Source organism: Argiope bruennichi, chromosome X2 (assembly GCF_947563725.1).
Source record: "Argiope bruennichi chromosome X2, qqArgBrue1.1, whole genome shotgun sequence".
Classification (NCBI taxonomy): domain Eukaryota; kingdom Metazoa; phylum Arthropoda; class Arachnida; order Araneae; family Araneidae; genus Argiope; species Argiope bruennichi.
The window spans coordinates 74,660,390-74,732,478 of record NC_079163.1 but is presented as its reverse complement, the minus strand read 5'-3'; the positions used below and the strand labels follow the sequence as shown (position 1 = coordinate 74,732,478).

Genomic DNA, 72,089 nt, shown 5'->3' with positions numbered 1-72,089 from the left:
AAAACCAGGAAGAAATATTAGCAGAACCATAAAAACTATTTGAACTTCATTTACAACAATGAAAATATTGTTATAAAATATACTTAAAGGCAAATTTAAAAGTAAATTAAATCTAAACTAAAAAGGTGGCACAGTATAAGTTAAGTGACCAGGCGTTCCAGATTAACAGGTACGGTACCCATAATATTTATTTTTCACAACTTAAATAAATAATTCTTCCTTCTCTTTGTTCCGGCTGAAGTTGAGAAAAATAAGACCATTTACTGCGGGGGTATTTATTATAAAGCTTTTATCGCAAATGGAAATTTGCTTATACTGCAATACGGTAAGATGAAAACTTAGCATGAAAGAATCATGGCTCAGATATTGCAAGTATTTTGCAGTATTTTTAACTTAGAATGAGTCAAATAAAGTCATTAGAATTCTAAAATAGTGCATTTTATTAAAATAAATAAAAAAAAATATTAAACATCATTTTTAATTTGTTTGAATAGTTATAAATGCTTACAGTTTGAGAATGCTGCTCATCGATTATATCAATGCGCATGAAGGCAAAAAAATTCTCAATATAAAAATTAATAACCTTTAATAACCTTCTCAATAGAAAATTTAATTATCTTCAATGACCTTCTTAATAGAAAATTTAATAATCTTAACTCAAAAAAAAAAAAATTATGAACAAGGTTTTTTTAAATTAAATCAGAAGAAACCATCTTGTATATTATGACTTTAATCATAATATTTTATTATTATTCAGTTAAATAATTAAAAGAGTAAATGAAAAAGAAGGAAGAGACATATTTGAAGAGAGAGAGTATTTCTTCTTTCTTGTAACTAATCCATATTTCAGTTTAAACGATAAAACATTTTAAATAGTTCTGACAGCCTTCAACTCTTAGTGAATCATGTTTTTTATACTGTCCTTCAACATTTAATTTGACCTCAACTCATGTATTTGATAAGGTTTGAAATAAGAAAAAAAGCGAGCCGTGTTAACACTTCCTCTGACCAAAAAACGAATTGAGGCAAAAGAAAATAAATTATACTCGTAAACAATTCTTATCTCGCTGTATAAACGAGCATGCCCCATATTTTTAGTCGTTTTCTCTCAGCAAATCCCTTAAATGAATTATAAAAATTACGCCTATTTAAGAATTTTAAATAAGCCTTTTTATACTTTAATTGAAGTTGAGAAATTATTGAATAACTTGATTTCTTTTTATTCCACGAAAAGCGTCTGATACATACGATGCTATCCTATGGTAAACACAGATATGCAAAAGAATGAATCTTGCGTGGGTGATATGAACTTCCTGTGCATAAACTTCCGATGGAAAATCATAACAGTGAACGGAAATACCACTTTCAGAACACACTCGCAAGAAAATGAGCTTCGTCGCCGTCAAGGTCAAGAGTGCTTCTTCTGCGAAACAGTTTTTTAACTCGGTGACGACGTTTCAAGAATGATAATGATTAAATTGTTCGAGGTCTTTCTAACTGAATCACAAATGACTGTTGGCGAGCGACCACGATCCTGAGATGGAATATAGGCTTTTTAACAAATTGTTGAGGGTAAATTAATCGCTTGTCTTTAACTTAGAAGGGAATCGACTACTTTCATTTAAATATTACATCACCGATTCCGAGTCTTTTAACAGGATTAGTTTTCTATTTCAGCTTTAATTGCATTTACATTCCAATGATAGAAGTCAAATTTAACATTAAATGAATACATTAAAAGAGGGGAATATACTATATGAATATAAAAATATTGAATTATTTTTTTAAATTTATATTTAGTAAAAATATGACTTTTAAAGAATTTAATTGTTAGATTAATGTCATATTCTGAAACTCGTTAGTTTGGAAAGAAATGAAATGATAAAGACGACAAGGATGACTCCTGAATCATCTCCTGTTCTCTAAACTTTTTCACCACACCAGCAGGAGAAGGATTAACCCCTTCCCCCCTCCCCCCGTCCAAAAATTAACACCTACCAGGCCCACTTGCGCGGAAAATCTCTGATAGAATCAGGTCTCAACTTCCGGACCTTGTGTTTCCAAACTCTCTATTCTGCCATCAGGCTACTGCCAGGGGCGGATTAACGAATAGCAAAAGTAGGAAGCTGCCTGAAGGCCCCCAAGACCTTGGAATTTTTTTTATGGCATTATTTGGGTATTAAATTTTGTACTTTCATTTTGTTTTAAAAAGGCCACATACTCGAATTCATTCAAATTAAAATAAGGTATAAATTAAATTTAAAAATTATTTTCTCATGATTCTTTTTTCATGTTGTTTCATTCTTATTGGTTAGTATGCCCTAATTTTTTAAAAATTTATATTGTAGTATTTAGATTGTGTTGAAAAATTTTTTTTTAACCATTTTGTGCTAACTGACCATAATAAACTTATAAAACTAACTGACCATATAAACTAACCATAACGTGTACTATTTCAAAATGCTTTTAATTATCAATTTTTTTATACGTAAAATAATAAAACCAACTTTCATGAAGGTAAACCAAAATCAAATGATTTATTAGTTTAATTTGTCACAGTATTAATGATATTTTAGGGCTTTCCCCTTCTAATTTATTTATTTTCTGATTTATTATAAATCCCTATTGATTCAAGTTCCCATAATTGCTTAATTTGATTATTCGGATGAACATACGAATCATTGATACCAAAATGATCATTAAATGTGCAATGTTCGGTTGATATATTTCTCATTCCTCAGTTATATTTTCTGAAAATGCGAAGCTTTTCCCTAAGGCTGAAAGAAGAATCCGGACAATTAAAGAAAGATCAAAAGTTGAATAAAAAATTAACAAAAAAAAAATGGTTTGAAAAAGGGGGATTTATAGAATAAAGGTAATTTTTCTCAAATGAAAACTTCAGTAAAGATTTTTCCCGTTCATCAAATAGTAAAATAATAAATATACATCTTAAAAGGGGCGAACTTTTTAAAAGCTACGAACTCTTGAAAAGTTATGTATAAAAATTTGAAATCTAATCAGAAATAACCATCTTATCATTTTAAGGGAATAGAATTCATTTTCTCATTTGTGTTGGTTTTTATAGTAAATGCATGCTAAAAGTACAATATTGTGTTGCACCTTTGACTGCTGTGTAAGGCATTTAAAAAACATGAACTATTAAAATTGACAATTTTCGTTCTTTAAACTATGTAATAAACGCAAAATTAAACAGAGTTTAGATTACCATTCGCAACAGGTTTCTAAAATTACATACGAAGGAAATAAAAAATTAATACTGAAAATCGATCAAAGGTGCAAAAATCTTCACTTGATAAATGTCGGCTTGGATATCATATATACTTTTGCCTTCTTCCTTCTTTTTTTATTATTAGTATTATTTCGAAACGCTAATTATACTTTAAAAAAAAACATTTGTTCCTTGGCGCTCCTTTAGAATGGTATCCCTGGCATCTGTACCCTCCCATTCCTTGCCTTTCTCCTTGCTATGTCACGGAAAGTGTACCGAGAAGTCAGTCATTAAGCAAAATGGATTCAGCTGTGAATTAACTGTTAAAACACACATACATACACACAAAAAAAAGTCCTACGTTAAAGTAATTAACGTGATTTCAACATATGAAGGTTGAAAGTGCTTAGAACTTTCGATTTAATCTGATTTCATGAAAAACCATCTTCGTACAATGATCTTGTGTTTTTGATTAATACTTTCTTTAAACACAAATTTTTAAGAACTTTTCTCGAATTTTATATTTTCTTAGATACCATATAACAGTAAAATTCTTATAACTACAAATTAAGTATACTTCTGTTATAAAGATTTTTATCAAATTATTTCCAAGGATTATTTTTAAAAATGGTAAAATAAAATAATAAACTTCAATGCCGAATGATACTTTTCTGTATAAAATTATGTTTTATAGAATATTTTTGGGAATGATTATTTGCAGGTATTGAACCTAAAGACAAAACGTTACTTTCAGGTGTAGTACCTATGGATAAAATGTTTTTTTTATGTACTTTAAAATTCATTACTATTTCTGTAAGTCTTTTTCTGTATATATTTTCTCTTTTTTCTATAGGACATTTTTTTTTCTGTTCTTGAAATTAAATTCAATGCTATTTTGCTAAATTTTTCAGTATTTTGATGGGAACACAAGATGCTTGTGTTTTTGTTATTTAGTTTTGTGTACAGGTTTCCCACGAATTTCATTTATTTCTCTGTAAGCGAAGTATTTACTGAAGCATTTAGTGATGAAAATGCGCCTCATATTTCAAATTAAAAATGAATTTTCCAATCCTGGTAGTCTCATTATCCTAAAAGTTTTGTTCATCAAGGGATTCTAAACAACTTATTGTAATTAAAGAAAATATCAAGTATATAGTTTAAATTTTCTAAGAACATAACAAGGCAAAACTTAGATTTTTAATTAAAAATGCTCAATTAATAACCATTACAAGTTTTAACAGGTAATGAATCTAAAGTATAAAACTATCTCCAGATCAAAATTAATCCTTTCAAGGCCCCTTAAGTAATGCAAATCCAATATATTGGAGGAATTCGTAAATGGGCCATTTAACTTAAAGGGGATGGAAATGGTGGAGGGTAGAAGTTTTCATTTTCCTATAACTTCCTTAAGATTCAATATAGAAAAATAAATCAAATTAGCCGAATTAGCGTCTCATTAAGACAAATAGTTTTTATATTTAAAGCGTTTTGGTAGCTGCAGTTACTTAAAAGTCGGGAACTAACAAGTGAGTCTCAACCCTAATTTTGGCTATTTTTAACATCATCGACAATTTATGTTGCCAGTTTTGAAAAAATAAATGAAATAAAACTTCAATCTTTATTTGATTTCCATTCTTAATAATTGTTTAAATTCATACTAACTAAAGATTAAGAACTTGAATAAAACTAATTAAATAAAAATAAAAGAAGAGAAAAGTTTAATGTCAACTTTATATAAAAATTATCAACTTAAAAAATTTCCAGAAGCTGCATGCGTTTTAATTATTTTTAATGTATTTTATTGCAATCTTTATCTGGGTGTTTGTTTTATTTCTGCGATAAAACTGGAGAATCGTAACTGGCTTTCTCGCCTAGGCGGGATAAATTCTAGCAAAATGTATAAAAACTCACCAAACTAATAAATATGAAATAAAAAATGTAACACAGAGAATTATCACCTTTAACAAGTTACAACTTAGCACCATATGTTGTCGTATACCCAATAAACCACATTATTTTCTAAAACTGTATTTTCTTCATGAAAATGTACATAAAAGCGAAATATCACTCAAGCAGTCACTTATCACGTAATCTCCTTAACCATTAGCAATACACTTGAAATTTGTCATGTATTGTTTCTTGGGTAGTAGACTTCTTCCTTAAATATGATTAAACACTGTCAGAAACATTTAATTAATATTCTGATATCCAATGAAAATGCTTATCATGAAATAGGGATCAACCGATTTCATAACCTGATGCCAGTTATCTTACCAACTTGAATTATATTTCGCAATACTCATTTGAAGAATAATTTTCTATATAATTTTGTATATTTTGTGCAATAATCATAAATTTTAATATTGAAATGCATTTTTAAATGAACTCCGTTATTTCGGAGCTTTTGTTAACTTTGCGGTCCTTTGGTTTGATGTCTGCCGCGTTATCGAAAGTGTACTGTATTAAAAAGGAACAACTCATATAGCTTTAGCACAAGTATGGTTATTTGTATTAATCACACAATAGCGATTAAAAGGCGTAAAAGATCACCAAAGATTTTCTAGTCTATTGACTATGTTTACCAATGATATGCGGTTAAGACTAAAGTTCGCCAATGGCATACAGTTCATATACAAGTATCGAAGTATAATTTTTTTAAAAAAAACGAATGATATATTTTACTCTTTCTCTCCAATTAATAGTTAGAATCGAAATATTCAAGAAAGTAACAAAGATATTAATTTCACTATTAATTAAGAAAATTTTAAAACAAATTTCTCTTATTAACTTATAATTAAGTTCTGAAAATATATATAAAAATCAAAATTTACAAGTTAAGAAAATTTTAAAATAAAAAGACTTCTTAAATTAAAAAACAAACTTCAGTCGAAAGATAAGCCAGAAAGTTAGTGAAAAATCGATCACAAAATTTCTTCTTTTTAAAAATTACATAAATCAAGTTAACACAGGCACGGACAGTACCATAAATACAAATAACGGTTATACCCGCATATAAAATTTTTTTTAAAAGTATGCTTTTTTAATTATCGTACCCATTATGATATTTTTCTATAAATATTTCGAAATAAAGGTCACGTTAAACCAGAAGATAAAAATGTGACATTGCTAGTTCTATCTATATTTTAAAATTGTCCGTGAAAGTGTTAAATAAAAGGTGTAACAAGTACATTCGATAACCCTAAAATTACTCTTTTAGTCGAAATCGTATTTCTGTTGTTGGAATTTGCGAGTAACGTTTCATCTATAGATACAGCGCCTAGGAATAACACTTATCTTAAAAGAGGATCAAAATTAAGATGAAACTTCATGATGGCTTGATTCTTCATTCTTAGCTTACTAATAACGTTTTATGTGCAAACATTGTTCCTATTGTTTTGACTTACTCCTCTTGATTTGATGTAAATTGCCAAGGACAAATAAAAGATATTAACAGAGACAGATTATCAAAGGGGCATGGTAGGCAACTGTCTATGAGTCCCGAAATTTCGATACATTTTTTTCGGTATTTTCTGGTTATTAATTTTATACTTTCATTTAATTCACAGGATCCGTTCACTCCGATTGATTTAAATTAAAAGCAAGAGTCGCTTATTATTAGAAAATTATTCTAATTAATTATCTTTTGCAATCTTTATGTTATGTTACTTAAAAACTCTATTAAAATATGTTGATTATAATTTAAGAAAATGTCCAATTATCTAATTAGTAGTATTTATAATTACTACTTGGTCCACTATTATTTTTAAGTTTTAATCTTGAATTTTTTTTTTATATGCAAAATACTGAAACAAACTCCCTCCAATTCTGATACAGTTTAGAAATATATCAGAATTTGCTATATATATAACTGCTTATATAGAGAATAAAAATTAATTAAAAAAATATCTGGTGCGGTAAATTAGAGAAAGGAAAAGCCTCCTCTCGGAGCTTGAATTGTCTAAGGGCCCCTAAAGAGTCATTTCGGCCTAAGATGTCAGCAGTATTCCCAAGTACAAGCCCGTTTTACCCATTGTGCAATTAAATTGTTGCCCATGGGTGGAGAGAATTAAATGATGATGGGTCTTTTGAATAACAAATTAAATTTGGATTTCGTCGTTCGATGGAAGTAAACAATCTCTGATGATTCATGTTTAGTACATAATTTTTTCTTATCTCCGGTAAAGTTAAAGGGTGATCGTCTGTTGGTGAAGTTGGTTACATAAGTTTTTCATGGAAAATCGATTATTTAAACACAATTAGCCTCTTGAGAGCGCTATAATATATAGGTGGGATTACTCATAATTACGTAACCTACTTTCATTTTGAAATGTTTAATTTCAACCATTCCTCACATTATCAAATTTAGCAATACTTATCATTACAAAAATCATGATTCAGATTATAAAATATGAGTATAAATCAACACTGAGGAAATATGAAATATTAATTCTATATAGATGTTATTTACATTATCACACACACACACACACACACACACATTTATATATATATATATATATATATATATATATATATATATGATATACCAAGTATTCTAATAAATTCTTTGGTAATAAATAAAACTGTTTATTACTTCTTTTAACGCCATAATTTGAAACTCATTAGTATCACTTTTACATAATCATCGGAACCCCTTATAATTTTTTGAATTTTAAAAGGATTTTTGAAATAGTTGGAAAAAAATTATATAGTTAAAAAAGTGGAACAAAAGTTTATTTCTTTAACTATAGCAATTAGATACATGCTTCCATTTACAAAGTTTCACCAAATAAGACACCCAAATATATGGAAAAGCTTTACCTTTTGTAGACGGTAAAAATAAGAAGTAAAATTAATAAATTTTCATGCTGCGTCCATAACGAAAAAATATCAACGATCATTCACATGCGATCAATATCACATGCGTCAACACCTTATACAGAGATACGACTCTTCACCAACGATGGGTCCAGGAAGCACTATCACCATTTTTTTGTATTCACTAGAAAGGCGAGATACAACTACTGTACCGGAACATTCTCTACCCATATCTGAGATGTCTACCAGTTGAAATAATGAAATTATAAGATTCATTTAGCATTAGAACATATCACAAGATGTTTGAATTTTTCTGAGAAAGTTGTTAGAAGTCTGACCAAAATTTTTAAATGACCAAAAAACGCCTGAATGTATAAAGAGTGAGCTAATCAACTGAAGTGGATATATCACCAAAATTAAGATTCAAGTACCCCTAGAAGTCCGCTGGATTGTCTGCCAAACTTACATGTATTCAATAATAATTTGAGCGCAAGGAGTTTTAGCTTCACAGAAGTGGTTTTTATCCATGTTAAAGTAATTGTAGCATCAGTCCACCTGCAGATGTGATTAAATCTTATATACATAAGAGAAATCCCCTTTGACAGAAGAGGCAGCAACAATATAAATGGATCCAGACGGAGTGTAGTAAATGCCTTGTTTGGATAAATTACAAAAAAGATTAATTTACCTCTCAGAGGATTCATTTTTGAGCACAGATATAATACTACGCCATAAAACTTTTCAGATGCATTGAAAAAACAATTCAAATCTACAGTTATTGGATTGGTAGTTATCCCATATCTAAAAATCTCTAACGAATTTATTTCTGGTAACTCTTTTAAAAACTTTAACTTTTCATTTAGATAGTCATTATATCATTTCAATTCAAGCTTTGGATCCAAAAGCTCTAAAAAAGGCTTTTGCACTTGTTATAACCGGCCTAATAAACTCCAAACAGTCTCACTATGGTTGAAAGAACTTTGAGCTTTCAAAAGTTGTTCTTCAGTTTTATAGTCTCTGAAAAGTGAAAATATCTTATGTGGGAAGTCCCAACATTTCAAGTATCTTGACAGTTTTAGAATTTGATGAGATAGTATAATCTAGATTTGTGTTAAAATCTACTAGTTCTATATGTTTGAGACCCATTTATTGAGTTGCATACGTACTTTCCTTAAGAGTTGTATCTGATAAAGTTGCAAAGATTTAGTTTTCTCTAAATTATTTGACCCATTTATAATGTCACCAAAATAGCATTAATAGAAAGTGCTATGCTTGGAGAATTTCACTTTTTTCATCTACAGTTAATGCCTGTAAATGCTCTCGTGTGTTAAAAGGTAGTACGTGTTGTTCATATGCGACGATTCAGCCCCAATATATTTCCACAAGAATAAATTGATTGGACTTCCACAAAGTTCTTTACAAATATCTGCCTGATTCATGGATTAAAACCTGGCGATACGTTCCCCTTTTATCTGCTCTAAATGCAGATTGTTAAGTTCTGATTCTCAAAATGTGTGAAAATTATTCTTGTTGGATTCTTTCGCCATTTAACAATATAGAATTAAGCGTGACTTCATTAGTAGAATTTTCAAATGTTTCTAGAACTGTAAAGTGTTGATGCATTTTCTAGGCGAAAGACAGCTTGATGGATAATGTTTTATAATATTCATTATATCATTGATCAGGACAATATGAAATTCTTTCAGTATGTTTGAGATGAAAATATTCACTCATTATTGAATTATATTGAGTGGCCATAGTTTTATTTTTATTAAATCTTTTTTCAATGTAATTTTAAACTCCTTTTTTGCATTTATTCCGAATTCCAACGCTGAGCGTTCATCTCCAATTTACTGATAATTTAAAAATATGTCTTCTAATTTCATCTCTTTGATGAGTGGAAATAAAACGTTCTTCATTGTTTTTCGAAGGTTTGGAATTTCTTCGATCTAAGTCTGGACCGATGCCTATTGCCTATGTTAGCCAATTATCTGTGGTATCATCATGAAATGATTCTATTTGAAAGAAATTTGTACATGTAAGAGTAATATAAGATGTTGTCCGACATTCTGAATGCCGGCCAATATCGTGTAGATATCATAACAATGTCGTTAAGCACTTTGTGCTAATAGGGAACTATCTAGAGAACTTTTTGATGACATTAATTGAAGCCAGACCATTTCTGGTAATTTGCAAACCTTAGTTCATCTCTTCACGTAATCACTTTTAAACCAGCAGATATTCTCACTGCTGGAGTACAGCTTCCAGCGATGGTGTTAATAAATCCAAATGTAATAAATGTAGGACTCAGAAATCACTACTATTTTAGAACGCACATTTAATAACATTTAGGACGATTAGGGCATTTAGGATATATATACATTAACATAAAAGAATTGAACATTCAGTAGATTTCGTCGAATACGTCGCGTCTCTTCTCGTCTTTACTTTCGTCCAGATCCGTCTGATCTGCTCTCTCTAACCAGCGTCAACTCCGTCTAACAACCAGCAGATGGCGCTCGCCAACAGGCGCTCGTCACTACATAAATCCAAATGTTTTCATAAGTTAATTTGCAAACGAGTGAAACCTTAAACCATTCCAGTACCTCTATACAATATTTAGACGAATTTTCACATGAATATGCCATGCTATCTGGTTGAAAGCGATTATTTATGAAAACTTGGGCGATTTAAAAAAAAGTATTTCATTACAAAGGGCTAGTTTAACAATCTTCTTTTTTTTTTGCGTCGTAATCTTTACATGAACAGGTAGTATCCTAACAACAGAAAGCATGAAGGGTAATATTAGCGTTTTTTATGTATTTAGATTTTTTTTCTAAACTGATTGTAGAGAGGTTTGGTTTTGGTTCCTTTTTCTGATTTCAAGGCAAAAAAAAAAAAAAAAAGTTTATAGAAAATGATACCGAGTAGAGATCTCAATCTTCCCCTATTTATGCAGTAGCACATTTATTTCTTCCATAGCAAAAAAATATACTAGTGACAATCAAAGGTTTCAATCTTCCGTAGTTTCCTTAGCTGAAAAGCAATCGTTTTCAAATTCGGCGCTCAGCGTAACTATAAACTTTCCTTTGTTTACAATAATTTCAGAGGAATTACTCTTGAGACATAGTCACGATATCAACTCATCCAATATTACCGGTATAGTGTGTCTCTTAGAACCACTATAAGGCATTTAGCTGATTTGATGATTTCCACTGGTACATCTTCTGAGTATCCATCAAAAAGAATAATCGTGACTTCTTGATTATAATATTTTTAGGGATGCAATGCATATGCATATACCATCTAAAATTCTCCAAGAAGTCCCATAAATTGATTCCAAATTTCACAGCGAAAGAGAAATCCGTCTTCAATAAATGTGAATTACCATTTAATGAATTTCATCAGTTATTCTTGTATATATGTCGTAAAACACAAATTTAGATCTTTTTTTCATTTCACAATGATTGAACAGTGGCAATGGATAAGGAGCTTGTTCGGCAAATATCATAATATAAATCTGTTAATAGATATTTAGCAGACGATTCCTTTTCAAACATTTTATAACTGCTACTATTTTTATTTAGTTAAAATATTATTAAAAGGTAAAAGCAAACGATTTTTTCTTTGATAAACATATTTTATTAATATTATTTCGTGGGTTTTTTTTTTTTTTTTTTTTTTTTTTGTATAATAGTTGATGATGAATTGTAAACCTTTTGGAACCTGGCAATAGTTTGTAATATCTGCTGTTAAGTTGAAAGAATTAACAAGCCGATGGAATTCTAAAATGATTGGAGTATCATTTTAGTTTTTAACAATTTAAGATGCTCTACAGCTATAGTTTGAAGCTTAAGAAAACGGGTAGCTTTTTTGAAAGCATACAAAAGTGCTGTTTCAGGAATTAGGAAATACCCGGACTAGTTGCTACATGGTGCAAGTTATTCTATATTAAATTAATTGTCGGTTGAAACTCACTTTTATCTCCCTGGATGGTAACTCTCATTCATACCGCTTACTCAATGATATTTAGATTTCCTACAGTTTCTAATCAAAAAAATTACTCGTGAAAACATTAATTATGCAGTCATTTGCAATTTTTTAAAAATCTTAATTTTTTTATTTGTGTCGGAATACTTTACAGATATCTGCGTAAGGAACGTGTCAAGATAAAGCTCCAGATAAATGATATGACATTTGAAGGTTCTGTACAACTGTATTATACTACTCAGAGTTATCAAGATATAAAATGGCACCACAAGGGGCAATTTGTTACGGTTTCAATGGGGGCTAGTTAAAATGTAACAACTTGCTCCACGTAATTTTTAATTTTATAGTATGTTTTCTTTTTAAAATTGATATGAAAAACTTGTTTATTTGATATAATGTGTGTATAAAACTTTTAATACTGTTGAATTATTGTTGTTTAACTGTTTCTTTTTAAATATGTTATGGATCTTCAATAATTAGACGATGTTTTGAAGAGTGTTGTTCAGTCAGTGCATGACAATTCCATTAATGACGAAGCAGGAGTTGAAACTTTCATAGGTTTTATTTTCACACATATATGGACACGGACATTTCTAAGCTACCACACAAACACATCACAACACAAAGACGAGAGAGAGAGAGTAAGAATGTACATGTCGCCGCGTCGGCGTCTCGAATACATCTGGTTAGGGGAACCGAATTTCCCCTTTTCTCCACCAGAGGGGATCAAAACTCTAACAAGTGTTTCGTAAAAATACTTATAATAGAGTCTTTAAAAAAATCCTTGGAAAAAAAGTGCAATAACTAGCTTCGGTATCCCCTAATTCTACATTCCAATTTCTGATTTCTTCAGAAAGCTTTTGTGGATTTACAGGAGTTTTTTCAATACCTTTATTTTCTTAGGATTTGAGTTCCCGAAATGTCTATTTACTTGCTTGCGCATATATTTCTTAAATGTACTGACTTATTTTGTACATACTTAATATGTAATTATAATAGCAAATGAAAACAAATGTCCATGTATGACAACTTCACATTTTCCGCATTCCAATTCCCACATTCAATTATATTAGGGTATATCAAGTATCTGTGAATCATTAGAGTTTTGAGAGCACTGAAACACATGAAGCGAGTGCGAACAGACACACGTACTAGACAGCTCATAACTTATTTTAAAGTGGTTGCTTATAAATTTTTGCTTGTTTCTAAATTGTTTAAGACGGTATTTTATGGGAGATATTTTAGTAAGAGTCCCTGCCTTTAGTAATCCCTGTCATTTTCGCTGTCATGTCTAAAAGACCATGTTATCTTTCCGAGGAGGGAATAAGCAAATTTATGAATAATCTGTCTGTGTATTTTTTCGATAATTGTGACAGTGATAAAATATTGAAGTTCTTCAAATAATTCAGAATTAGAATTAATATATTGGTTCCAATTCCATCAGGCCAATAAAATACTGACATAGAACAACTTTCGGTTATTAGTTTCACTACGAGAGCAGGATTAGATATAAATATTATTTCAGCGCCATTACGGTTTAAATTGAACTTTAAAATTTGTTTTTCACTGAAAACATGATCGAAAAATTTGTTAATGAAACTAATCTGTATTTTAAAAACATCTCTTAAGTATATGGCATAAAGCACATCTACAAATGTTTCATTAAACATTTTGTAGATATAAAAGTTAGTGAAATGTACGTTTTTTTAGGTCTTACAATACTTATCCGCATTAAAAAAGAACCTTTTCTGAAGATTTTTCAATTCATGCTACTCATTTTGTTCAACTCAGCTATGGCTCGTGATGGAATCTTGGACATTTTCAGATTTGTATTTTACATCTTCCTCTAGTGAAAAATAAAAATAAATCCAGTATTTGAGTATTTAAGAAAAGCTTTAAAAACGTACATATACCTGAAAAATATGTATCTGTTGATGAAAGTCTTTTCGCTTGGAAGGGATGATTAAATTTCATTTAATACATTTCATCAAATTGAACCAGATATGGAATAAAAATATACAAGTTGTCCGAATTGAAATCTGGTTATGTATGGAATTTTTGCACATATACAAATATTTTTTCTTCTGAAACTGGGCGAACAGACGAGGAACGTGTCTCAAAACTTGACAATCATATTTATTGGACAAAGGCTATAATTTGCATTTGAATATAATTTTTGTGCCTCCAGAACTATCAATACTTTTCAAACAAAATAAAATAAATATATGCGGAAATGTAAAAGGTTATGGTAAAGGGGTGCCAAAAAATTTACCCCAGACACCTTGGGAAAGAGGAAATAATTGTACTGCAAAAAGATGAGTAGAACATTATTAATTTCAAGGGTAAAAATAGGAATGTCCTAATATTAACTACTTTTCATGAAAAAAATATTGTATAAATGGGGAGGGGGATAAAAAAAATGGTAATAAAATTTTTAAACCAGAGTTGTTTATTGGATTACAATCACAACATGGGAGGTATCGATCTTAGTGATTCAATAACGCATTACTCTCCAGTGTTTTGAATAATCATTAAATAATACAAGAAACGATTTTTATTTAATGATTTTTTGGCATCATTATTTATAAAACCTATATTCCTTTTTAAAAAGTATAATAACATTCACAGACTACTTCATTTTTAGAATTTAAAATGCGCTACACCCAAATATTATGGAGAAGAATTTACAAGTAAGAGAAACCAAAACAGTTGCGAAATTTCCAAGTTCAAATCCATTGATGCTTAGTGGTCGTCCTTTTCCGAAATTATACACTTTAAGACGGTAAAAAAATTAGAAAAAGATGTGCAGTTTTCTCAGGACAAGATAAAAGATGGAGCAGTGCCAATGAATCTATACTGTGTAATGAGGTCTCTGCATAGATTCGTACATTGAGATTTTCTATATGGCTTTGAAACTTTAATTAATGCAATATCCGCGAAATATTTTATGATGTCAAATGTAAATATTTCAATTCCCCCATATTTTAAAATTTTATATCAATAATCTGGAGTTAATTTAAGTAATTTCAATTTTTGTAAATTATATCAGCATTTTTTTATATTTTATTATTTTAAGTATTTTAATTAAAAAAATTTTCTGATGATTTAAAATATCGTATCTTTTATCACATATTTAAATGGTGATTTCATTTCTAAGTAATGGATATCTTTTATGTATTACTATGCAACACGTACTCTAAGAAATTTTCTGTAAGATTTAGCGAGAGAAAATGTTCCAATTTGCATCGACAGTAGCCACTCACTAGGTCCCGTTTTGTAGGGGTATACTTTTTGAGGACTTCCTTTCTGAGAGGACTAAATATGGTATTCAGAGGCGCATCTAGAAAGAACACACACTGAAAAAAAAGTCTTTTGAATATTCAAGTTCGAACACGCGTGGACCAGTTCCATACAGTACAGTTTATGTTGCGGTTCTTTGGTGGAATCGGGTTTCGAGGCTTGAACCCTCCGATCCCTAAACTGAGACTTTACCTTTAAATCATTGTTGTCCTTTGCTTTTCACTCGATCGCATTGAATGATTTAATTTCTTCTGAATACAGTAGCTACTTTGCCATTCAGATACTTTAAGTGAGAATCCTTATCAAATTATCCGTTTTCTCTATAACCGTATTCACGTCATTTAACAAGCTATTTTTATGTTGTTATTGTGTTAAGAATGTCAACAAGAGTAATGCCGATTCGAACGCCTTAAATTAACTGTCATGAATTATAGAGTCCGTTTTAATATACTGAAAGCTAATGTGTTATTTGACCAAATCTATTTATGTATATTATGAGGAATGGAAATGGCGTACGTCAATGTTGCTGAATGGTCTCCAGAACATGTTGCCGAATGGTTAAGAGGTACTTATATATAATTGTCACATTTTCATTTATCATTGTTGTCGGTGTCGTATAACTTTTTTTTTTGAGTTTTTCCTACCCAATCCTTATTTATGCTTCAGGATAAGATTATTTCTTTAAAATAATATGGATATTGTTAATCTTTCCATTTCAATTAAATAGACATGTGCATATATTGTGCTTTTTTGATTGTCAGATGCAATATACCATCGGCAAGAAAGTTGATAATTATGTATTAGAGGGGATAATGATATTTCAAATTGTGTATCAAATTTGATAATTATGTATGTTTGTCATTTAAAAAAATGTTTATGTCATAATTTGTTTCATAGTTATAAAGTACTCCAAATGTGTTAACATGGAAAAGAAGTTTGGACAGTGAATATTGTATTTCATCAGATTTGTACTATTAAAACATAATGTGTTATTATAACTTTAGTGTAATTAAAACTAATCAATTCTTAGGTCATGTATTACAATTTATTACAATTGGATCACTAATTGCTATTAATAAAGAATTCTTTTCACTCAGTCTCTTATGCAGGTGTGGAAATTAAGTAAATCATAAAAATTAAATTGATTTCAGTGGTTCATTTTTTGTTCATTATTAGGATACTCTAATTTATCATAAACCAAATTTATTATGTCATTTGCTGTTCTAAATAGGCCTTCATAATTGTGGTGGTGACCCCAAGTAAAGTGGCAAAATATTTTCCTGAATGTTTTTTTCAGATTCCTCAGGCAAAATTGGTTAAGAAAGTTTGTTTAAATTTACTGAATATCTATTTTAAATTGGATTTCCTTTGATTTATCAGTTAAAATTTCACATTTCTTTTTAATTTGGGGATGAAATTTTTTTTTTTCTGCCCCCAATGAAGTTGTGAATGAATGAAATTCGAGAAACTATGTTCTGATTTAACAGTATCATTAATATTATTGTTTTAAAATGTTTTTTCTTAATATTATTTTATATCGGTTTAAGCTTATTTTTTATTTAATCTTTGATTTTTGGCAATTTTATATTGCTTTGTACTCTTATTTAAACAATTCTGCTTTGTTTACCATATTTGGCTCATGGTTTTCTATAATTGTAAAATAAAATAATACAACAGAGTTATTTTGTCTTTCTAGTTTTTGACATAAATAGCAATATAATTTTATTTCAATTTAGGACTGGAATATTCCTTGGTGCCTTATGTTCAATTTTTTCTGAACAATGAAATTGATGGAAATCATCTTTTAAATTTAACAGCTGATGATTTGGAAGAGCTTCATATTTTTAAAATAGGACATCAACTTCTTATTTTAGAAGCTGTTGAACTTTTACGAGAACTAGTAAGTAGTTTACATTTACTACTAATTAGTTTACATTGTTTTATATAATACTGATGTACTTGTTTTATATTTTACATTTAGTCTAGTGAAATAAGTATCAAGCAATTTATAGAATATATATATATATATATATATATATATATATATATAAACATAATTTTTACATTTATGTGGCTGAAAGGAAGAGACTTTTGAAATTTAATGTCGATTTATTTTTGCACTGGAGTTATGATTTGTATATAGGGACAAAGGTGGGACATATTATGTTTTCTCCAGAACACAAGAGCAGAAATTTTTCCCTTCAGTGATTCTATTATAAGATTCTGATAGAGATTTTTTTGACGTGTTGATTTAAGCTAGGGAACCTTGCAAATTTTCGAAAGAGAGACATAATTGTTAAGGATTTTTATTCCCTCCCTCATGGCATGAGAAATAATGGAGTCAACAATATTTTTAGAGCTCATGTTGGAAATAATTAAATAAGTATGTGGGATTCAGATGAGGAAATAAGAGAATATTTTAGAATGAAGTTAACATAGGCTAATTTAAGAAAAAAAATTAATAATAAAAAAATAATTATATTAATAATTTTAGAGAATTAATTAGGATTTAAATTAAGAGATATCATTACATATACAGGTGGTTATCAAAATAATGGAAACACTGTGAATAAAAGTGACATTTTTGAATGTGCTTAGTAAGCATTAAAATATAATAATAGCCACCAGTTTTTTTTTTATAAATAGCAATTTATATATTCTGATAGTATGTGTTAGCTTTATTAAAATTCTGTAATTCTTGGATTTTTTTTAAAAGCGTTAAATGTTGGACCTCTCAAATTTTCAAAGAGGCCAAATTGTAGGAGCCTATCTAGCTTCAGCAAGTGTAACCGAAACATCCCAACTTTTAGTCATTTTTAGAGGTAGAGGGTCTAAAGTCATGGTAGCATACACACAGTGCGGCAAGACAAGCTCGGCAAAGCAAAATAATGGGCGGAAAGAGAAGCTGATGAAGGAGACCGACGGGTACTGAAGCGAATTGTAATATCTGGAAAGGGAGCAACTGCATCAAAAGTGACCGCAGTTACCAGGCACCTTCATAAACAAAACATTTATGGCAGAGCAGCAATTCCCAAGCCATTTGTCACAGATGTTATTGATAAACATCGCCTATAGTGGTGTCACATTAAAAAAACTCGATCGATAAGTGGAAGAAAGTGATATGGTCTGGCGAATCATGTTACACACTTTTCCCTACAATAGGATGGGTACACGCTTGAAAGACACTGCACAAGTGTATGATTGTGATTGTCTTCTTCCAAATGTCAAGCATTGAGTTGGATCTGTCATGATATGGGCAGCCATGTCATGGTTTTCTGCTAGACCAATCGTAACCTTGAAAGGAAGGATCATTGGGGAGAAATATAGAGAAATTTTACCCTACCAGGTCCATCCAAAGATGCACATTTTATTTCTTACAAGAGATAGAATTTTCCAGGATGATAATTCATTTATCCATGCAGCGAGACTTGTCCAGTCATTGTTTGATGTACACAAGGATGAAGTTAAACATCTGCCTTGGTCTGCACAGTCACTCGACCTCAATGAACTGTTACTGTCTATTTTAGTGCGTTCAATACTGAATTGATATCCTCCTCGGCATCTCTCCCAGAACTTTCGCAATATCTCCAGGTAGAATGGTACAATATTCTTCTAAACACTAGTCAACACTTGTGAACCTAGGCGAATCCAAGCTGTATTACATGCCAAAAGCGGTTCTACACCATACTAATAAAGGATTCTTTATAAATCTAAGGTGTCTCCATTATTTTGATAACCATCTGTATATAAGATTATAAAATTCGATTGTTTATTTCTTAAATTGATGCTTGATATTTAAAAAAGATTTAAGTTAAGTGTTAGAAGGATTAGTTAAAAAAATTGCTGTTTGATAATTCTGGATGAGGAGGAACACATCTTTTACATCAAAAATATCATTGCATCTCTATTTAATAATATTATGAAATTAATCAATATATTGAGATTTAAAGAAAAATGAATGTGGGAAGTAAATAAAGTAGAAGTAATATTTTGCTAAGACAGAAATTTTATCCCCCCCCCAACTTTACAGTGAAATTCTGAAATGAGTAATTCATTAAAACCGATTACTGTAAATACTTTTCATTGATGCATTCTTTTTCTTAGGATATTATATAAATAATATCGTATTCTCTACATTAGAGTTTATTTTTTTAATTTCAGAGTTTATCAACTGTAGGGAGTTTTTAATTACTTAAAAAAAAATTGGAATTACGATATACATGAATAATCTTTGTAATTTTTTGAACTGCAGTGATTTTTTAAAAGGAGCTTTGTCTTATTTTGGGAGATGAACTGTTTAATATTCTTTTAGGAAATGACTTACACCTGTTTGCTTGCTTGCCTCTAGTTGAAATTGTGATTATGAATTGCTAATTATTTAGTTACAATATATGTTTGATATACTGAAAATTTATTTCTTTCCCTTAGTCACACAATTGTAATTTAATAGATTTAACAGTCAGTGGAATTTCATTTTCTTAAAAAGAAAATTATTAATTAGAAGACACATTTTATAGTGTAATGTACAAATAATGTACATGTTGTATTTCATTTTCAAGATTTTTAAGCTTTACCTTTGAATTATAAACATAAGAATGTCAAGTTTTTTTGATAAAATATGCATATTTTTTATTAGGAATGCTTCATAAAGCATTTTTCAGAAATTTTTAAAGTTCATGAATATTAAATGTTTTGACATTTTTTAATGTACTTATTTTTAATGTAGTAAGAATTGTTTAATCTTGCGTTTAATTTTTTCATTAATTAAAATTTTTTTTTATAGCATTACAGTCTTAACACAGAAACACTGCAGTCTCTTGCTGTGAAATTGGGATGCAAAGCTCGTAGTTTGTACAATGATTTAAAGTTGAATGGTCCACAGGACCATTTAGAAAACATGAGACAAGAACGCATCTCAACAAATGTTCTGTCTGCTGTTTCAGAAATTTTGACATCTGTGAAAGCATTAATTTCATGGTTGGATAGGCAAGTATTTTTAATTTTCTGCAGTTTAATATTTTTAATTTTTATGTTTGAAAGCAGCTATAGAGTGCATCCGCATTTAACTTGAATAATCATAATATTGCTTAAAAAGACAAAATAATGATATTTATACAGCATTTGAGAGTTTTATTTTTGAAAGAAACCCTCTTAGTATATTAATATTATTTTATATTCAAATATGCTATGCTTAAAAATAAAATATTATGAAGAAAGGGGTTTAATCTACCATGTGTAAAGAATTAACTTCTATTTTAATTGCAATTTGTTAGTATTCTGATTAAAATATTCTAATAATATGAATATCAAATTGGGCTTATTTTATGCTAAAGTAGTAACCCAAAAATTTTCTGTCATTTTGAAGAGCTCGGTTTTTTTCTGGATAGTTTCAATGAACTATTTAATATATTAAAAAGAGTGGGCTTTACACATAATAATAACAAGCATCCTCTTTTGAATTAAAAAAGTATTAAATAATACTATTCATACTTTGTTACAAAACATTAAGGAATAGAGCATTAAGACAGAGAAAAAATTGTATTATGAAGTTTCAGATTTCATCTCTATTTTTAGTTTCATTTCTATCTGACTTTGCCAGCTTCTAGTATCCTTTTGTGGATACAGTATAATTATGAGGAAAATGTCATGTAATAGTGAGAGCCATATTCTACTCTGAATTCTTCCTCTTTTAAGTTTTGAGTCTTATTCAGATGAAATTCAGTACTTAATAATTTGTATCAGGATGGTTAGGGAGCTTCATGCCCAGCTTGAATGGTAGCTGGATTCAAATTGGGCAATTCTTGTTGTCTTTCATAACTTTCTTCAAGATCTGGAATATGAATTTTGAAACTTAGAATCGTGCCTGTGTTGGGGGCAATGCTTTCTTCGTCCTATTCTAAAGAATATTGCTTGCAAATTGGTTCAATCACAATTTCCAATTTAATGCTGATATTTGCTCTTATGTGGTGTATAGCATCATGAAAAGTGCTAAATTTGAAAACCATTTTTAAGCATTTACTTAGTTAAAAAAAAGTCTTTAAAAGTGTTTTATTTTCTTGATTTGCAGAGTAAACTTTCTTTTTTTGTTCTTTTTTTTTTTGTTCCCCAAGTGTGAATTTGATAAATCGAAAACATAGTCATAAATCTTTATTTTTCAGATATATCTAGAAAAGAACCTTACAAAATCAAAGAATTAGGGGAAGGGATCCAAGCATTTCAACATATGTTAAGATAATGCATAATAATCGTTTTTCCCCCCTCTATCTTCAACCGTGGGCTCCACTTTACTAGTTGTCCACTGTATAGTTGTCCCTGAGAGGCTGAATGATTTTAGATAGTGTTCTTCTTTACTAATGCTTATATATCTCTGCTCTATCTCAGAGATATTGGAATTTTAAGATTGAAATCTTAAATAACATGCCTATAAAGTATTTCATATTGATTCAGATCGCTTAAGGTGAAGAATACATGAGAGATGAATCAGAATGTTGGTGTGAGCTGTGGGGGACTGTTGATAATGAAAACTATGCTAAAAGGTGCAAAGTTAGTTCAAAGTGTTAAACTTGTTTTATTATTAGTGTTTTAAATGGTGAAGAATTTATCTTGACTATGCCTAGTAAGTGTATTTTTAACCTTTTATGGGATGTTTAAGAAGAATACAAATACAAATGGTTACAAATGGTTGAATTGATGTAACATAAGAATAAACTAAGATGTATTTAGTCCATAAGCCCGATAGGTATATTGAACATGGGAAAAGACATGAAACACCTTGTCTAAAAAGACAGACCTAAAAAAAAACACATGAAAGGTATTCACTGTAATAACAGCCTTTATTCTTATTACAGTGTAGCCTCTTTAAATTATTACACAATAATATGTTAATCATTGTTATAATTAATGTGTTGTTTTGCAATGATCCCTTGAACAACATATGAAAGAGATTTTACTGTATGATATTGAATTGCATTTCATTGCAGTGCTTAATTACATTAGATGATTGTCTAATATTCAGTGTGATGAAATTTTGATTTAATTTTTAAAATTTTTTAATTTAATTTAATTAGTGTGAATTAATTTTAATTTAATTTTAATTCAGTGTGATGAATTAATTTAATTTTAATTTAAAATTTAATATTCAGTGTGATGAAAACTTAAGTTTGCAAATTATTTTTTTTTTTTGCAGTGTATGTTGTAAATGTTCCCATGTTTTTGAAAATAATTCTTAGTTGTTCAACCTATCTTGTCAAATTTTAGTTTTTATATATGAAAAATTCTGCTATATTTGTGGTACTTAAAATTTAAAAGTAATAATAAAAGTTTTACAAAACCTTTATTCTTCAGGTTTTGGATCCTATTGTTGATTTTGTGGTTTTCACTTTTTCTTCTTTTTTATAATTCTTATCTAATTTTTTTGGCTTCCTAGTGAAATTCACCTCTCACTGTATCTGTACATATGTATATATGCCCTAACTGACAGAGCAGTATTCTATCTAAACCACTGAAGTTAGGAGTATAAAATTTTGTATGAAGTTACTTTTTGGGTATTAGAGGATCAGTAAGAATTGATTTTACAAAATTTTAATTATAAGTGTAATTAAAAAAGTAACAATTTTAATATATTTCAACCATAACATCAAAGTATGTTATTAAACAAAAATTATGTTTACACTATTTTAAAGGAAAAATTCAATTGTATTTGTTTTATTTGAATGAACATTTTGATAATTTTTTTAAAAATCAGTTTTAGACACAAATTGTTGCAATGATTTTTATTGTAATGATGTTCAAAACCATTGCTTCATCAAATCTTTGAGCTGCTTGAATTTGTTAAGATCATGATTAAAAAAAAAAAAAAAAAGTTCTTTCTTTGAACCATTGCCCTCATTGGACTTGAGTATTCCCTGAAACTTTTCCACATCTCTTGTTACTTCTCATTTACTTTGAAAGCATAAAATTTATTTCTTAGTTTCTTTTCTTCAAATGCTTGGAAAGTATATGTAACTGTGATAGTGGTAGAAAGATTTTCCCTTTCATAACTTTCAAATCTGACAATCTGCTATAGTATTTCAATGGGTGTATCCTCATTGAAAACGTTAGAATGCAGCTGGTTACTCATATTCCGTCAATAAAATTTTATTGTCTTCCAATTTTTTTTTTTTTTTTTTTTTTTTTAAATAGAAGAAACTGAAATTTATTGTCAGTGCATACGTTTGTATTTATTTGGTTCTGACAAAGAAACCAGACTCAAAAGTCTGCTGGTGGATGTTTAAGTTCAGTGAAAGAATCACATAAATAGCTGTTGCTTCTCCAAATTTTAAATGATCCTACAAAGTGTATAAAAACTATAACATTTTCCTTGAATTTATTCAGTAACCCTCTTATACTATACATAATAATATTGTGAGAAATATGGGATAAATTCCTAAAAGCATCAAGAAATGGTGAACTAAAAGGGACACTCAAGGTTTTGAGAAGGCTGCATTTTTTTTAAGAGCAAAAAAAAAAAAAAAAAAAAAAAAAATAATAATTAGAAAATAGATATTCAGAAAATAGAATATTTTTTAAAGATTTTTTTCAAAATAAATTTAGGTATGTGGCATTTTGTATAAACCCATCTTCTTTTCAGAAGAATTATTTTTCTTGTGAAATATTTTTGTTTTACTGCAACCTAAAATTTTTTAAGGATTATATACATATTTAACACTGTAACTTTGAAATCTCATTTGGCAAAACCTTTATTTGATGTCAAAAATTGGTTTCAGATCGAGAAATTACCCAGAGTACAATTATGATTAAACAGGGAAAGCAAATTGCAGAACATCACTAAATGTTCATTCATATCTTTAAGTTCCATTACTGTTGCACTTTTTCAAGCTATTATTCATCATAAATTTTGCTGCTTCTGATAATAGAAATTTGATATAATAATTATTGGTATAATTGCATATAATTATACAAATAATTTTTGAGATAATTATTATATATATAATTATGAGAACAATTATTCCATAAAAAGAGTTACAAATCATAACACATCTGAAAGTAATTTATCAAAAACAACAAAATTATGCTTATAATAGATAAATGCTTAATTTTTGCCGTTCTTTTTAAAAATGTAAAATTTTTTTCGAAGAACGGTACTTTACTGCACTTAAATAAGATTATTTGATAAATCAGGATTATTCATATAATTGAGAGCAAATAAAAAAAATGACCAAAAATATTTTATAAAAAATTTACTTATAATCTCTTGTTATATTTGTAATTACCAAATCTTTATTAAATTTATTAACGTAAAAATTAATTTCATTCAAAAATTTGTAATTTTTTTTTGTTAAATATATGTATTTATCAAGAACAATTCTTACTAAACTTTAATCTCCAAAAAGTTTATTCATTTCATCATTCAAGTAAATTAAAATTTGTTATTTTAACATTTTATTTGATCCACTTCTGCCGTTTATTTAAATATTAAGTAAAAAATGCATAATTTTAAACTGGCAAAAATAGTTGTAAACTAAAATATTAATCATTACTTCATGAATCAGAAAAATTATTTTCATCATCTTTGAATGTGTAGCAAATAAATGCAAGATAAATATTAAGACAAAATTAAAAAAAAATATTAATACAAAATGTGCTATCTAATAAAATTTAAGTTTGATTTTTTTTTATTTCCATATATGGTCATATGCCATATTTTAATAATTAATGTAATATCAGATTAATTTTATGAAATTTTACACTTTTATAAGAAATATTTAGCTCATAAACAATTTAAACACTATTGGCTCTTTCTTGTTAGAAAATATGGAGATCGTTATCCATAAATTATTAAAAGAAATATTTCGTCAGAATGTTTGCAAAATTAAATAGTTAAATCGTACAAATTATTTGTTAGGAAATAAAATTCCCATCTTTTTGTAATTTGTTATATTATGTAAGTGATATTATATGAACTGACAAATAAAAATTTCAACTTGCCATATGGGCAGAGAAATATTATGGCAATGGAAAACTTTTTTAAACTTTGATTTCCTTTTTTTTTTTTTTTTTTTGCCACTGATGATTTTTTTTATGTATATTCTTGTATTGCAACTACATGGAAAATTATATTTGTTTTAATGAATGCATGATTAATTGCATTTTGATTCCATATAAGAAGCTCTCAACATTTTGAGATTTGTGAATGCACCCTAAATGCATTGTATTAGGGGCAATACAGAAAGCTTAATGTAAGCGTAAAAACTATTAGTATGAATGAGCGGAAATTTTGCATGCCCCCATTAAAGAGCTTTTATTTATTCGAAAATTTAAGTGTATTGCAATTAAAAAAGTTTTGAATTTTCTTCGCATCTTAAAGATTGCCTTTTAATGTGTTAACTTCTAAGATCTGAATAAAAGTTCAAAATTTAAGTTTAACATTAGATAATCGAAACTTTGTTAGCTCATAATTTCAAAATAAATAAACCTAAACTAATGAAACTTGTTTTCGGCAAATAACGTTTGGTGTAGTTTTAAAATTTAATAAGAAAAATGGGTGAAAATTGTGATTTTTTTCTTCATATTTCTATATATTGATGGCCCCTTGTGAAATTTTTAACTAAAAAATCTTTGAGAGTATGTTAAACCCTTTAGATTTTTTTTTTTTTTTACTGTGCAATGAACCTTTTTTCTGATTGTACAATGAATGATATCAGAAAGCTGAGTATTATTTTTCTTTTTCCTGCAACTGTACAAAAGTTTTGAACTTTTTTGTCTTAGGTACTTAATTTTTGCATCCATTTTTCATCATGTATCCTGTCTTGCTACTATTTCGTCTTTGTATAGATTGAAAGTATTCTTCATAAGGGCCAATATATTCTTTTTCAATTGTTTTCGTTTTCACTGAAATAATGTCTCCTATTCTGGTATTGTAGATTTTTAAAAATTGTTATTAAATATAATTGATTCAAGTTTTCATTGGGAAACCTGAATTGTAATTTTGACATCAGTCTTATTTGAATTATGTGTTAAGTTTTCTTTTATTATTTGGTTTTAGTTTATATAAGTCCATTATAACACTATTCAGAGATTATTTCAAAAATAAGTCTGGTGTCAGTAGGGATAAATTAAATAGATCTTCAGTAGTTGAATTCGAAGTTCGAAATTAATTGGCTTTCACAGTCGCATTGTTTTCGATTTCTTAGTAGTTCAGAGAGGTGCGATTTAAAATTTTTCTTACAATTCTTTTAAAAGACCTATCAACCGATTTCAAAATCCATCCCACCATAGAACTGCTAGAAGAATGAATTTCTAAGTAATAGGAGATAGGGATTTTTACAATCTTTGTACTTCAATATTCTTCAGAGATTTGTTGGTCCTGATGAAGTTGGTTTTATTACCTAAGTAGATGACCAATGAATATCTTCTATGAGCTATGAATATTCTTGGCTCACTATAAAATTGTCTGCAGGTAGAGGTATCAGAATTTCTTTTCTTTTTTTAAATATGCCTTTTTTAAAAACCATATACATAAAATTCAGTATTTGTACCTTCATATTTTATATTAAATTCAATGGCTACATCTCGTCTGATGGTTTCAATGCTGGAAGCATGTTTTGCATTAACTTTGCACTAAATTTATAGATATTTCTTTGCTTAGTAATATTAGACTCTGAACTGTTCTACCATTATTTTTTAAAATTTCTCTCTTAATTTATTGCATATTTTTAGATATTGTTTTATTTATTTTAAATAAGTTATTTAATGGTGCCTGAAAGAAAGCATAAGTCCATAATTGAAATTGAAATGAAGGGTAGGAAAGTGAAGGTTTCATGAGCAAATTAAACATTTTTTATGATTGAAGAACAAGAATACATATGAAGAGTTTTTGCCAAAGCATATTAACAAAATTCTGAAAGAAAACTTAAAAACCTGTCAATTAGCAATTTGTATAAGGGACAACTTTTGATTTGGTTTATTTTCATTTTTTTATTAAAGAAAAATTAACTATTTAATTAACTATCTCAAAATGCTTTATTAAAAGTTTTCAACGTTTTTGAACAAAATTTGGATTATTAATATAACATTATCAAATTGTTTATTTTTGCATAACACTTCTATTACAGTTTTTACTTTTGCGATATGAAAAGAGCTTACATGCCCAGATTTAATACAGTGGACACATAACCCCTTTTAATTAGTATGATTTTCTGCATTTTTGAATGACTCGTATAAGCACTGTGTATGCTTGAATAAGATGCTGCTTTGCTATAGAACAATCATAATCAATTGATGTGGAATCATAAACACATAGTTTACTTGCTATTGGATGTCTCATTCTTCTGTGATCAGGTTTACTTAAATTTCTTTTGGATCTATCATCTTGGTTTATATTTTGTGATTGAGACAGCTGCACCATATTCTCTCATACGAAACAAAATTATCTTTTCTTTGTTTGATAAATTGCTTAAAAAAAAAAAGCAATTAAACCAATAGAGAAATAATCATCTCCAAGTTTCTTATTAGATTAAAATACTAAATCACCCAGGAGTAACTTTAAAATCACAGGCGTTTGAGAGTGATTTTAAAGCTGCAGCAGAATAAAGTGCTAAGATTATCTTTTTTAATTCCTATTGATTCTAAACTTCTAATAGGAATTTGTATTTTACTAAGCAGTTGCCAAAAGCTTATTACATTACTAGGGCACTAAAGTGGGGAAATTTCTAATAACTTACTTGTGTGTGTTTATCAAAGTGTAATTTCTGCTGAATCTCTGCAACGAATGTAACAACTTTATATCGTAATTTTCAATAGAAGCACCTTCTTTTGCTTCCAAAGCTGCTCAAGATAAATTGACCTTTAGATGGTTAAATTTACTAATTTCATGTAAAGATGTATTTTTATGTAACAATGGTTCTTAGGATTGCCAGATTGCTGGAGATTGACTTATAATGCCTGAAAATTTCAAAATTATAATGTTCTGCAATTTGAATGTTTAATAATTGACATCTGATTAATGTATTGAATGGTTTAGGGAATTGGGAGGCTTGTGGAAGCTCTAATTTTGATTAAGATTTTGCAAATATATGCTTTGAATTTCGAAATGATTTTTTTTTTTTTTTTTGCTGTATTCTCTGGTGAATTCTAATTTTTTTAAAAATCTAGATATTTGGGAGCTATTACCTTTATTAAATCCAAGTCTATTACTTGAGGAGATTCAATTTTATCATTCGGTTATTCTTTGTGCAGTTCAGTCTCAACTTCGCACTTGCTTGTTTCTTAAATTTCTGACTTTTAGAAATAAGTTTATTTAGTGAAGTTTATTGTTGTAAATTTTCTTTTGAAGAACTGAATGAGTTCAATGTTTTCAAGTACCACTGTAATGCAGATATCTGTAATCAATATTATTAAAATGCTATATGGCATTAAAATCCTTTCAGTATATGTCTTTATCATTTTACCTTCAATATATATACTTTTAAACTACAAATCAGTTATCTTGACAGCAATGCCATATAAAAAGTGCAGCTTTTATTTTAATCAGAATTAGATTTCATATTAAAATAATATGAATACCCGAGTAGGTCTCTGGAATGACATAGGAAAAAAATGTCATTCCATCAAGCCGAGTTTTTTTTTGCAGTTCTTAATTATCTGCTATAAATTGTTGTATGCATTGAAAGGAATTTATTCCACATACATAATAATACTGAAATTCTCCTTTGGATTAGAAAATATATTAGATATTACTGCAGATACAACATTTCAATATATTAAGAAGTAGAACAATGAGGAAAGAGAAAAAATTTGTATTATGAGGTTTCAAGATTTCATTGCATGTTTCTATCACATTATCATTTTAGTTTGACATTAATGGCGTCTAGCATCCTCTGGCAGATACAATCTAGTTATGAGAAAAATGTCATGTGATAGTGAGAAGCATATTCTGTTCTGAACAAAATGAAAGGTAGCCAATGTAGCAGATGTGTTTATAATTGATAAAAATGTTTTTATCTTAGCTTCTTTTTACTAAATATATATTTTGTGATTATTTTGATGATATAGATTACAGTTTTTTAAATTTGAATATGTTATGTGAATGGAATATTGGAAATGTTACTAAGCCCACTTTCACATTTTTTTTTCACTTACAAATTACATGTTAACGAAGAAAAAGAGAGCTGACTTATAATGTTTTCTACTTTAAATGCATTTTATATGCCAGGCATTATTTGAGAGATTTAGGGTTTTATTCACTTAGATTTTGTCATCAATCACATTTTTAAGAAAATGAAAATTATATATTTAAGAAATTCATCCATTTAACCAAATAGTTATGGTGCTGAGATTTTAAGAAGTTAAAAACTCATGGTATTATTGAGCTTTATTCTTACTATCAGAGATCCTAATTTTATTTAAATCAAAACCAGATTAAAAATGGGCTGAAGAATGGGTAAAAACAATGACACATTAATGAATTTTTGACAGATTTTGGAATGGAATTTCAAAGCATTTCGGCTGCTGAGCGTTCTATCTAAAAAGATCTCTGCTTAAAATATTAGAGTGCTTTCTAAATGACAAATAATATAATGTTAAATTATTATAATAATAAATGAAAGTAGTTGCAAATAGTTTTGTTTTATGAATATTGAAATGCCCTTTTAGTTTATTGTTACCTTGATGCAGTTATATAGTTGTGGTTCAAGTAAATGAATTTGTGTAAAAGAATGCCCCTTTCACTGCAAAAAAAAAAAAAAAAAAAAATGTCTCTGCAAACAGCTATATTTTACAATTATTATTTCTACAGAATACAATTTATACTTTCTTGAAGAATAAAAAAAGAATAGAAAAATATCTTTAGAAGTGCATCATGGAAAGTTTTATTTAATTTAAAAAGCTTTATGTTTAGCTCTTGATGTTTACTGTGGTATTTTTACATGAACTTTTTCCTTCTATAGTGAATTATATTTTCATTTTTTTCAATTAGAACAATTTAACATTAGAAAGTTAACACTTAAATTTCATTTTCAATTAAATTTGTAGATTATTATATTGTGTAGAGTTTTTGAATGATGTAATTTTATTAATCTGAAAGCTCATTGTATTCTCTTTGCAAATAAATGATTTAATTTTTTTTATCTTATTATTCTAGGCTTCCATTTTTACATGATTCTTTGTGCATGAAATTAAAGAAAACTGTTCTTAAGCTGAGCATTGAACTTGCTTCTACTACCCAGCGAGATCAGTTTGCTGAAAGGCCTCATTCTCTTATTAAAAGAAATGTAAGATTATATTTTATTTATATATTTTGAAACATTTTTACTTTAAAAATTTTAAAAGTACATTCTTTTTATATTCTTCAATATTTTATGGAAATAAATGTGCTATTTTAGAAGTGCCTTAGTTCTGTTTTATCTACAACAATAGGTGTGTGAAAGCTTACTTAATTTTAGTTTTCATGTGTTGTTATAATTACTGGTAATGCATCATTTACAATATCCTTGCTTCAGTAAGTAGTACTTGAATTTCCTTCTTAGAAGTCATAAAAAGTTACCTTTATTTTAAAGTGAGTTAAGTTACGAGAGTTAGATTTGAAATTGCAAAAACAGGAAATGAGTATTGTAACTAAAACATTTTTTAATAAAACATTATTAGCAATATTAATGTTAACAAATAAAAGTCTTTACAGTATTCCTGAAAGAAGTAGCATAGTCGACGATTAACTTAGGTCAAGGACATACTAGAGCAAAATGGTTTTTTGAACGAGAGCACTGTTGGAACAGGTAGATTTCTCGTTGGGAGAAGTAGGAACTACAATTTGTATATGGTTTCCACTTCTTCCCTGAAAAATAGCACTTATAACTGGTAGTCTTTTGTAGACAGGTGCACCAAAAAATAAGTTGTCAACATATGATATCACAACTTAGTGCAAAGTGCGGGATTTTACCCCTTTTCTATTCTCTTCCCTTTATTTCTGTATAGATCAGTACAGTTTCGATTTGCTAGACAGTTGTTCTTTTTCCTTGAGATTCCCAAATTGCAGCCAATGAGCATGCGCGAGACTTCTGTAAGTGTGTGAAAAAAATATTATACTTTTCTCTGGAGGGAACATTCAATCTGTTGAAGAAACGCTGTGGTGTTTGGTCTACCATACTTTGAATTTATTGAATGGCTTGTTTATGATTTGAGAAACTGATCTTATTCAAATTAGATTAGAGAATATTTTTAAAAACCACGAGCTGCTCAAAATCCGTTTTTTAATAGGAATTGGACGGATTAAAAAAAAATGAATCCTGATTTTGTTGAATAGATTTGAGAAGTTCTGCAAAATCCATTTTTTACGTGCTGCTCACTTTGTAAGAAGATAGTAAGTCTAAGTAATATGGAAAAACAGGCACTTTCTAGTTATGCTGAAAGAAGAAAACATATAGATCTTCGTTCAGTTTAAGAGAGTCAGTTCAGTTAAGATGATGGAACAAATCCGAAAACGTCAAATTTAATGTCCGAAAATAAACTGATTTGGACCTTTTTAGTTTAAAAAACAATAATTTAAAGTTCAGTTTTTATGGGCAATAAAACTTGTTACGTCACATTCGTCCTGTAATCCATTCAGTAATATATCGATAATATTTTCACATATGTTCAATGAAAGTAAAATAACTAAAAAATGTACGTTAGGCTGTACAGACATGTTGTATCTGATTTTTTATGGATTAAGTCCATTAGCTCAATGAAACCGATGGCTGAAGAATCTGCAGAAATTGATGCCCTATTACATGAATTGGCAAAAATGAATAAATAAAAATAAATAATCTTGCTTTGTAATGTTTTTTGTCAAGTAATCATTAAATGATTTGTATCATAACAAAAATGTTTTATGTCATGATAACAAATGTGTTTTATTTCATCCGAGTCCTTAATTTTTTTGTGACTTATAGTTAAAGAGCATGAGATGTAATATAGCACTCCCCCTCCCTTAATATATAAATTTGTCTTGCTAAATTCTGGATAGTAAATAAAGTTAATTTTATTTTTTTCTGTATATAAATATAAACATTTTAATATGCTATTTTGAATAATGTTAAATTGTTGCTTTCTTTCCTTGCTTTTTCCACTTTTTAAAGCCATATTCATTATAACTAACACATGAGTGCTATTCGCGCATTTCCTCGTACCTTAAATATTCGTAGACAGGGAAAAAAAAAAAAAAAAAAAAAAACAGGGAAAACACAGGAATTTTTTTTCCAGGTTTCAAGGGCAACCCTATATTATCAAATTAACCATTAATTGATTTCAAGATTTTTAATGTATATCCAAATTTCTGAATGTAATTATTAATTACCAGAGTTTACAGTTTTGATGATTTCTTTTATCTTATGGTTATTAAAATTTATCTTAGCTTATGAAGTCACTTGTATTCATATATTGTAAATATCAGTCACTTGTATTCATTTACTCTTTGAAACAGGCTGATTTAATATTTGAATTTGGTTTAAAGAAAAAATATCCAATTTCTAAATGAAGTGGGAAGTGGAGCCGCATACATTTGGACTGATTAATATTTCAAGTTGATGAGTTGTAAATGTAATCTAGAAGCACATGTCCAAAACAAGAATGTTTTATGATTCTTTGTGAGTATATGTATTGGTGAATATTGTGGTATCATCAACAAAAATTGCAAAGTGATTGTAAGTCATAATTTTTAAAAATGTTTTAGTAGCACTCTGCCGGCATTTATTGAAATATGCGAGACCAAATAAATCCTTTTTTTCTCAATTTGTTTTCTGTATAAAAGTATGATATTATTACCTCTGTTTAATCGTATAAAGGTTTTATGATTGATAGTTAGTAAAAGTGAACTGCAAAACGCTTTTGTATTAAAAAAACTGTTTTGCTTGTCTTTAAGCCTAATTAATGAAGACATCTCAGCATCCACATAGAGTGCCATGTGCCTCATTTCAAAAGATATAAAAATTTATTTTAATTATATTTTCTTCGCTATAAAAAATTCTGCTAGTAGTAGTTTAATATTTTGTGTGCTATTTAAAATGCAAAAATAGTTTATTGTGATTTTATTTTGGATTTATTATTGTAGTTATTTTAATTCTTTTTAGTCTCTGCACATTGCTGAGTTATGTGATAAATTTGTTCAAGATTCAAAAGATTCATTGATTCTTCAGCCAGCATCTCTAGATATTGCCATGATAAAGAAAAAGCCCGATGAAGAATTGGTAAATATATATATATATGTTTTTTTAATGCTGTTGTAAAGATGGTTACATTCCATAGATATTTTTAACCTTATTTCTAAGTGAAATCTCCACTTCTCTTTTTTATTTTGTTAATCAATAGGATATATATATATATATATATATATATATATATATATATATATATATATATATAATATAAGCATTATTTTATGTGATGCAGGATGCAGTTTTGAAGACAGAGAAAAGACTTTTGATTTCGTGACGTCGTTTTATTTCATTTTGAAGAAGCAGGTATATGCTCAAGCGATGAGTACACAGAAAAGAATGAGGAAAAAGCTCTTGGACATTTTATCCCTGGTCTTATATAACCATAGAAATTGATAGGGAAAATATTTCTTCATAGTGCTAATATATAAGGAGATTTCGATAGAGATTTTCGCTACACGCGTCGAAGACGCAGGGAAAACACGGGGATTTTTAAAAAAAGAATATCTCGTCAGCGGTATTTTGTCTCTTGACTCGGAGTGTGGGAAAGTTAAGCTTTTAGCCGATTCAGCAGTTTTACAAAGCTTATCTTGAATTAATTAAGTAGAGAAAGTGGAATTGGATCAAGAAATAAGAGAATGAACTTACTATGGGCTAAATTAAGATAAAACTTTAGAAATTAATTAAATTGAAATTAGAATTAATATATATATAATATAAACGTGTATAAATAGATAATAAAATATAAATGTAAATAAATAAAAATATAATATATATACATATAAAATTATATATATATAATGATATTTTAATATCTAATTTAATCCTAATTTCCTAAACTTTTAGTCTAATTCAGCCCATGTAAAAGTTATTCTAAAATATTTTCTTATTTCCTGATACTGTGCAATGAATTCTACGTATCTAGTGAAAATGATCCCTCCGTTGCCCTTGTCAAAGATCAACACGTGTATTCAATTGACACGTGGCCGGAAATCCCATGTTATATAAGCGCCATGTTTCGCGCCTTCCTTTTCCCACTTCTGCTTTTGTGTCTCGCTGTGGCGGACGTACCTTGTCCGCGTCTCTGCTTGTAAATAATTATGCCTTCCCGGGATGGACATTAAAGAGAATTTAAAAATCCAAAGTGTCTTCAAACCTGCCTTCTGCTTCACATAAAATAAAGCTTATATATATATATATATATATATATATATATATATATATATATATATATATATATATATATATATATATATATATATATATATATATATATATATAAAGTTCAAACTAATTTATAGTCTATGTTAATAAAATAGGTGTTTCAAGGTCATAGGATTTTTCCACTCTCCTTACTTACCCCTTCTTCATTACTGTGGTTTCGACAAATTTTTTTCCCCATGCCAGTATGTTTTAGATAGAAGATGGAATAGAAAACCGAAAGTTGGATATTCTCGCAACTATTTGAAAGCTTAGATGTTACCAAAATATGCTATCATCAGTGTGAATTTCCATGATGTTTAATAAGGACTCTATAAATATTTAAACATAATATATATATATATTTTTTGCTAAAACTAAAGTGGCAATGTAAGTAAATAATTTTGTACAATCTTTAAACTTTTGAGATATTTTCTTCAGTAAATAAAAATAAAAAAAATCGAATGAAAATTTTACTTTGAAATCTTGTAGAATAATTAAAAGTACAATTTGATTGTAGAATTGATTTTGTATATTAACCCAATTTTTGTCACACTTTTTTCTAAAAAAAGAAAAAAAAATTATCGTTACCTATATTAATTATTTACTAAAATATCTGAACATTTAAATATGAAAAAATAGGTTCAATAGATCCAGAAATAATTACTCTACTATTCAAAAATGAGATCTTGAATATTTAAGAAAGTTTAATAAAGATTAATGTAAGTTTAATAAGCATATACTTTTAATCGCTCAAACGTTAAATAAATTCATATATTTTAAAAATAAATACATGTACTTTCAGATGTAGTTATGATTATCTAGGCAAATTTTTTTGTATGTTTCATCTTAAAAGAAATATATATGTAGGCATTATTTTAAGTGAAGCAGGATGTAGTTTTGAAGACAATGAAAAGACTTTCGATTTCGTGACGTCGTTTTATTTCATTTTGGAGAAGCAGGCATATGTAAAGCGATGAGCACACACACGACACAGAGAGGAACAAGGAAAAAGCTCTTGGACATTTTATCCCTGTTCTTATATAACCTGAGAAATTGATAGGGAAAATATTTCTTCATAGTGCTAATATATAATGAGATTTCGATAGGGATTTTCGCTACACGCGTCGACGAGGTAAGGGAAAACACAGGGATCTTTTAAAAAGAATGTGCTTACTGGACATTTTTCTATCCCTTCTCGCGAAGCGTGGGCATGTGAGATTTTTAGCCGATTCAGCAATTTTACAGAGCTACACTTGAATTAATTAAGTATAGAAAGTGGAATTGGATCACGAAATAAGAGAATATTTTTAGAATGAAGTTACTGTGGGCTAAATTAAGATAAAATCTTGGAAATTAATTAAATTGAAATTAGAATTAAAATATCATTATATATATATAGTAAATATAAAAATCTCTATTTTAAAAGTTCTCAACTCTAAAAAAAAACCTCATCTTCGCTTTTGTCAATCTGCTTTCACTGTAATCTTGTAAATTGATCGCAATTCTTTCGGTTGCATCGTTTCTAGCACCAGTCCTGTTCTTGTAATTTCTCCAATTTTTCCAGACGTCCGCTGTTACTTTAAACAGCGTTTCATTGAGCACTTTCTTAATATCTTTAATTTAGACAGAATTTTATTTGCAATTTCACCTTTCACCTGCGCCTTGGTATTGCATTGTATTGCCAGTGACATGCGGGGAGTCAGTCTCGCGACTTCATATCCATCACTCGCCACTTTATTTAGGCAGTTGTTTTCTGCATCTGTAAAAACATTTCTTTTACAGTAGAATTTGGTTTAGATGACACCAACTCTTTTAAGTAATTGTATACATTATAGACAACCATCTTTGATTACTTGCTGACATCCGGGCTATTCATCATAGCAGAGGTTCAAAAACAAAAACTGAGGCGCTAATTTGGGGAAACGAATTAACTTATAATTGAGAGCAAATGGCAAGAGATCAAACTGTACTGCATTCGCCGAAAGGGAGAAAACAGTTATCCAAACTTCCTAATGGTCGTATGTGTGTGTGTGTGGGGTGATGCTGCTGTCTGCTGCATGGTTGCCAGGGTGATAATGTGACCAAGAAACACCTATTGTATTTATACATACTATTGATTTATATTTTGCAGAGCTTTTTTTTGAGATAGAATTAATTACACATAATAGACCCTGTTATGTTACAAGTGTGGAAGTCTCATGGGGAGCTACGCCCACCATTGGTGGTGTACTGTTAATCCGCCAACACTACCATAGTTGCAAAATCAAGAGAAACAATGACCTCTTTACTTATATATCAACTTCTCATCCTTATTCTTGAATTGTGTCCTCTCGCACCACTTCTCTGAGGATTGAACTGTAAGATAATTAAAATAAATTTCCTTTTTCCTGGTACTTGGCTGTCCTGAATGATCAAATACCATGAATATCTATCTACATGGGTGCTAAGGTCAGATACATGTTCTGCCCAGATACTAACCTCTCTCCTCTATACTGTTGCTGTTCTGTTTAGGGAGCAAGCACTTGTGTGCTTAAAAGAATGTGTGTATGAAATGTGAAGTTTACGATCCCATAACTAATTATTATTCTTCACCTTAAATGAAAAGACTATCTGAGTCAGTCTCTAAATGCCAAAACAGGTTTGCTAGCTATCATAAGAACGGAACAGACATCTCTGAGAAATTATGTTTAAAAAGTTAGCGTTTAAAACTTTATTTACCTCAATCTAATATTAAAAAAAATAGAAGCTGTAATGATAGTGGTTGCATTTAAAAAAAATTACAGAAGTACCAATTTTTTGTTCGATTAGAATTATTTTTTCTGGAATGATTCTTTTACTATTTCTTACATTTTATTAGAAAATCGTAATTTGTTGAAATATAGTATGGATGCTGCAATTTTTTTCATTGATTTTCTAGGGTATACATATCAAATCAACCTATTCTGGAGTACATATCATTGGCGGTATAAAAGATCAGGTTTGTATTTATTTAAGATGGTTTTCTTTTTGCCTTTTTTGCCTTTTAATTTTTTCTTGTAGTAAAATTTATTGAATTTTTTTGTTATATGTATATCTTTCTTTTTAATAGAGCCCAGCAAAATCTTGCAACAAGGTAGAGAAAGGTGATGAAATTGTGCAGGTTAACTATCAAACTGTTGTAAGTAATTAAATGTTATATGCATATTCTTAGAGTATTTTATTTTTTAAATTTAATTTATTACATTTAATAATTTCTTTCTTTCTTTTAATTTTAATACTTTGTGTGAGTTAAAAATTGTTTTTCAGGAGTTTTATGTTTTTTATTTCAGTTTCAAATAATTAACAATTTATATTGTTATTAACCAAGGAATATATTGAAAACGTTTATATGAGACGTCTCACTAATGAATTGAAATCTTTCTTATTGAATCAATTATATTAAACTACGGTTATGATTATAGTACATTAGGTCTTTCCATTTCATATGACAAATCTTGTTATCTGTACTGTTAACCAAAGAAAATATTAAGCTTCTTATTAATTAAAATTAATGCTATTTACAAGTTAAAAGTAATAGTTATTCTAACAGGTTTTTTCCCCTCCTGCACTGAACCACTGTATGAGTTCTCAGATTGATTACTTTAATATCTTTTCTTCCTATTGATAAATAGTATAAATGTGATACAATGAAAATTTTGTGCCACAAACAGTGGGTATTATCCTTTTTAATATTCCAAAATATTGTATATAAAACATATTTTCCTAATTTATGTCTAGTTTTTTTTGCTGACTAGTGTAAAATTCTTATAAAAGGTAATTGATGTCAACAAGTCTTATTTTAATTGGAATACTAGATACATTTTTAAATCTTGCTATAGATATTTTATCATTTGAAGAATATAGGTACTACTTATTTATATCTGTTGTTGGTGTAAAAGGAAGGACGAGAAAGAAGTAGATGCCCACCCACCCCCTCTTTTTTAAATTAGAGTTTTGATATATTTAGGGCAAAGATATTTTTTTATTAAAAAATCTTGAATCTTATATGAGGAATTTTTTTCACATTTTTAAGGTTTTACATATAGGCTATATTTTGGTCTAAAATGAGATTTTAAAGCTAGTTGCTTATTCTGCCTTACTTTTTTACCCTGAAAGTGTAAAATTTGAAACCCAGTAGATATATATTTTGAATGTCTGAATTTGTAGAAAAGTCAGTTTTTATAACAGTATATTTATAGCCATAAAATTATTGAATCTTTTATTAATTAGAATGTTTCTTGGATTCTTTTAATAAATTTTGATGTTAAAAATTCAAAATAATTTTTTGCATTCCTCTTTTAAGCGCCAACTAGTATTTTTAAGGTAATGATAGCTTGGCTATAAGTATGTTATATATACTTAGAGGCAGTATAAGTATTCAATTTGCATTTAAATTTGCTCTCAAATTCATTCTGCAATTAAATCTATATCTTTTCTCAAGTCTTACTAAGTGGGTCTAAGATATATGCTGGTTTGATTATTAAATGTCTTTAGGCACCTATTTACTTTTAGAATGCATTTTAGACAGATGCTGATTACAAAAGTTATTTCTTTGTTAAGTTTTTATATATATATATATATAATATAAGAAATGGTTATTTTTCTAAGTAAAACATTTTTTGATTTAAAGGAGAAGCAGAATTTTTGGAAGGAATTCTTTGACAATAATTTTTATTCTTCTTGATATTATGGAAAGAATCGAATTTTTTATCCATTATCAAGATTCTATAGTTAGAGTCATAATCTTGCAGTGGCATACTTTGAATATGGAGGCCGGAAACAGTGAAAAAAAGATCGTGATATTTTGAACTTGCATACAGACATGACTCATTTCCATTTTATCTTTTTCGAAATCGAATTTTGTTATTTTTGAGATCGATTAATTTTCTTTTATATCTCAAGCATTTTTTGTATAAATTTATTTTATTGTTAATTTATTTATACTATTGTTTCTGAGTTTTTATGTTTAGCATAATTCTTATTTTATGAAATTCAGCTCTTTTTTTTAATCCCAAGCTTGTGTCATCTCTGTATATAGCTTTAGAAGGTAATTTTGATGAGAAGGCATTTTTAATTTTTAGCATATGGAGGTCATTATGGGAAAATAACAGCTTACACAACTCAGAAGTGAAAGTGGAACTTGAGTTCAAGTGATTTGAAATTGATTATTTTTAGAAAGTGAATAAATTAAAATTATTACCTGTATGTATAGTAATACAAGTTGTGACGAGTCTTAAGAAATTTTAATCCAAAGTGATTGAAATATTTTCACATTTAATTTAAGAAAGCAGTCTCAACGTAAAATATTGAAATAGCAGATTTGGATTAGTTAATAATTTTCTTGTTGAGTTTTTTTAGAAAAAACTCTTATGATATCTCGAGTAAATATAGTAAAGTAATATATAGTAAAGATGAAAAAACTCGTTAGGGTATGATAATATATATATATATATTTTCAGATTGGATGGCAGCAGAAAAAGCTTGTGACTGCTATGACTGAACATTCAACTGAATTACACTTGACTTTGAAGAAAAGACCTCGTCATATAAATATTCTTCGAGAAGTAATTTTACCTATTATTTTTTTGTTAATATAATGCAGGTTTTGCATATTATTTGCTTATATTTTTCTTTTGTTTGTAGTATTAATGTATGTAAAGATTTAGTTATATATGGGTTTGTAATGATAAAAATGGTAATTTTTTAGGTTATTATTTTAAGACCATATCGAATTCCATCTAAAAAAACAGCCAACAAGTGCCATAAATGGTCTGAAGATAATAAATTGTGTAGTCCTGATACGTGCTCTACTTCTAATGAGAGTGAATGTATAAGGTAACTATATTTTTTGAAAATTGTTTATGATTTTGGTATGAATCATAACTTTTTATACTTTTTTCATAATGTTGCATTTATTTGTTTATGCATCGTGTATGATTATATTTAACTCCTTTGCATCAGAAAATATGATATGAATTCTCTATGCCATTTATATTAAAATTGAAAGTTAATGTAATTGCAGCTATTATTTTGTAATTGCAGAATATTGTACAAATGAACATTAAACTTTTCTTTTCTGATAGTACAAATGCTATACTGTAAATATTTTTTTCTGTGCTTGATGATTCCTTCGGGAGGGGGAGCAGATTTATTGGAATGCTGCTGCTTATCTAGAAACCATTCAGTATTATTCTGTTGAATTAAAAATTTTTTGAATGAATTTATTTTTATTTATTGATCTTTGGAATATTTATTAAATTTTTATATATGTTGATTTCAGTAACAGTTAAATTATAAAATGAGTAATGAAACATTAAAAATTTTATTGCAGAGATGATTTTAATGAAGACGAGGATGACTCTGCATTTTTACCTGATTCAACCAATCATTTACTGTTAAACAAAGATACTACTCTTCAGCTTAGACTTTATTCTGGACCATCAACAGCAACTGTACAAAGAAGAGCAACAGTTAGTGGTGCGTCACCCACGATATTAAAACCTCCAGTCAATATTGAAGATTTGGTTAATGGTGTACCGAATGTAAAAGCTAATGATAGCTTTGTTCGTAGTATTTCGCATGATCCAGCTTGTCCTAAACTAAGTTCAAGGTCTGAAAACTCATTTGCTGAAAACATAAAATCAACTGATTCAAACGAAAATAGTTTGAAGAAAGAGATGGAGATGCCTTCATTAGAAATTATAGACCAATTTGCATCAGAATTATTACCAGCTGAAGATTTGAATCAACTTTCAAGTAACTGTTCTTTTGATGTAAGGTATAATAAAGATAAAAGCCCAGTTCCGATGCTGGAAGCCCTACCTGTTCATGAAGAGGAATATGCAGTTCTTGAAAATAAAAGTTTGAGCAAAACAGATGATTGCATTGTGCTGCAAAAGAAGTGCACAAATAACGCTTACAATTCATCTGAAAAGGAGGAACGTTCATCTCCTGAAGTCAGTCATCTTTGTACAGGTCAGATTAAACTTTAAACTGTATGGTACCCAAATTTATATGTCTTCTTATTTATTTTATGTTGGTCTGTTATAATGTTATAATTACCCAATCAAATAAATAAGTTTAAAAAATTGTTTTAAATTTTAGACATAACTATAGCTTCTAAATTTGTGTTAATTCTAGTGAATATTCAATATCTTGTAAAAACACTTATTTTGATATGGCTAACATTTTCCAAAACCTATCCTGAGCTGAAATGTTGCTGTGCTTGAAATGCTTAAAAAATTAGTACTTCCTTACTTTCAAAATTGGCTTTTAATTTTAATTTCTTTATTTCTCTTTTATTATTTACTTTTATTCAGAATTTGTTGTATAAATGTGTTTTATTATCCTAAACTTTATCAAAACCTGAAACACAATGCAGATTAATTATTTCTTTGACATTCATACATTGCTTTCACATAATTTTTTTCACCTGTGTTTTAGCATTTATCATTATTGTTTGAAATGTTTGAGAATAAAAGTTTTCATTGAATGAAGTTAGCTAGCTTCTAAATTTCTTTCTGACTCAAATATTACTTGTAGGTATAATATATATTTAATTATATCTGTACCATATGTAGTTAAAATTAAATGTTTAATTTCTCAGGCTCTTTAAATTTTCTCTCAAGGAAAAAATTATTGCTTTTGAGAGTTAATTATTATAATTTTTTTCAGAGTTCATTATTCTCTTCTTATTTGAATGAAAATAATCCATGTAAATAAAGATTTTATTTTTAAGTTACTCAAACTTTGTAATATTTTCAGATCATTCATCAAAAACTGATGCTGCTTTAGGAAAACATAATATTGTGTTATATGACTGGGAAGGAGCAGATACTGAATTTTGTGGTCGAAGACCTAGTGCTCATGACATATCTAATGAAATAGCAGGATTAAAGGTCTGTGATGTGAACCCTGTTTTCTTAAGAAGAGCTTCAAAACTTGAAACTTCTCCCATGAATACTGTAAGTGAAAAATATTGTTATATGCAGCTCGTTATTGTCAGTTCATAATAAGTATTAGCTCATATTTTACTTTGAAATAATTTTTTAAAAGTTTTGTTAGGCAATGTTATTTATGTTTTATGTTATAAAGTTTGTTTCAAATCAATAAAAATATCTGAATTTTTTTTAGGATGCCTTTCAAGAGAAAAGTACGGAGGATATCGGCAGGTATTGCAATATCTATATTCTAATAATATGTAAGCTTTGTAATGCTGCATTTTTTAAATAAAGAATGATTTTTGTTCTAACACTTAATTTATATTGTGGATAATAGGTTGTATTGAAAAAGTCAGTTTTCTGAGTATTGAATTTCAATGGGGCTCAAAAGTTGATACCTTTGTGCACTAAGCAATAGAAAAATATGGGGAAAGGTACTTTGAATCTTCAATTCATACAAAAGGTCTAAAGTTTTAGAAGCAATTAGCAAAAAATAAATAAAAAAGGTTTATTGATAACCCAAAATTATTTTTTGGTTTCTAATAGGCTCTTAAGTAGTTCATTTTAATTGCCTGATGACAGAAAAATTTTAATAACAGTAAGTAGTAGTACTGCTAGTAAAAACTAGCAGGTAATATTTTTTTTTTTCCAATCAAGGCCTCCAGTGCAAACAGAAGATTCGAGGAATACTTTTACTCACAATTTTTTCCTTTAATTTTAATCACCTAACCTTTTTTTATTACTATTAAGAAAAATATCTTAAATATACTTAAGTTTAACCATAGATAATTATTTTTAAATATGTCTATCTAATTATTGAAATGTACTGCTATTTTCTCTAAAGTAACAGTTGACTTTTAAAATTCTGAATTCATGAAAATGCATTTTTGCTGATATAGTTTATGCATATTTAATTATTGACAAATTTAATAATCTGACGTTTTTCTTGCATTTTGAAAGAATGTCTGCTGTGATAGATTTTTCTATTATGATTAATGTTAAAATAGGTGCTTAGTTTTATGAATCATGATTAATATTTTTGCCATTCAGTTGGGGTTATTATATTGTTTAAAATATGCAAAAGAGTTCCTTTAACCAATTGTCGATTGCTTTTGATAAAATGAGTTTTATGATAGAAGTTTTAATTTTTCAATGAAGTTTGTTTTTAAAATGTTAGTTTAAATTTGCTTTGCTTTCTCTTTTGTTAAAAATTTATTATCTTTGCAATATTTAAATAATTCTCTATAGTAATTTTATGAGGATTGTTGTGCAAAAAATATTGTGATGCTTCTTATCGCTTTTTATCTATAAAAGTTGAAATTTAAAGGAAAATTCATTTAACTTGGGTGTCCACTTTAAAAATCTATAAACTGCATTCATAAATTGGGTCGTCTACAATTTTACATTTTCATCATCATCAGATTTTCCAATTGCAACCGCCAATTTTTCGTTTTTTAAATCATACTGCATTAAGAGAAATCACCAGGTATAAAGAAAAATAAGTTTTAAAATAATCAACTATATACAAGGAAAAAAAAAAAAAGATTTTGGATCTGTTTCAATATATGCCCATGACGTAAATTGATCACTTTGTTAATACTTTTTATTCAAGTTTCCGTTTAAGTATTAAATTTGGTAATCTTGCTGTATGAGAGATTGTTTTCCCCTTCAAGAACAATGAAAATGACTTGTTAAGAATTTGAAATGCTTGGTTTTATTCGCACATCTAATTAAAAAAAATAGTAATTAAATTGTACCCTTGTGGAATATTTGAAATAATAAAAAGTTCTTAATGAGTTCATCTGTTAATATTAAAAATAAAACAAGCTTAAACTAATAAATTTTTAGAGCAGCTGAAAAATGAGGCATGTGTTTGTTTTCTTAAAAATTTCTTTATAATTGAAACAAAATATTGTAATGTTCTTGATTTGCACTATCAAGGTTCCACCAAACAATATTTAAAATTATTAATTTTTTTAAAAAAATTTTACTTAATTTTTTTTTAATTATTTATTTGGAAAGGTATTAAATAACGTCTTGTGAAACAGCATTCTATAAGCACAAAGATTTTCTATTGTAGTTTATTTAATAATGTTTTATTTATTCATTCATACATTTAACACTTCATAAATTCGTATTTTGCATTAAAATTCTGTTTCTGCACTTTGTTTTTACTATTTAAAAATCCCATAAAATATTTCTACAGCTATAATTAGATTGCATTTAACCTTTTCATAATTAAAATATAACTTTGCTAGAAATATGTGTGGAATAGAATTTGTTGCATAATATGTCATCTTCTCCTCGTCTTTACATTTGTTATTTTTTTAAAACATCTTTATTTAAAGCAACATTTGAGAGACATGCTGTATTTTGCATTCATTTTTGAGGATTTTTTATTCCTTCCTGCAAATTCTTTCATATAATTTAAATCCCCCTACCCAAAAGATAGCAAAAGCTGTGCTATTCTGAAGACTTATGGTTATCTTAAAATCTATTTGATGAAACCTTTAAAATATGGAGGTGAGTTTTGGGTCTTACTCTTTCGGCTAACATCAGAATCTATACCTATTCAAACAAATTTGTGTATTAAGATGAAATAAAAAGTATTGTTGGAGATTCTTTAATATCTTGAAATATATTGGGAAAAAATTCAGCAGGAATTCCTGATTTCATTTGCTTATTACTCATCATCCATTACTCATTATTACAGAATATTTTATGCATTTGAGAAACTAGATGTTGCTATTTGAAAGAAAAAAAAAATGAAGTTGTTTAGATATAAATTTAAAGATCATCCCTTTCATGAATAAAATATTTTATGTTTTTATAGACAATTTATTTCTACAGTGACAAGTAGTAATAATTTTATGGTGCAGTAATTGTTTCGGAATTATGAACACATAATTATACGTTTCAACATGTTGTTTAAATAAACTGCTTTCAGTACTGAGGCATTATTTTAAAAGATCCAATTTCTGTATGAGCTACAGGAGGGAGTTCCAGCTAAATATTATATTGACTGCAATTACTTATAAACATACTCTCAGCATATGTATTGGAATTGAGATCAAAGCATATATATTGGAATACGGAAAAAATGTATATGTTGATTTTCGTAATATGCTATTAGTATCATTTCATATAGGTTTTCTTCCAATTTAGCTACCAAGTTGTAATTGTTGGAGGTGTACCACAAAAGTGTGCCCCATCCAAGGAAGGAAAAGAAAAGAATAAAGGATTCGAATTAATTGTAAGTTTATTCTCTCTGTGAAAACAAACAAACTTGTATGTACTGTTATTCTTTAATCTTAATCGCATAAATTTTCTGTCTTCTTTTTAGTCTCATCCTTATAAGATGAAAGATAGCATTGTCGGAAAGTTTGGTATGTATTATTATTTATTTATTTATTAATTAATTTTTAGCTTATTTAATTACTGCCTTTGGCAACCACTAATTTTTACCTGGATATTGGTTTTATCCACTGTTAAATTATTAGCATTTGATGCATAATTATTTAAAATATTCTCATTATTATTTAATGAATTGAAAAAAGTAAATTCATTGAAAATTAAAGTGGGACAAGAAAAGGATTTATTCCTTTCGAAACATACTTTCGAAATTATGCAGTTTAATATTTTCATTGAGGTTAAATATTTCTACATGCTTAGATTCAACAGCCGAAAATTAAGAGGTTGGGAATGTTGCAAATTATCAATGTTCATCATATCTATATATAATATTGAATGAAGGATTATGGTGCATTGAAAGATAAAATTACGGAACCTGAAAATGAAATATTCTTTTACAAACTCTATCAGGGGAAATACTTGTAAAATAGTTAAAAAGGTGTGAGACATTAAAATTTTGCCAAAAATTAAATTTTATTTCGAGTAAAAGGTTTCTCTTCATTATTTCTTAGCTCTCTTTGTAATATCTTTGTAAAAATATTTCTTAAATTTCAAGCTGGTGTAAAAATTTTTTTAGGATGATTTATACTTTTGAAAATGATTATTGAAAGGTGCCAAAATTTTGCTTGATTTTTAATTAACTAAAATTCTAGTTAAAATAAGAAAAAATTGTTTAATGTTGAACATCTCTATATCTGTGCTTAACTTGGAAGCGCTAGAGCAAGTTCTCTGTTTTGCAGAATGTCCAAAGGCACATATTTTCTTTAGTAAAGTCACTAATGCTGCACATAATAGTATTAATTTCGTTTGCTACCAATTATCACAAAGAACAGGTTTTGTTCTGCTTTAATAGCAAATGAACATTGTGTCTAAGTGTGATTTTGTGTGGATGACCAAAGATTTATTAGGAAAAATATTTTGTCATTTTTAATTTTGATGCTTTTGAAACATGAGCAATATTTTATCTTTTACATTTTTATTATGTAGCCAGATTGTATTTAGTTCAATATAGATTTTACAAGTTATGAATCAATAATGTGAAGCAGAAAGTATTATTATTTTTCCTTCATGGTGAAATTAAAAATAATAATAATAAAATAGAAATGAAGTTATTAAGAAAGTTAATATACATATTTTCTTCTAAACTATTTACAGTATTTTCTTCAGAACTAACCATTATTCGCTTTATGAGTTCATGGTTATAACTATTGAGTTTTTAAATAACCAAATCATAGTAATATTTTGATGTTATACATCAATAAGCATTTTTCTGAGGCTATTTAAAATTTTATTTTGTGAAATCTGTCATCCATCCTTCCATCTCCCGCCCTTCAAATTGTAATTATTACAACTTTTTAAATTGCATATTATATTATTAAGTGTGGTACTATTTTAGAGTGAAAAAACCGCCCTTTTAAATTTGACTTTATTTAGTTAGGTTTGCTCATATTCTAATTGTTAAAGTAATTCATGATAATTTGTTTTATAGGAAGTAGACGTATTTCTTGCAAAGATTTAGGAAAAGGAGATTGCGAGGGATGGCTTTATAAGCAAAAGGAAAGAAAAGGTTTTTTCCCTTCTGGCCACCATTGGGTTAAGCGTTGGATTGTTCTGAAGGATCACTTTTTATATTCTTATAAAGATGAAGATGTAAGTAAAATGAAAATCTACTGCATTCTAATGTGTATTAAGTATCAGTGCATTAAAATTTAATTATTAATGAATTGATTAAAGTTTTCCGTTTCCTGTTTAACTTGATCTAATGGGTTATTTTTGTTGAGACGGTAGGAGTAGAATTTACCAAATCGCATTTTCTGTAATGACACCAATTATTATGTCTGCTTGAAGGTTGAGAGTTACAAACTTATTATTAATATTTGATGGTATATTTAATTGTTTTTTTTTTCTGAACTGTCTTTATTACTTTGCTTTAAACCTGAAATCTGAATGAGCTATAAGCCATTAAAAAGTACTAATTTTGATTTCAATCATGAGAAAGTTCCAGTTATTTTTCAAGTCAGTTTGATTTTTCTCATGCAGTTATAATTGCTGAAACGTTTTCTCGCTTATTTTTTTTTTTTGGATTAAATAACTTTTAAAAAAGGGTTAAATTGGGAAAAAAAGCATCTAGATTTCTTATTTTGAAGCGTATCTTCTTTGTAGCAGAAAAATTAATTCACTTCCTGGGTTACTATATTGTTTGAATTAGTAGGGACAAATGATGGGGAAAAAACAACCCTTATTTTTTCTAAAACCTTAGTTCTTAATCATTACATACCTTAAGTAGATTGATAAATTATATTAGTACGAAGTATGTCCTTGTTTAGCAGAAATGACCTCTTCAACACGTCTTGGCATTGACTCCACTAGTTTAGCGCAAATGTTCTTGATTTCATCATCGTGGAACCATACTTTTTATCATTTGTTCTGTTGTTGTGCAATTCATCTTAGCTAAACGATTCTTGAGAATATGTCACAAGTTCTCAATGGATTTAGGTTTGTTCAATTACCATTTAAATCAAGCACTTTTATTTTATTTTCTCGCATAAAAGTGTGGTCCAATTTTGAAGTTAAACAAAGGGCCATGTCATGTTGAAATGTTCCGTCAGTTGTTTCCATGAATAGAACAATCATACTATGCAATATTTCTATGTATTTTACAGAATTCACCATGCTTTTAAGACGAACTAAGCTTTCAGTGCCATCCATTTGTTGTGAAAAAACCCCAAAACTTTTGTTTTAGAATTGTGTTTTACCATCTGTTGGATATGATCTGGTCACTGAGTTTCACCTTTACTTAGATTAACTACACTTGATTTATATCCCTGCACAAATAAATGTGTTTCATCTCTGAAAATCACCTTCTTTTACTCGTTAACAGTCCATGATCGGTGTTTTTTGACTCATGCTAAACGTTTTTTCATCATTTTCTGAATTAGAAGTTGTATTTTCTTAGATTTTGTTGCCTTACTGCCAACTTCCAAAAGCCTATTCCGTAGAGTTCAGGTACTCACTTCAACACCATAATCCAATAAACCCCTTCGAAGGTCTGTGCTTCTCTTTCTTGGATTTATTTGGGACGTCACTGGCAATCACATAGTAAATTCAGACAACAAAAACTTGTTTATTCCAATTAATTCGAACATTATAGTATCTTCATCTAAATATTCATTTAAAAATATTTCCTGGTGTAGTGTGGAATCAGTTTCAATAAAGTATAGGATGAAGTTGTTCGATGATAGATCATATATCTGGACGAGGAGCATGTGCATATGCTGCTTTGAATGGGTGCATTTACCACTTTACCAGATGTAATTCTTGTGTTGCATCAGTCTTAAATTTCTCCAGGTGATATGGCAGAGCAGGGGTGGCTCTTAATTGTTATTTTTAATTGTAAGAAATTAATATGTTGTAACAGGCTTCTTCATTATAGTAATCTGTTGAATTAATTTTTCAATTTGCTAAGCATATTTTTTCTATAGTCTTAAAGTTTTGAAGAACACATGGACATTATCTTTTTCAATCACTTAATAAACTTAAACATTTTTATATATTGTTCATGCTATTTTGGTTAATGAAATTTAAACTTTATCACTTATTAATATTGCATGTAAGTAAAAGCTTCAAATTGTAATTGTTTTGTACATTTTCTTATAAAGATAAATCTCTGTTTCTTTCTTTGCATTTTAATGTTGTTTTTGTATTGTATTTCTTTTTGTACAATGAATGTTGATGATGCGATTGTTATTTAGGTTGTTTTTCTTTTCAATACCATAATTGTGAAGTTTATTTGAAGAGAATAATAAAAATTATTATAAGCATAGCTTGATTCTTATGCCATTTAAATTTTTGCTTTTATTCCTTTCTTTTAAATAGCTTAGATAAAAAAAAATTAAGTGACTCTAAAGAAATTAAAAAGCAGTTTGTTGCGTTGAATTTTATTAGTAAAAATATTCAATGCATTTTATTTTATGGTAATAGGATGTAAGAGCAGAAAGTCTCATCTCATTGCCTGGATCAACAGTTTCTCCTGTAACAGAGTGTAAAACAAAAAAATAGTAAGTTTCTTTTAAAATAAATTTTTTGATGTTAGATTTGAATCTGAAACTAGCCTTTAATAATAATTTTAATTTTCTCTTCAGTGCCTTCAAAGTTTCACAGCAGCAAGTGACATTTTATTTTGCTACAGAATCTCAAAAAGATTTAGCAAAGTGAGTAATTTTTTATTTAATCTATAATAATCATTTTACGTATTTATAGTAATTTTGTCGATTACTTTTGATTTAAAAAGGTAATTACATCATTTTTGGTTAATGCATTCCATAGTATTTGTTTTTAAATGATGAATGTGTTTTAATGTTCTAGCAAGGTAACAATCAAATGCATGATTTCTATCAAGTCTTTTCATAAATCTCATTTAATTAAATGTTATGTACAACATTCATTTTTTGCAATAGATTTAAAAAAAAAATTTTTGTAAGGAGTTTGGAATTCCCTTTTCTCGAACATGGCAGAAATTTTGATGTCTTTAAAAATGATTTTAGCTGTACCCTTTAAACCGTGTCAGTGGGAATAAATCATGGAATTTCAATGTTTTTTTTTTGGGGGGGGGGGGAGGGGGTTATTGTTGACAGAAATGCATTTCTGGAAAACTTTTAATATGTATCTGACTTTCATTTCATTTGCCTAGATTAAAATAAATGTGAGTAACATTAATATCTTTAAATTTTTGCTGAAAAAATTATTTTTTTAATATAAATTAGTATTATACTGTCTCTGCAGAAATTTTTAAACCTGGCTTTCTCTTTGTTGTAGACATTATTTTGGAGAAAGCAAAGTACTAATTTTGATATTTATTGAATTTAAATTACTTGAATTGTTTTTTCTGTAAACTTTTAATTAGCAACTTATTAGAATATGTATCGATTCATTAAAAATTTTGAATAGAAATTTAAAAAAAAAATGTCAAAACATTTGATATTTTTAAAAAATATACCTATATTTTTTAGAATTTTTTTTTTCAAAACTTATTTTGATTCTAAATCAGATACGTAGTTTTACTACATTCATCATAAGGATTTTTTTTTTTAATGAGAAAATATTGAGAATTTATTGAAACAAGCATTTCAATAAAAATTTCATTCTTGAAGAAAATTAAAAATTTAAACTTTCACAAAAACTATTTTAAAAATCCAAATTTCTGCTCAGTTTACATCTAATCTTTGCAAAATAAAACAAATTTTTGGTACTGAAATCTCTTAAAAGTTGTCTTTGCAAAACATTTTAACGATCACAATATTTGCAAAAACCGTCAAAAAAGCTTGTTGATAACTGCAAAATTTCTCATGGTAGTTTCAAATATATTCATTTGTATATAAAAGCGATTGTTGAATAAGAATTTTCTAACATAAATATATTTTTTCTAACCACACATTTTATTATTTTCTATCACTAAGTATGAGAGAAAAATAATAATCTTTATTTTGCTGGAAAGCAACATTTAATTGCTTTGAAATTTTATAGCTCTCTAAAGAAGCCTTCTGTCACCCTAAACCACAGCATTTTGTTTGAATTCATATTTCAGTATAATTATTAATTGATTAAATTATTTGTAATAACTGAAACCAATAGGATATTCCTCTGTTTTTGCTGGAGGACACTGCAAGCGATTCTGGAAGATTTTGAATGAAAAGGAAATTCTGTTGTGTTCGCCATTTTCTTACTCTTTCTTGGTGGTTTTATTCCTTCGCCGTTTTGGAATGCGGCAACCAAAATCCTCTTAAGAAAAGAATAACAACCTCTCCTCCAGGAAAATAATATCAAAAAATAAAATAGGAAGGAATGACTTATGAGTTTCATGATCTGATTCGTTTTAATTTAATTTTATCAAACCAAAATTTAACTAAAGAAAAAAAAAAACGCAGCACAGGGCTAATTATTAATTTATTATCCATGATCAGTCTGTTTTTGACTAAATGCACATTTTTATTCTGGAAAAATGTTAGATAGATCTTAGATGGATGGGTACCTTTTTAATCGCCTAAGGCTGCCCAAAATAAATTATGCTTCACCATCAGTTGTGATTATTTTAGAGTTAGCTTACTTCCGCCAATCTGAAAAATTTTCCAATTGTCGATTCCTTGATTTTTTTTTTTGTAATTTTATGGATCTTGGTATATCTGTGATGGAACTGACTGTTTTGTAAACTTTAAATAATTGGATTATAAAGTCCTTAAAATCATTATGGAGAACCTAGTGATTACTTGTGGCTGGAATATCTACTTGATATTTCTCTGTCTTTTTGCTACTGTGTTGGACAGATAGGGAGTCACTTGTCATGACTGTGGGTGTTGTATGCTTATAGAAATGGATGGCAGAGAAGCTAAAGGAAACGTTGTTTTATACAAAAGATTGAATGATTTCCTTTTTTTCTTCGGAATCCATTGAGTGTATTGGTTTTTTCTTTTGTTTTTATATTAATTTGTTCTAAAACTAAACCATAACAAATTTTGGTTGGTGCAAATAAAAACAAGTAGTGTTGCTATTGCTAAAACCTCTTAACTACCCTTACTCTTTAGAAGCGCTGAGTGAACTCTCCAGCGATCACCTCCCAATTAAAGTCATCTTACCAACCAATATTTCGATAAGTAACAATGTTCCCTCAGCTGGGTTGAATTAACAAAAAAATATAAAAAAATAAATAAAATCCCTACTGGAATCTCTGTTTTACTTCTTGCATCCTAATAACTGTCATAACATTCATTGTTGGGTTACATAATTGATTGATCATTATATTTACCAAGAAAATTATAACAGCCCTAAAGAACTCTCAGATCGATCAAGAACAATCCCAAGCACATCCCATTATTCACTAAGAACAAATTTCCTTAAGAAACACATTGCAGTGTTGGCAGACTATGAGGGATTCTTGACAAAAACCACTTCAGTAGGCCACAAAACTATCTTCTGAGAAACAAAATCGTTTATTCAAACTTATCCGCTAACTATGCCCAGGCAATGACTCTATTTGAAGATTAATCAAAAAATCAGCTCACAAAATTCTATATTCCTCCCCTCTCCTCATCATTAACAAAATTTTCATAGCTTACTCAACTCTGAAAAAAAATGCATGCAATAACCAAGACCTGTTGCAACAATATCAAAACAACCTAGTGGGACACCTTTCTATAAAGTTCATGATTCAGCATAAATGGGAACGATTTTTAAAAAATACCAGCTTAAAATCTTCTCATGCTTTGCATCTAACCTTCATGGCTTGCATCAAAACCTTCAAAAATCGTAAAAGCCCAGGCAGCGACGGCATTAATAATAACCTCATTAAAAAGTTTCCTCAAAAGCAGATGTTTTGATTTACTGACATTGCCTAGTGAATACTCCTCTTTAAACACTTCTCCAATTCATGGGAAACTGCATTAATAGTCCCTGTTTACAAGCCTAAGAATCATACCTAGTCGGAGATTTCAGTCGTCTCTCTAGCCTCAGCAAGATCACAGAGCAAATTATCTTCAACAGACTCTATGAAACATTGAAGACAAAATATCAGTTGGCTTTAGAAAACATTGATTGACCATCGGATAGCTTTTCAAAATGACAGAGGGCATCCGAGGAGGCTTTTGCAACCAAGATACTGCTGCATTATTCTTGGATATCGCTAAAGTATCCGACGGAGTTCGGGTAAATGGCCTCAAATACAAAATTATACACATGAAAATCCCTGATGGTTGATAAAACTGCTCTCTTTATATCTTTCGAACAGATAGTTCATGATAAATGTAATGAACTCGTTCTCTAAACTTAGAAACATCCATTCTTGAATAGTTCAGGGATCCAAGCTCGGTTGCACTTGCTTTAATATCTACATAACTGGCATCCTGAGAATGCAAAATATGAGGATTAGTCTATTTTCTGATAAGCCAAAGATCCCGAGTTCATATCAGAGAAGTTTTGTAAAAATCTTAATCTTATTGAAAAATTATTTATCCATTTGAAGATCCAGATCAACATTAGTAAACGTTAAGTAATGTACTTCTCCTGAAAAAGAAACCTTCTCCACCCTCCTTTAAAATTTTCTGAAAAATATTCCTTAGAATAATGAAACCTCTACCTTGGTGTAACTGTGGATAAACATCTAACATTTAAAAAATTAAGAATAACCATGAAGGTGTAAAAGCAAAACTTTATCCAGTTCTCAATTGTAAATGCAAATTGTTCAAAAAACTGTCTTCAGATCTACAAATTCCTGCTGCGCCTCTTATCTCTTATACATGCCCAATCTGGGTGATGACTGCAGAAGCCCATATCACTGCACTTGAAAGATTGCAAAATGTGACGGTGCGGCAATTCTGTAACATTCCATGGTTTGTTCAAAACAGTGGCATACGCAAAGACTTTAAATTTGATACGATTAACAAATTTCGTAAAAAAATTATCAACATGATTCTTCGAAAAACTGGACAGAGATGATTAAAGAAATTGATTATAATGACTCCAAGCTCCCGAAAAACTCCAGGAGACCTCGTCGTCGTCTTTGATTAAAATTTCAGGAGCAGCTTTGATCACACCATTTTGACTTTGAGCCGAATTTTGCCGACAATTCTGTTACGTAAAATTATTCCATGCATCTTTGGGCCTTTTTTCTCTCTGAATTAATTACCTTCACAATTAAAATAACACAATTCTGTTAAAGCACAGCTACTTACTAAATATTTTTAATGCCATGTTATTTCTCGGCCCAATTATGTCCCGAGATGAAAAACTTCGAATTCAAGTAACTTGTAAAGTATCCTTCAAATGGGCATTTATAAAATCTTCTGTAGCAAATTTTATTTTCTCAGTAATAATATCACAGAAGTTCACTGTTACATCTGACAGATAATTAGCAGATTTAATAAAGTTTTAAAATGCCGACTTTATTAATATAGTTCCAATGAAATTTTTTAGAAGTACTATAGTTTTTAATTTGGTAAATAAATTGTTGACATTAACCAAATTCCAGAGACAATCACACGAGTATAAATTCTGTCATTTAAAAGACTATAATTAGTTTGAAAGAAGGGTTTAGCAACATAATAAGCGTCCATCATTTGTTTTAAGTTGCAATTAAGCAATTATTTTTGGGGTTTGATTTGTTAACTGGAAACAAATTGGGATCAGTTTAATCAATAGGCTATCTTTGAGATTTGTAGGCATACTTAGCATTACTGTAGAAAAAGGCAACTGTAGTAATAAGTTTCATAGAAGATATATCTATTTGTACTGAATATATAAAATCAAGAATGCTTCAATGCCAGTAAGGATTGGAAGCAAATGATTTACACTTATGAATTTCAGTTAAAAGTCCAATAATATTATATTGTTCTTACTTCTTGCATTCACTAACTATGAATTATACTGTTAATAGATCAGGCCTGAAAAAATGTTTTCAATTATTTTTGACTAACGAGTTTTATAAATTTAATTATTTATCTAGTTTTTGATCATTGCTTTATTTTAAAATTTAATTATGCTTTAGTTTGCTCATTCACTGATTCTCAACAAATTTATATTACAGTACCTCTTATCCCCTCATAAATCTAGTGTTTAAATTATTTTAGTCAGTAACCAACTATTATATGTTTTAGAGATCTGATTGCTGAAAAAAGGATTTTTTTTGTTATAGTTTATTTGTGATTAGTTTGAAATAACATTAATTGTTTATTTCACCTCATGTTACATTCTTTACAAGGAAAGATAATTTATATATTTTATTTTCGAATCGAAAATAATAATAAATTTGAAAGAATATATGTTTGTTGTCATTCAAAAATAATAAAAATACTATGTTATCAGAATATCTGTTATTTCTGATTTTTCAGTAACTTATATATTCTTTGTCACAATTTTAGTTTTGAAAAAAAAAAAAAAAAAAAAAAAAAGACAATCATCTGAGGATGTTTGTATATTTTCTTTCACTATGAAACAAGATATACAATCTAAATAGTAATTTGAAAATCCAATTAGAAGGAAAGGGGGAAGAGTTTTAAACAATTTTCTACTGAAAGAAAACTTTCTCTCTAAATATCATACTTCTAATAGGCATCTGCTAAACAGGGTTCTTATGTGTACTGTGTATCTTCCCCTTCAAAATATGATCTAATACTGCAGTTTTGCCTCCTATTTAGAAGATGATAGAATGACTGTTTAGTATTCGGAGGTATTAGAAAGTACTATGTATCTCCTTTTCTTTATATCATAATCTGATAAACACCAACATCATCTCTTGGGAAAAATTATTAAAAAAAAATCTTATTAACAAAACCATAAAATATTGTTTTTCATTCAAATATGCTTTTCCTCCATATCATATTTTTCAGGAGATGGTCAGTAGTATTTCAAAATATGCATTTCTCCTTACACAATAAATTAGTTCAAAAAATTTTGATTCTGAAATTTTTTACTTAATTTTTTTTGTTGTATTGAAAGAAAAATTGATGCATTTTTATTTCTAGCAATAGTTTACTCTAGCATGTTCAGATTAATTAGAAACAGAAAACTTAAAAGTGAAATTGTGTTTTTATTGTTTTTATTGAGAAGGTTAGTATTTTTTGAAGAGTGAATAAAATGCTTACTGGTAATTACAGCTGGATGAACAAGATGGGTCTTGCAGCAATAGCATATGATGCATCTGCTGACATTACAACAAGTAGTTTTGCCAAGCCAGGGATAATTTTAGGTGTAGCTAGTAAGTACTTAATATTTTTCTTTCCTTTATACTACTAAAGAAATCCTGCCATTATATTTACAAGTTCATTGATGAATTATTAACAATTTTTATATTTCAAACTCTTTTATTTTCTATACTTTCTGGCTAGTAGATAAACCGGTTGCTTTTCTGGGCTTTCAACAGCTTATTTAGTAATTGTTAAAATACACAAAAAGGTTTTTTTACTCCAAGAACTAATTTTTTTTAACAGTTTTTAGATTCTGAAAGGTAACCGAATAATTGAATGTAATTGACACAGTAATGTTAATAATTCTTTAGTAAAATATAGAGCTTTAATGATCTTATTTAATATCTTTTGCCAAAGCGAAAATTATTAAAAATATTACAAGTAAAATATTAAGAGAGCCAGTTTCATATAGAGAATTTTTAAAATGAAAATTCTTATTTTTACATTAAAATTTAAAAGTATTGAATTCAGAAATGTAAAAAAAGCAATAGATAAAATTAAATTAACATATTAATAGATAAACATTTAAATAGATAAAACATTGACTTCTAACTAATCATAATACAATACCTAGTCAGTAAAGCAAAGTAATGTAGCCTGTAGGGAGTCCAGACCTTTATTTGTGGAGAAGGGTTCTTTGTTATTTAAAAAAAAAATCAATTTATAAATTTATTCTATAAGAACTCATATCGAAGATTAAAATTTCAAAGCAATTTTCATAATTTCTATTATAGATTTTAATGCTTTTAAAGATGTAACTTGGCGTTCTGTGTTATGAAGATGCTGAATTTTTAAAATATGGAAAGAGTAAAACAGAACATAAATAAAATCATAATATATTTTTATAGTGAAAAGTCATTTTTAAATTTTAGTATGATACAATGGGAAGGAGACTCTGAAAGTATTAAATGTACACATGCATGATCCAGGCATTTTTAGAAAATACCCCCCCCCCCCAACGAATTTCTCCAAAAAGTGGGTAAACTGTCCTTGAACTTCGACTATATGAAGACTATAGTCGAAGTTCAAGGACCTTCGACTATATCGAACTCACATTGTGTAGTGTTATGAAGATTCAAGTATGATTCCTTGACAAGTGTATTTTAGGGAACCACCTGAAATTGATGAAAGGAATTTGGGCCTATTTCATAAAATGCTGGCAGTGTTTAGAAACTCTCGTTGATGGTTTTGTTTGCCATGAGCATGTACTTAAATACATTTTCATAAAAAAAACAAATCTATTCAAGGAGATAAAAAATAATTATAATCGCAAATTGTCCCTTGTTTTTTGCATATAGAAAGCAGAGTTTTCAACCAAATTAAACAAAGCAATAGAATATTTGACAATTTACTAGCCTACATTATATTTAAATTTGAAGTAGATAATTAGAATGTTAGATTAAATATTAATATTTATACCAAATAATTTTAACTATACATATATATAGCATAGCATTCTTCTCCTTTCATAATTTTAAAGCCAGATATATAAGGCAACTTATACAGTTCTAGTTGGATACATTAAAGATTCAGAAAGATCTAGGCAGTGCAGCAAGCTGATTTTCAAGTGCTATCCAAGATAAGCAAAATGATGAGCGATTTTCCGCAAATTTAAATTTGAATCTTCGAATATTTATATTAAATTCTATAGACATTTAAAGTATGCTGATACAATTAAAATAAAGTATGCTGTACAATTAAAATAATTAAAATGCAGTAAATTAGGCTCAATACTCTATAGTGAAATATATTTTGTTATTCATATTATTGGCAAACCCCAGATACTTCTTTTGATAAGTGTATTAGAAAATTGTATGCTTTATTTCAAACTATGTGTTCAGAATAATAATAAATATTACCATTTTTTTTTTCTTATATTAACTCTCAAAATAAATAATTTGCTTATTTTAAGGATTTTAAGATTTTCTTCAGATTTTCATTCAATAAAACTTTCTAGTATTCTGATTGATTTTACCCAATAAATTTTTAACTAATTAGTTTACGAACAATTCTTAGTAAAAATGTGTTTTGCATTTTTTTTTCAGAAAAAAAAATAATGATATATTTATTTTTAATAAATCTATTGGGCCCTTTTCTGGCCTTAATTGCTACATTAAGTCATGAGTTCTTTTAAAATTTTAAGATTTAATAAAAAAGAAATATTTTTGAAAATTTTATAAAATATATGTAGCTGTAATGTGCATAGTGCTTTTGTTATCAGGGCTATTTCTAAAATCTTTATAATTTTATTTATAGATAATTTTTACAGTGAAACTGAAGATAGTGAAAATGGAAGCCCAACATTTAGTAGACGAACTATGAATAATGATAGATCTCCTGTTGGTTCATCATCATCTGAATATTCTTCTGAGAATGTTTCCGGATTGAGAAGAAAAAATAAGACTTTAAGTTTTACTAACAGTAAGGTAGTTACAAACTCAGTTGGATTTCCAAAAATCAAAAAACGATATATGAATAAACCAGAACCATACTCTTATGAGTTGCAGAAGGGAACAGAGGGTAGTATGGAAAAAGGATTTGCAAATGTTAGGGGAAATCTGTGCTATTCACCTCAAATGGAATCTTACTCTAAATCAGGCAGCAAATACTTAGATTATCAGAATGCAAGAGTTTCCTACAATAGATCTTTTAGTTGCACTGAAACTTATTCCCATTTAAGGAACCATAGCAATTCTTTTAGAAAAATGAATTATGAAGAAACCTTAAATAGCCAACATTTACCTGCTATGCATTGCCAAGCAAGCAATTCAAATATTGGTTGTAATACAAATACTTGGAATTCTGTAGAAGAAGAGTATGATATATCTACTTCTTCACTTGGTAGGCAGCAAAGACCAGTTGCCAAAGAAATCACTCCTGGACTGGTTGCCAGAATGGCAGTTTCTTACAGCAATTTAAGCCAAAAGAATTCTTCTGTTACAACAAATTTAAATAAAAAATCAATTCTCAGTAAAGGTGTACCTGCACCTGGATACGTAGCCAAAATATCCGATTCTTTCGATCATTTAGCTAAATCAGGATCTGCCAGTACTAAAGATAGAGGAAATAAAATAAATTTCATATCATCTACCAATGGCAAAGTTAAAATGCAAGCTGAACAAAATTACAAATATAAAAGAAGTGCTTCTGAAAGTCATATGTCGAAAAATGTTACAGATTGTGATACTGAATTATCAAATATAACAACTTCCTTGTCCTTAGATCCTCATTTTTCGTATCAGCAGTCTGCTGCTGCGAGACCTGAGAGGTATGTAAGTTTACTTGATAAAGAGTATAACAAGGTATTTGAAGGTAAAAAAGTTTCCCAACAGTATTTGAAATCTCCTTCTCATTCAAATAATTTTCTGGATATCAGCTCAGGGAGAAGGATGAGATTTTTTCCCAGTGGGAATGTAGTGGAATCAACTCGCTCATTAGTAGATGTACAAAATGAAAATATTAGAGAGAGGAAGCATAGACTACAAATTTCTGCAAGTGCTAAAAATGCAACTGGTTCAGATTTTATGTTCAGAGATTCTGAGAGCTCATTTACTACTGAAAGTAGCTATTCTTTATCTAGCGATAGATATAATTCTATTCAAAAAACTAACTCTAGTTCTGGTTCACATTTCAGTAATGTATTCACATCGTCTGAAGGAATAGAAAATATTGGATTCAGCTGCATCGACCAAACAAGTTCTGAGCATACTGAATTTATAGTATCATCATATGATAATAAATGTTGGGAACAGAAACACAATATGTATCATGTAGATTCTTCTCATCAAACTAGTCAGCAAAATCGAAACCTTTCGCCAGAATCGGACCATGATTCTCCTAAAACGTCCTTTAAGTTTTTCAGTTCTCCTAAGTTTATGAAGAAATTAACTTCTCCTAAGCTTGATAAGAAAAATATCTTTAAAAGCAAAAAGCAAGCAAAAGAGATGAAAAAAGCCGAGCAAAAAGAAACATCAAGTCAAAATGACAGAAAATTTTTTGGTTCACCAATCTTAGCTAGAGCACTTTTCAGATCCCCTAAAACTGAGAAGAAAGTTATTACTGTGTCCTCTGGTGTACAAACTGACACTCTTCTTTCTGATCAAATTTCTATCATTGCTAATAAACCTACCCATGATCTAAATAGAAATGAAAGTTCTGCAGCAAAAGAAGTATCAGGTGGCACTGAATCTAACATGGAATCTCGAGATGAGGAAAATGCTACCTCCAAAAGTAGCAGTTGTAGCAGTCTGAATAGTATTGCTTCTAACAATGTTTCACCACTAACAAATTCTGTTTATTATGTGGAAGCTAGAATTAAGCCTCAGATTACTGTAAGTCTTCCTCTTGTGACTGATAAAAGTGCAGAAAATAGACTTTCTCCTTCTGATGTTGCTCGAACCCCTTTGAAACCCATGATGGGTATTTCAATGCTTAGCAAAAAGCGTCTTCCAAGCATTAGTGGGGAGAGTTCAGTATCTGTATCTTCCAAAAGTTCGCAAGATGGATCCACCAAAGATACTACTCAATTACATTCCGAAATTTCAATGGAAATTAATGGTAAGATATTTGAGCTGGAATATCTGTGGATAAAGCATTGATTTTTGTTTGTTAATGATTTTGTGTTTTCCTCTTTAAATTAATTTTCAACTTTGTATAGGAGATGAAGAAGGGGCTCAGACTTTGGAAACACATAGTAATGTCACTATATCTTCCAATGGTCGCACTGTGCCAAGTACTAATAAAAATTCTAATTGTGAAGACAGCTGTTGAACTTCCATGGTTGCAGGTAGATGTGCTCTAGTTTATAATTTTTCTCATTCGTTATTTCATCCTTTTTTGTGATAAAATTTCTCTCTTATTTCTTATTGTAATTATTGCTGCATGAGTGCATTTCCAAATATTTTGATTAGTTACTCAGGAAATGCTTAGGCATGGTTTTGAAACGTTTCATTTCTAGGTGTTTTTTTTTAATCGTATCGACAGTGAAACGAACAAATTAAATTTTCTATCTGCATTTCCTGAAGATTTTGCTGTTGAAGCAAGAAGCTAATGGAATTTTTTCTGAAAAGGATGTACATTTGGAAATTCCCACCTTGCACTAGCTATTTTTAAAGTATATAATTGAACCATAATTTCGATTACCTAAATTCTGATATGAATAACTTTTTTCGCTTTGTAAACCTGTTCACTTTATGCTCTTTTGCATTTTCTTCATAGGTTAAGGAAAAGGCGTTCCTTTGAAAATTAAACATTTTTTTCATAAGTTTGAAATAAGGACTTATTTATGCTTCATTTGCGCATTTAAGAAAACTATATTTGTTTTAACTAGATCTGTGAGAATTTTATGTATAAATAAATAGATGTGCTACAGTGTTATTTGTTCTCATACTTTTTTAAAAAGTTTTCATTGCTAAAAAAATAGTTTCCAGATTGGAGTTTTATAAATCTTGTTATCTTGTTAAAATAGTAATGTGAATTAATTGTTTTTATTTTCTTCTGTTCTTGTAATAGCGTTTCCTTAGATAAGTGTACAAATTTTAAATTGTATTTCACATGAAATTATAAAGCTATCCAAGTAAAAAGGATTTACTCAAATATTTGTAATTTTTTAAAAATTTGATGCCATTAATACAGTACATAAGAAGAAATCTGAACTCCCATAGCTAGAATTGAAAATAATTTTGGAACTGCTAAATTTAAATGAAATTTTTAAACTTAATTGTAGAACATAATTGGTGGTGGCAAGATTGTTTAAAATATTTTGAATTTATCTTTTGCTTCTTTTTGAAACTTCATTTAAAAGATGTAATGTATAAAAATTTTAGTTCATAATTCTTGTATAATTTTGGAGTTTGGTACTTTGTTTCAAAACTGAATGTTATAATTGTTCATAACAATTGGTAAGCCCAGTGCTTTTACATAAAAGTTAACAAAGCTAGATAAAGTGACAATAAAATCGAAGATATTTGAAAATCTTGAGATGTAAAGCTTCTAATTTAAAATGTTAAATAAATTTCTTTTCTCATTGTTAAAGATACCCGTTTTGTATTTTGGCAGTCAAAATTCTTTCAGTTTTAATATTGATTCTTTTTTTTATAGGATGAAAATCTGACATAGAAAATAATCAAGGAAATTACTGCTATACATTAGTTTAATGATTATTTAGTCATTCTTTTCGAAGGATGTATTAAAGAGCTTATGTTTATTTAAAATTAAAATACCAGAGGACAAATTTTTGTAAGATATCAGTTCTCTGAGAATAATTAATAATTAAAAATATTTGACAATCGCCATTGCATATTTTTGTCGTCTTGAAATAAGGATATTTCAAGGTTTTCAGAAAATATAATAAGTATTCTGGTATTTAAACATTTTTATTTATGGAAGCATATTTGCCTCTTTATTAATTAACTTTGCATTTGTAACACTATTGCTTTTTTGATGTAGTTTTGTCAGCTTTGTGCTATGGTATATAAATGTACATTTGTAATTTTTCATATATAATGCATAGTATAGTTGATGCTTATTACTATATATAATATGCATTAAAGTAATTTTGTATTATATTTTACTTAATTTTATAAGTTTTACTTGTACATAGTAAATTTCTTGCTGTATTTTGATATATCTTTATGAAATATTGGAATAGTAATGAACTTAAATGTTGTTAGTAATTTAGTAAACAATGGATTCGAAAACAAATTTATATTTCAGATACTTTCGGAAATATAACTTTTATTTTTGTATATGATGTAAAATTATTTTAATGAATATAGATTTATTCTTTGAGAGATTAACTGATTTTACTTAAAATAACTAGTAATCAGGGATTGTTGTACAGATCTGTATTACCGTTTTTAAGTGTTTTTTTTTATTGTAAGATGTTTGATATGAATTCACTTTCTGAATATTTATATACAGAACGTGACATTTAGATATGTATGAGATTTCATTTTAGACAAAATAATTTTTAAAGCCCATAATTGTTTTTTTACAGAAATTGAAAATAAATTTAGAATGTGTAGTTTCCAGTGTATGGTGTCATACAGTTTTTTAATGAGATTATAGTTGAGGATAAAAATTGTATAATTTCATAATTTTTCATCTAAACGTATGAAATTTTGTGCAAATGAATGTGTATTTTAACTGAAGACTTATTCAAGCACATTCATTATTTATAAAGCTAGTTCCTCACAAATTCTCAAAGAAACAAATTATTTTGCAACATATTTTAATATGGGATAAAATCATCATGACTTTCATGTATTTATCCATATTAATTTTTAAAAAGGAAGAATCCTGAGTATCGTATTGAATGTGCTTCCTATACAGTTCATGTGGCAATGCACTACGCATTGAAAAGGGTACCAAAAAAACTTTTTTTTTCGTAATGCCAAATCTATTTGAATTGAAAATTCATTCTTTTAATGAAAATATTTTTTTCATAATTCTTTGCTTTTGATTTGCAACAAGTTTTTTTAAAATTTTTATATATGAATCTGGGATTTTCAAATTGTAATGTGAATAATACATTGTAATAAGATTGGAACTCTGGTGCTGCTTTTTACTAATCCAATTGCTATTTAGACGTTTATATTTATTCTACTATTACCTATATTTGAACTGAACCATTTGAAATTTGAAACTATCAATAATTTTTATGATTCTTTTCTAACCTGTTATGTTTATCATGAGACTTTGTGAGTGACATGATATTTAAAAAAAGAAAGACAATTTGCCCAATTTTAGTTGTAATTTCCTGATGCCATTCACGAAACTCTGTTTTGCTTGATTTGTTAATATTCTACTTAACAAATTTACTTTGAGTTATTTTAACTTTTTTCTTTTCTTCAATTCATAATTTTTTCAATTCATTCTATTTGATTATTTTCTTTTAACTTTTTTAATCGATTTTTGCTCTTTTGAGATATATATTATGGAAATTTTCTTTACAGGGATTTATTTATTCTTTGCCTCAGAGTGTAAAATAAACAAAGATTCAAGTATGCATTGTTCTTTTAATATGTCTTAATTGTGTTAGAATACTGTTTATCGTGTTTTTCTAGTTATTTTTATAATATTTTCAAAGATACAGATGGTAATTTGTGGAGTATAAATCTTACACTTCACTACATTAATCAAATATATTTTGCATCCTGATTGACAAGTATACTTAGCTGCTAGTACTATATGTTAATTTTAAGTAGGGGAAAATTGATAAACTAATAATTTTCCGGTGAATGATTTATATTTGGTGTTTTATGTGTTCTGTAATGGAAGTTAAATAATTTAGAAAATATTTTTAATCAGTATAAATTTAAATTTTTAAAAGTATTGACATAGAGGCAGCACATTTCATAGTAGCCATTCTGTACGTTCGATAAAAAGCTGAAACAAAGTAACCTGTAATTAGAACAATCGATTTTCGTTATAAAACTACAAAACAATGGATGTGAATTTTCATATTGATTCGTTGTAAAAGATGTATATTTTAATGTGAAAGAATATTTGTATTTATATTTGAATAATTTTATTTTGCTCTTAACATTCATCTTTTTTACTTATTAAAAATATTTTTTCTGAATTGATTAATTTCAAACTTAATTGATTGATTTTAAAGACCAGTGAATGATGCATATAAATTACTGAAATTAGTGCATTGTCAATTCGAATATTTTTAAATGTAGTGAAAGCAATCGGTGAGTTTCGAAACTAGGTCAAGCATGATTATCAAGTTTGAAAGAAAATGAATTCATATAAAGAAATTCATTTATCCATCTAAATCATCAATATATTTATAAATTTTTCAATAAAGGCTTCATTATTGAGTTTTTTTATTTGAAAATACCTCAGAGTTTGAATAGACCATGTTTATTATTATAAATATCGCCACTACTTTTTAAATTTATAATAACTATACAGATATTGTTAATCTGTATATGATGTGTTAATGAATTATAAAATCAAAACAATATTTTGTGTGTTATGAACAGAGCAGTAATAATATGTTCAATGGATGCTGTATGTTATTTCAATTCACAAAGTCTATTTAAGTTTGAAAAAAATGCAGAGGACAAGAATCCTTTATCAGTGCTGGAATTTTGTATGGCAAGGGTATTGTTCCCTTTAATGAATCAAGTTAAGAAGTGAATATAAGAACATTCCAATTTTTGAAAAATATATATTATTGGATTTTGAGATATGATGGATGAATTTACTCTTGGAGGATGGAGGTTTATTACTCTTGGAAACATTTTTGACTTGTAATATATTTATAATTTTTTTTAATTTAATCTATGTGAAATATAATAGGAATTTTGTTTTTAAATAATATTTTTATCTATAATATAGAAATCAAAAATGGAAAATGTATTTTCTAGTTTATTGTTTGACTGAAATTGAAAATGATTTATTATCACAATTGCTTTGAATTATTAATTTTTATGCTTGTAGTTCATTATATATATATTTTAAAAATGATTAATATTTTATATGTATTATGAAAAAAAAAAAAAACGTTTGGGCTTTCTTGTCTTTAATTACCAGTGCTTTGTTAAAAGTATCTTTATAAGAATTTATCTTCTCAAAGCATTTTCATGTTTGTTTAAAATGCTTTTGACAGCAGTCTTCTGGAGCCTTTCAGGGATAAATCATTCACCTGTCCTGTCTCTTATAGGCTTTTGTTGTTGAGTTTTAAAAAAAAATAAAACAACAGCACGAATTTTTAATTTCATTATTTAAAAAATATATATTTGTCTTAAATTCTGAAAGGAAAGTGTGATTTATATCTGTTGTTTTGTTTTCTGATTAAAAAAAATAACCAAGTTTCATCTTTTAATGCCATTTTATTTTGTTGATGTAAAATTTTATAGTTGATTTACAAAACATTTTTATGAATTTCTGTCGTCATTGAATTTACAAAATGGGTGTTATTCACTATTTAATAATTATGCATGCTTATTTCTTTATTTTGAATTATAAATCCCTCATGTATGGGATTAAATTCCCTTCTCTTCCTAAATTAGTATTATTTTCGAAAAAAAACGCATTTACAATGTTAAATAAATAAAAAAAGAAATGATAGTTTAGTGTGGTTTTTACCTTGTATCCTAGAAGTAGCTTCAGATTTGTAATTGTTGAATATCCTTCCCAGCTACTTTTGTATTGTATTCTTGTTTTAATGAAAATATGATTTTGTGTTTTGAGAATGCTTATTGTTGGAACTCATACAGTTGTGAAAGTGTTGCAGAAAACAAATTTAAATTATTTCTGATACTAACATTTGAATTACTTGATTTTTCCCCCCTTTTGGTGAAATTTTTTCACCAATGTTTGTTAAATATTTTCATTTTACTCATTAATTGTACTTTTTTTTCCTCTTTTATAAAGAGAATTTCGAAATATAATCTAGCAATGCTTGCATAAAAATGAAATATTACCATATTTTTAAATGAATTATGCTTACTTCCTATTATAATGTAGGCTTCATAATAATCAGCATACATGCTTGAACTGAAAAATTAAAATTTATTTTACTGACATGATATTTTTCCTGCTCAAAAACATTTTCGTAACATATCAGGCTAGTACATATTAATTCTATAAGTAAAATTGTATGTTTTTAATGTCAATTGCAATTTCTTTATACTATATTTTTCAAATAATTTTCCTCTGCACCTCAGTACTTGTATATGATATTTGTTAAGTTATTTTGTTGTTGAATAAATCTAAGAGATTAATTACAGTTAAAATAATTTTGTTTTATTTTGTTTTTGGTTACTGTTTTGCATAGTTCTGAAATTTTAAATTATTATTATTATTTTCATTTACGAAATTAAGTGAATTAGTGAGATACATATACATATTTGTGTGATATATCTTTATATTAAATAGAAGTAAATGACTGGTTACCAAAGAGTAAGTATTGTATATGAATGCTTATTTTATGTTGGTTGTATTTAGTACTGTAAATCGTTTACTGAAAATAATTGCTTATTCTTCCGTTAAGTGAAATGGATAGTTCTAACGATTGATTCAATGATTTTACAGTTCTAACCTGATATAAAATCAAATATTTTTTCCATTTTTTAAGATTCTTGAAAAATGGTAATCATTTTTGGCATCCAATATTTTATACTGCATTTTATTACATATCATACTTAAATTAAATTTGCATTAAAATGAGCAGATTTTTATATTTTGTTTCATATAATGTTAAAATATTTCTCTAATATAATTCTGTACAAGACTTGCCATGAAACATATGTGACAAAAATCTTCAAAGTTGTGAAGTACACATTGCAAAAATTGGATTGCCAACGTTTGTTTATTCAAGAATTTTTTTTTTTTTAAATTTAAAATTGTCTGATAATTCTAAATGATTATCTGCCTCCTTTAGAACATTGTTTTGCAAATCACTTCCATTAATAACTTTGTCATTTAATGAATAAGCTTACTCTGCTCACAGATAGCTGTTTATTTTTGAAGTCAGTATTCTCTCATTTTAAGATTAAATGCTGGCGGATTTGATTATTTTTCATTGGTTTCTGCTTAATTCTTTTTTTTTTTTTTTTTTGTTATTTTTATTTGAAACCTTTTTCACAATGATTATTTTTGCTTACAAAACATTTTGTGACTAAATCATTTAGCTTAGAAAATATAAACCCATGTCTAAAATTTCAAACAAAGTTTGCATTTGCTTCAAGCTGGCGGCATTTTGCTATTTTTTTAAATTTCAGTTTTGAATTTGTAATCTGATTATTCGATAATTTTTAGATTATTTACAGTGCTATTGCAAGAATTCAAAACTTCTGCAACTATCCTCAAAATTCGAAAAAATTTAAATAGTAAGTTGTAATATAATTGATTATATCTATTTCTGACAGTTGTTATTTTTATCATCTTTCTACCTCATAACATGTAGTATTGCACATGAGACTTGAGTAAAGCAAGTTTGTGTTTATACCCGTAGTGTAATTTCTTCCGTTTTATTTTAATAGAGAATGAATTACTAATTTCGTTTTTAAAGATTTTTTTTTCTTATTGTCCTTTGTGAAATAGAAATTCTGCATGAAGTTTTGTTAGATTTCTAATGGCCCTACTAAAAGTGGCTTCTTTTTAAAGTATTTTCAAATTTTAAAGATTAATATTAATTTAAGCGTAAAACTTCAGTGCCTTTTAGCTTTTCGGGTGTTTCATAATTGGACTCTTTATGTGTAATGATATGCAGTTTTCTACGCATTTTATCTTCAAAACATAAATGTTGTTCATAACTTTATACAAAACATTATAAATTACTATATATATATATATATTTTTTTTATATGAATGGATTGAGCTAGGACAAAGGAAATAAGTGTTCGCTAACTAAATGCATGCAATCATCAATTGAAATGCATTTTTTAATTCAACGATTTCAAGCATATAAAAAGATCACAATTCAAACTCACAATTTAAAGAATTTAAAAAATTCCTTGGATTCTTACTGCCATTAGAGAATTAATATATTTTATTAAATAAATAAAAAAAATGATGGTTTAGTGTGGTTTTTACCTTGTATCCTAGAAGTTCTGTTTAGCTTGTTCTATATGATAAAATGTAAATGATTTTGAATTTGCTCATTATAAGGCACATATTTTTGCTAGTTCCAAACTTTGTAGGTAATGCATCCAGTTATATGAGATTTTTTTCTATAGAGTTGCTCAGAAATTGTTTGAAATCTCAAAGCATTAGATCTTTATTTTAAAATCCCGAGTTAAATATAAAAAAAGTGTTTAAACTAGGGTTGTGAGAATTTTTGGCTGAAAGTTGAAATCTTAGTCATGACACAAGGAAAAAAGTTTGGTAATCGTTTGCAGTTTTATTGCAGACTGAATATTTATTAAAAGATGCCTCCATCCACTTCCAACAGCGTGTGAACAAAAATAAGAAAGTTAATTTTTTTAAAATTAATCTAGGTTATATTATATATATTTAGTGTCATGTATATTAAGTTTTTGTCTATTATGAATAGTGAATTTATTTATTTTTTTGTTTTGACTGTTTCCTACTCTCCTTGTAAGTTAAAAAATTTTTTTTATATGTTATAAGTAATTGAACATTATAGGTAATTAATTTATATTGCTCACATAATATTACTAATGTTGTGAGTTTTGAGCTTTAATTCTTAGTTAAAAAAATATCTTAAGTTGCAAAGGGAAATGTGGATAATTGTAATCTTTTATTTCCTGTTCTCTCTCTCTCTCTCTTTTCAAATTTTAGTTTAGTCTTGATAAGATTTAAATGTACTAAAATGTTGTAAATGAATAAATGTAGGTGCTTAATAATATTTTAAGGTATATTTCCGAGTGATTTTATTTTATGAAAGTTATAGTTGCGTATATTTTGTAACTGCTTAGAAGCAAATTTCCATTTAATTTTATTTTCATATCTTTTCTATTTAATAAATTATGTGTTCAAATCTTTGGTATAAAAACAAAAATAATAAAGAAGGAAACCATTAAGGGTTTTTTCTGCTTTATTATTTCTCTCACTCTCTCTCTTTTTCTGAATAACTGCCATTGTGCAGTGAAGATCTGTTGCTTTTCTGGTCGGCTGTGCCATAATCTGACAATTAAAAAAAATAATGAAATAAGATAAAATTCTTATTTCATGTCAAATATCGATTCCTCTCTAGTGGTGCTACAGTTTTGTCCTTTGCTTTATATCACTGTATGTTAATGTTTATCTGTAGAAATTGTTGTTACTTTTTATGCATTTTATTTATTGTTTGTAATTGTTTTTATTGCATAAATTATTTTTTAATTTCAGAAGTATACGAAATTTTTTTAAAGATTTTTGTAAGTATGTAATGCATTTTGCTAGATTTATAACTGATCAAATTCGTATTTGTCCAGTGACTATTTATGTCTGCATAAAAGCTTACAATCCTATGTAATTTGCGAATAATTTGTATTTATGTAAAACGTGAAAACAGTAAACTATTATATATAAGTTCGCTATGTTTATTTGTGTATTGTTTTTGTTCTTACGGTTTTGTCTCAAAAAATGGCTGGAATATCTCATCCATTTTTGAGTATATTTTTCAGCACTCTAAAAAGTGATATAATACAAATCACTTTAACGCTATTGCATTGTTTGATTATGCATCAAAAAAGTCTAGAAAGCAATCTAGGTTTTAAAAAAAATCTGATTTAAATTTTTTAAAAATTCTAAATTTAAGTGTTCACAAATAATTCTTTTGTGAAAGTGTTCTAAATAGGTCTTCTGTTCTCAGAAATGTAATATTCTTAATTTGCGTTTTTAACTTTTCTAAAAATGACATCCTTTTTGTTTCCTTTGACAATGTTTTTAGTCACAACTTCGATCAAACTTATTTATATCATTAATTTCGATATCTGCATCATATTTGTTATTATATCTACAAATATTTATTCTAGCTAAAAAGTTGTTCAGATTTAGATAAATTCCGTTCCTTAGTCTGCCATCCCTGTATTAACAGGATACGCAACTTCGTTAAAAGTTCTGAACTCCACTTATTTTTAATGGCCCGTATATGAGGGCCTTAAAAGTGCTTATTTATATTTCTGAGTGAAAAAATAATAAAGAAATTTCATCATATTACAAAACCATATCTGATTTTTCATCTCTGAAAGGGTTTCAATGAATCCGAAATTCTCTGGGAAAAGTTTATATCTCAGCTGACGGAAATGTCGATAATGAGAAACTATATTTCTTTCATTTATTTACTTGACTCTTCTTTCACCTTGTTTCATTTGTTTTGTTATGGAGAAAATCGTTTCTTTTTAGGGATAATTTTATGTATTCATATAAAATTACATGAGTTAATTTTTCATATGATTTCAGCAAGTCGTTGTGCGCTTTTTTACGCTGTTTATTTTTAAAGAATTTATTAGTTATATTTCAACATCATTTAGTAAATCACTAACTGTAATTTAGTAAAATATTAAAAAAAAACTTTCTCATAAATGTCTTAGAACTTTTTAATAATATGTAGTGAAAATTGTGTTTAATTTATAGTGGATTTCCAAACTCTTAATGGTTCAAAACTTACAAAAATAAAAGTAAAACAAAATGTTCATGGTGCTCCAAAGTTAATTGTAAGTCATTACCTGTTACTCTTGCTCAAGATATCAAGAATTAAGTAATGTCAATAAAACTCCTCAATTACTTTCTTTTAAATGAGGTATTCTAAGAGAAAGACTTGTAATCATCAGAAAATTTGAGCTCTACATTTTACCCCTTC

At 28.0% G+C, this 72,089-nt stretch overlaps 1 protein-coding gene across 1 annotated transcript; it reads left to right on the top strand.

The window, feature by feature from the left end:
• The first annotated feature begins 15,708 nt into the window (after positions 1-15,708).
• LOC129961019 (uncharacterized) lies at positions 15,709-63,103 on the top strand. The gene is made up of 21 exons (XM_056074813.1): positions 15,709-15,902; positions 17,074-17,237; positions 20,121-20,323; positions 30,477-30,606; positions 33,439-33,555; positions 37,643-37,702; positions 37,814-37,882; positions 40,203-40,307; positions 40,451-40,578; positions 41,075-41,718; positions 42,508-42,707; positions 42,877-42,914; positions 45,849-45,936; positions 46,027-46,069; positions 47,584-47,744; positions 50,076-50,152; positions 50,237-50,305; positions 56,735-56,835; positions 59,081-61,381; positions 61,482-61,610; positions 62,924-63,103. The coding sequence occupies exons 1-20, from the start codon at positions 15,839-15,841 to the stop codon at positions 61,592-61,594; spliced, it is 4,875 nt and encodes a 1,624-aa protein (XP_055930788.1). The 5' UTR covers positions 15,709-15,838; the 3' UTR covers positions 61,595-61,610; positions 62,924-63,103.
• Positions 63,104-72,089: the final 8,986 nt, after the last annotated feature.

What these genes read in the sequence shown, in the direction of transcription:
- LOC129961019 (XM_056074813.1), top strand. Translation starts at nt 15,839, where the DNA reads ATGGAAATGGCGTACGTCAATGTTGCTGAATGGTCTCCAGAACATGTT. An exon ending in TTGGCGGTATAAAAGATCAG is followed by an intron (nt 37,703 to 37,813) that starts GTTTGTATTTAT and finishes TCTTTTTAATAG; the next exon opens with AGCCCAGCAAAATCTTGCAA. An exon ending in AATGAGAGTGAATGTATAAG is followed by an intron (nt 40,579 to 41,074) that starts GTAACTATATTT and finishes ATTTTATTGCAG; the next exon opens with AGATGATTTTAATGAAGACG.